Source organism: Elephas maximus, chromosome 1 (assembly GCF_024166365.1).
Source record: "Elephas maximus indicus isolate mEleMax1 chromosome 1, mEleMax1 primary haplotype, whole genome shotgun sequence".
Taxonomy (NCBI): domain Eukaryota; kingdom Metazoa; phylum Chordata; class Mammalia; order Proboscidea; family Elephantidae; genus Elephas; species Elephas maximus.
Window position 1 is genome coordinate 43,237,875 of NC_064819.1, and position 72,089 is coordinate 43,309,963.

Sequence of the window (72,089 nt, forward strand, 5' to 3'; positions counted from 1 at the left end):
ATAAGAAATTCATTTTCTCACGGTGTAGTAGGTTATGAGTCCAAATTCAGGGCGTCAGCTTCAAGGAAAGGCTTTCTCTCTCTCTCAGCTCTAAAGGAAGGTCCTTGTCCTCAATCTTCCCCTGGTTGAGGAGCTTCTCAGGTGCAGGGACCCTGTGTCCAAAGGACAGGCTCTGCTCCTAGTGCTGCTTTCTTGGTGGTATGAAGTCCCCAACTCTCTGCTTGCTTCCCTTTCCTTTTATTTCTTGAGAGATAAAAGGTGGTACAGGCCACGCCCCAGGGAAACTCCCTTTACCTTCGATCTGGGAGGTAATCTGAGTAAGGGTGGTGTTACAATCCCACCCTAATCCTCTCAACATAAAATTACAATCACAAAACAGAGGACAACCACCCAACAGTGGAAATCATGGCCTAACCAAGTTGATACCCACATTTTTGGGAGACATAATTCAATCCATGATACTTGTTCAAACCATGATACTTGTCCTCAACCATATATGCAGGTTTTTGTAGTACTCTCAGTGCCTTGCAGTGACATTGGAGAAGGACTGGTTGCTGAATCTGTAGCATGAAAAATAATAACTTAGTAGGTAGGTTCTACTGAAATGCCACTTACTTCATATTTCCAAGCAGTTCTAAGTTGTGTTTTGCCTTGTCGAGGGCAAGCTTATTTTGTGATTGTAAAATTACTGATGATTTCATTTTAATTAACTGGGATTCTCAGCTGAGAGTAAAAGCATATTAATAGTAAAGCCCAAGAATCTCTTAGAATGGGTTACAATGTGTTTCTCATCCCTTGAATGAGATTCTATGATGAAATTCAGGAAATTCAGTTCAGGATGAAGCAAGATGACTTCTGCACTACAGAAGGAGAGAGCCTGAGCTTTGAGTCTGTGAGAGACTGAGCAGGTTACTTATTCTCATTTGTACAATGAGGACAATGCCATCTACTTTAGGAGGTTGGGGTTAATACTCCAGAAAAAGACAAATGCCACATACTGAACACAATGGCTGACCAGTGTTGCTCCTCATTAAGGGTCAGTGAGTCTCTCTCTGTTCTAAACTGGAAGAGTAGTTATGGTCTGATGAGAATTCTAGGTTACAATGTCATTATTTTTTTTCTGAGAAAGGAAGAATTTAGAATGGCAAGAAGATAGCAGCAATGTGATTAAAGAAACAGACGAATGTAGAAATCACATGACACATTTGTCGGTTGTTTGTTTTATGGTTGGTTTTAAATGACTTACTTGATTTTATAACAGTGAATCAGATTCCCCTTCATTACCTTCCCCAGAATTGGCCGTGATTTTCTTTAGGTAACCTAAGGCAGAGTTTCTGGTGTATAGAAACTCTGAGGATGTTTGGAAGCCAATTCTTCAAAACTGTGACTTCACGAAACTTTTTATCTGTCGTTATATTGGTTCGGTTGTAACTAAGGAGCTAACAAAGTGAGAAAAGCTCTAGAATTAAAGTCCTGCCATTGGAGATGTTCTCTCAGACCACTCTTCCAATGTTACCTCTCCTTGGGGAGTTGTCCTACATATACTATCCTGATGCTTCCTCTTCATTCTCTTAAAGGTGTTTTGAGGAACTGAAGTTCTTAACTTTCAATTTGTCCAATTTAGCTTCAAAAGTGTCCAAATGACTAGGAATAAATCTAACAAAGATGTGTGTGAGTGTGTATCCTGTTACGAAATCACTGTCCAAGTTCATGAAGATACATTCTTATACTATCTCCTAAAGCTTCTGAAAGCTGTATTATTTTGCTTTCACAGTTAAGCCTACAGTCCATCTGGTAATAATTTCTTGCATAAGTTGTGAGGTAGGAATCAACTTTAATTTTTTAACATATAGAATCCCAAACATCCCAAAACAACTTACTGAAAAATTCCTTCTTTCACTCCTGCTCTGAAGTGCCACATTTGTCATAAAATGATGACCATAGGATTTATCATCCCAACTGTCTAACTTTCATGAGTTAAGGCAGCATTGTTACTAATTGCACTAGGACAACAGACAGAGACAGGACTATTTTGGGAAAACTGAGATACTGGTCCTGCTAGTCATAAATCAGGGATCGTATTATATTCCAACAATCTTTCTGACTATCCTTGCACCAAAACCACTCTACCTTATTTATGAAGCTTTAGAACAAGTCTTAATTCAATAAATTATGTCCTTTTACCTAGATCTTCAAAAGTCTTGGATATTGTTAGCCTTTTCCGTTCTAATATAAATATTAGAACTAGTTCTCATGTTCTACAAAACAAAACAAAAAGTTTTTTTTTTTTATTGTACTGGGAAGAAAGTTTACATAGCAAATTAGTTTCTCATTAAATAATTAATTGTGACATTGGTTGATAACCCCACGAAATGTCAACACTCTCCCCTTCTTGACCTTGGGTTCCTCATTACCAGCTTTCCTGTCCCCTTCTAGTACTTGCCCCTGGGCTGGTGTGCCCATTTAGTCTCGTTTTGGTTTATGGGCCTGTCTAATCTTTGGCTGAAGGGTGAACCTCAGGAATTACTTTAAAACTGAGTTAAAATGGTGTCTGGGGACCACAGTCTTGGGGTTTCCTCAGTCCCTGTAAGACCAGGGTCTTAGGCTTGATTCTCTAGAGAAGCAAAACCAGTAAAGCTTATAAATACATATAGAGAGAGAGATTTATATCAAGGAAACAGCTCATGTGATTGTAGAGCCTGGAACATCCCAAGTCCATGGATCAGGATAGAGGCCTTTCTCAATTCACACAGCCCCAGAAGCTGGTGAACCCAAGATCAGCAGGTCGGAGAGCAGGGCTCCCGCTCACAGGCTGCGAAGATCAATGAATCCCAAGGTTGGCAAGCAAGACTGCAAGGTTTCTCCTGGTTCTGTAGCTGCAGGGGCAGGCAAATCCAAGAACTGCAGGTCGGGGAGCAGGACTCCTGCTACCAGTCTGTGAAGATTGATGAATCCCAAGATTGACAGGTGCTGCTACCTCAAGTCCCAAGATCCGGATGGAGGTCAGACGACAAGAGACAGCTGCTGGGTCCAGAACAAGCCAAAAGACTTCGCAAGGTGAGGAGGAAAGAAGTAGGTGGTGGAGGGCAGAGAGATGAAGGCTGGGGGGGTGGTGAGCCACCACAGGCCCCACCCCAGCCGGTACCACTCAGGAGATACCATCACGGGGGTGATCACATACCAAATTTCAACAGAGAAGTGATCACAACATTATACAACTGCCAAAACACTGAGATCATGGCCCAGCCAAGTTGACACACAGTATTAATCATCACAACCAGTAAGTTTGGTCTTTTTTCGTGTGAGTTAGAATTTTGTTTTACATTTTTCTCCAGCTCTGGTCAGTGCCCTCTATTGTCATCCCTGTTAAAGCAGTGGGTAGTGGTAGTTGGGCACCATATAGTTGTGCTAGACTCAGTCTGGTAGAGGCTATGGTATTTGTGGTCCATTAGTCTTTTGGAATAATCTTTTCCTTATGCCTTTGGTTTTCTGCATTCTCTCTTGCTCCAGATGGGGTGACACCAGTGGAGTATTTTTGATGGCCACTCACAAGCTTTTAAGACTTCAGACACTACTCACCAAAGTAGAATGTAGAGCATTTTCTTTATAAACTATGTTATGTCAATTGAGCTAGATGTCCCCCAAGACCATGGACGCAGCCCTTAGCCCAGTAATTCATTCCCTCAGGGAGTTTGGACGTGTCTATGGAGCTTCCATGACCTTGACTTGGTCAAGTTGTGTTGGCTTCCCCAATATTGCGTACCATCTTACCCTTCACCAAACTTACCACTTATCTATGGTCTATTTCGTGCTTTTTCTTCCCCACCTTTCCCCTCCTTCATAACCATCAAAGATTGTTTGTTTCTTTATGTGTGTAAACATTTTCATGAGTTTTTATAATAGTGGTCTCATACAATATTTGTCTTTTTGTGATTGACTTATTTCAATCAGCATAATGCCCTCCAGAGTCATCCATGTTGTGAGATGCTTCCCAGATTCATTATTGTTCTTTACAGTTGCATAGTGTTCCATTGTGTGTATGTACCATAGTTTGTTTATCCATTTATCTGTTGATGGGCACTTAGATTGTTTTCATCTTTTTCCTGTTGTGAATAATGCTGAAATGAATATGTCTATTCGTGTGATGGCTCTTATTTCTCTAGGATATATTCCTAGGAGGGGGATTGCTGGATCACATGGTATTTCTATTTCTAGCTTTTTACGGAAACACCATATCGTTTTCCAAAATGGTTGTACCATGTTGCATTCCCACCAGCAGCGCGTAGGAGTTCCAATCTTCCTGCAGCCTCTCCAACATTTCTTATTTTCTGTTGTTTTTTTTTTATTTGTCCCAGTAATGTAGGGGCAAGATGGTATCTCATTGTGGTTTTGATTTGTATTTCTCTGATGGCTAGTGATCGTGAGCATTTCCTCATGTGTCTGTGAACTGCTTGAATGTCCTCTTTGGTGAAGTGTCTGTCCATATCCTTTGCCCATTTTTTAATTGGATTGTCTTTTTGTTGTAGCAGTGTTAGATTTTCCTGAACATTTTAGGGATTAGGCCTTTGTTGGATTTGTCATAGCCAAAAATTTTTTTCCAGTCTGTAGGATCCAATTTAATCTTTTGGTGAAGTCTTTTGATGAGCATAGGTAAATAATTTTAAGAAAGTCCCAGTTACCTAGCTTACTTTTTGGTATTTGTGTATTGTTAGTTATGGTTTGTATCTTGTTAATGCCATGTATTAGGGCCTCTAGCATTGGTCCTATTTTTTCTTCTATGATCTTTATAGTTTTTGGTTTTATATTTAGGTCTTTGATCCATTTTGAATTAGTGTTTGTGTATGGTGTGAAGTGTGGGTCCCATTTCATTTTTTTTGCAGGTGGCCATTCAGTTTTGCCAGCACCATTTGTTAAAAAGAGTGTCTTTTTCCCCATTTGTTGGACTTCCAGCCTTTGTCGAAGAACAGGTGGTTGTAGGTGAATGGATTTCCATCTGGATTCTCAATTCTGTTCCATTGGTCAATGTGTCGTTGTACCAGTACCAGGCTGTTTTGACTACCGTAGCTATATACTAAGTTCTGAGGTCAAGTAGTGCAAGTCCTCCTACTTTGTTCTTCTTCAATAGTGCTTTACTTATCCAGAGCCACTTCCATTTCCATATAAAGTTATTGATTCACTTTTTCCATCTCTTTAAAGAATGCTGTTGGAATTTGGATGCAGATTGCATTGAATTTATAGATTGTTTTGGGTAGAATTGATATTTTCACAATGTTGAGTCTACCTATCCATGAGTATGGTATGTTTTTCCATTTATGTAGGTCTCTTTTGGTTTCTTGCAGTAGTGTTTTGTAGTTTTCTTTGTATAGGTCTTTTACATCCCTGGTTAGATTTATTCCTAAGTATTTTATTTGTTTAGCAAATAAAATTCTTTTTTCTTGATTTTCTTTTTGAAGGCCTTGGTGGTGGTGTATAGGAATCCAACTGATTTCTGTATGTTTATCTTGTATCCTGCTAATCTGCTGAATCTTTCTATCAGTTCCAGTAGTTTTCTTTTGGTGTCTTTTGGGTTTTCTATGTGTGGTATCATAGCATCTAGACATAGGGACAGTTTTACTTCTATTTTACCAGTTCGGATGCCCTTTGTTTCTTTTTCTTGCCTTATTGCTCTAGCTGGGACTTCCAATACAATGTTAAATAGGAGTGGTGATAAAGAGCATCCTTGTCTTGTTCCTGTTTTCAAGGAGAATGTTTTCAGCCTCTCTCCATTAAGAATGACGTTGCAAGGTGATTACGAGCCCAAGAGACAGAAAGGGCCACATTAACCAGCAACTACATCATCCTGAGACCAGAAGAACTAGATGGTGCCTGGCTACAACCGATGACTGCCCTGATAGGGAACACAACAGAGAACCCCTGAGGGAGCAGGAGAGCAGTGGGATGCAGACCCCAAATTCTCATAAGACCAGACTTAATGGTCTGACTGAGACTAGAAGAACCCTGGTGGTCATGGCCCCCAAACCTTCTGTTGCCCCAGGATAGGAACCATTCCCAAAGCCAATTCTTCAGACATGGATTGGACTGGACAATGGGTTGGAAAGGGATGCTGGTGAGGAGTGAGCTTCTTGGATCAGGTGGACACTTGAGACTATGTTGGCATCTCCTGCCTGGAGGGGAGATGAGAGGGTGGAGGGGGTTAGAAGCTGGCGAAAAGGACACGAAAAGAGAGAGCGGAGGAAGAGAGCAGGCTGTCTCATTAGGGGGAGAGTAATTGGGAGGTGTAGCAAGGTGTATATTGGTTTTTGTGTGAGAGACTGACTTGATTTGTAAACTTTCACTTAAAGCACAATAAAAATTATTTAAAAAAAAAAAAAAGAATGATGTTGGCTGTTGGTTTTGTATACATGCCCTTTATTATGTTGAGGAATTTCCCTTCTATATATCTCTTTTTCAGAGAGTTTTATTAAGAATGATGCTGGGCTTTGTCAAATGCCTTTATTTTTCAGTTTTTCCCTTCTCTTCCTGTTATTAATTTCTACTTTTATGGCATGCTGATCAGAGAAGATACTTTGTATTATCTCAATGTTTTAGATCTTGTTGAGGATTGGTTTGTGGCCTAAGATGTGGTCTATTTTGAGAACATTCCCTGTGCATTGGAAAAGAATGTGTACTTTGCTGCTGTTGGGTGGGGTGTTGTATGTATGTCTATGAGCTCAAGTTGATTGATTGTGGCCTTCATATCTTTTGTATATTTTTTGAGTTTCTTTCTAGACGTTCTGTCCTTTACTGAGAGTGGTGTGTTGAAGTCTCCTACTATTATTGTGGAACTGTCAATTTCTCTTTTCAGTGCAGTTATTTATTTATCTATTTATGTATTTCGGAGCTCTTTCATTGGGTGTACTGGGTTTGGTTTTTTTTTTTTCATTGGGTGTGCAGATATTTATTGTGGTTATGTCTTCATGGTGGATTGTCCCTTTTATTATTATATAATGCCCGTCTTTGTCTTTTATTGTGAATTTTGTTTTAAAGTCTCTTTTATCTGCAATTAGTACTGCCACTCCTACTCTTTTTTGGTAGCTGTTTCCTTGGCATATTTTTTCCATCCTTTGATTTTTTATATATTTATGTCTTTGTTTCTATGGTGTGTCTCTTGTATACAACATATCAATGGGTCCTTTTTTTTTTTTTTAATTCATTCTGTCACTCTGTCTCTTTATGGGTGCATTTAAGCCATAAATGTTCGGTGCAGTTATTTATGTTGTTGTTAGGTGCCGTCGATTTGGTTCCAACTCGTAGCAACCCTATGCACAACAGAACGAAACACTGCCCAGTCCTGAGCCATCCTTACAATCATTGTTATGCTTGAGCTCATTGTTGCAGCTACTGTGTCAATCCACCTCGTTGAGGGTCTTCCTTTTTCCTGCTGACCCTGTACTCTGCCAAGCATGATGTCCTTCTCTAGGGACTGATCCCTCCTGACAACATGTTCAAAGTATGTAAGATACAGTCTCGCCATCCTTGCTTCTGAGGAGCATTCTGGCTGTACTTCTTCTAAGACAGATTTGTTCCTTATTTTGGCAGTCCATTGTACGCCAACACCACAATTCAAAGGCATCAATTCTTCTTCGGTCTTCCTTATTCATTGTCCAGCTTTCACACACATATGATGCGATTGAAGATACCATGCTTCAGTCAGGCACACCTTAATCTTCAAGGTGACATCTTTGCTTTTCAAAACTTTAAAGAGGTCCTTTGCAGCAGATTTACCCAATGCAATGCATCTTTTGTTATTTACAGTTATTTATAGTTGTGAGTTTGTTCTGTCATTTTGTAAAGCTTTTTATTCTTTTTTTTTTTTTGTAGTGCTGATTTTTTTTGCTTGTTTGTTTGTTCCTCTTACTCTCCTGTGCTTAATTCCTTTTGTTTATGGCTTTTGTTTGTTTGTTTGTTTCATTTTTGTAGATTTTGTGTTTACTGAGACTTTATGTTTTTCTTCTTTATTTTGATGAGTAGGTTTGTTGGCTTTCTTTGTGGTTACCTTGAAATTTACTCCTATCTCCCTAAGTTTGAACCAGTTTATTACTTGATATCACCTTAACTGGAAACCCTGGTGGCATAGTGGTTAAGTGCTATGGCTGCTAACCAAAAGGTCGGCAGTTTGAATCCGCCAGGCGCTCCTTGGAAACTCCATGGGGCAGTTCTACTCTGTCCTACAGGGTCGCTATGAGTCGGAATTGACTCGACGGCAGTGGGTTTGGTTTTTTTGGCTTTTTATCACCTTAAATTTTCACCATTTGAAAGTTCTACACTTACACCATTTATTCCCTCTTTTATTGTTCTGACGTCATTGTCATTTGCAGATTAACCTCTCTGGTTCCCTGTTGTAAATCTTTTAGTTTTGTTTTATCCTTGAGAGTTCATTACCTAGGTTGGTATCTGGCTGGTGTGGTCTTGCATTCTAGATTCAGGCTGTCATCTGATGTTGTTTTTTCTCTAACTGAAGGACTCCCTTTAATAATTCTTGTGAAGTTTGGTTTGGTTTTTACACATTTCCTTAATTTCTGTTTATCTGGAAATGTCCTAATTTTGCCATCTTATTTGAACAAGAGTTTTGCAGGATAAATTATTCTTTGTTGTTAATTTTTTTTCTTTCAAGGTTTTATATATGTCATTCCATGGCCTTCTTGACTGCATAGTTTCTACCAAGAAATCAGAGCTTAGTCTTATTGTTTCACGTCTGCGTGTGACTTTTCATTTTTCTCAGGCTGCTCTCGGGATTCTTTCTTTGTCTTTGGTTTTAGAGAGTGTGATTAGGACATGTCTTGGTGATTTTCTTCTGGGGTGTATCCTATATGGTGTTCATTCAGCTCTTTGGATAGTCAGCTTTTCATCTTTCATGATACTAGGGGAGTTTTCTGTCAGCAATTCTTCAATGATCCTCTCCATGTTTTCCATTCTCTCCCCCTGTTCTGGAACTCCAATCACTCACAAATTTTTGTTTTTGATTGTATCCCACATTGTTCTCAGGGTTTCTTCATTTTTCTTTATTCTTTTCTATGATTTTTCCTCAAACAAAGTGTAATCCAAGGATTTGTCTTCAATTTTGCCAATCCTGTCTCCCATTGTTTCAAATTTGTTCCTCAAACCTTCCATGACACTGTCCATTTCTGAAATCTTATTGTTTATCTTTTTGGATTTCTAACTGCTGTTTTTGTATGGTTTCTAGTTGCGTGTTTGACAGGTTGTTCTTGTATTATTTTCTTGAATTCTTCCATTGTTTTGCCTGCTTTTCCATGATTTTGTCTGTATTTTCCATGATTTTGTCTATTATTTTCTTATTTTTGTCTGTGTTTTCCTTCGTCTCTTGGAAAGTCCTAAATATTAGAGTTTTGAATTCCCTGTCAGATAGTTCTGGTGCCTTTTCTTCTAGCAGAAGGTTGTCTGGTATTTTATTTTTGATGCTTTCTGGAGCCATCCTGTCCTGTTTTTTTGTTTGTTTTGTTCTGTTTGTTTGTTTTGTTTGTACATTTTGATATTGTCTGCTGTCTTTGGGACATTCAGTAATTATTTTCTTCTTTTATTGATTGTAAATTTGTTTGTTTTGTCCTGCTCTTTTGCTTTATGTGGTTACATCTGGGCAGTCGGGCTGGCCATTCTTTGTTGCTTACTCATCTGTGGGCATGGTACTTCTCGCCATCTTGTTCAGGTGGGCAGGGTCAGTCGCTTGGCTATGGTGCAACAGAACAGGTCTGGTGGATGGGGAGGTGTGGGGATGGGTCACTTGAGGCACATATTGGGGTCCACAGGTGGGGCCAGAGTACAGTGCAGGGCAGGGTCCAGTGGTCCATGCCTGTGCTGCTTAGGGGTGTGGTGCTCAGTGTGCAGTGCAGATAGGCAGGTGGGAAGGGGGATAATGTAATGTATGGAGCTAAGTGAGTGTGGGGAAGAAGAGAGAAATAGAAGCCAAAAGAAAAAAAAAGAAGGTGTTGAGGGAACCTACCATTGGAGTGGTTCAGATACAGGAAGGCTGTGTGCAGGTGGCTTTCTAGCCAGGTGGTGTGGCACAGCCCCTCAAGAAGGGGCAGAGATGGCACATGCAGCTAGGTGGCTGGGAGAAAGGAAAAGAAGGGAAGGAAAGAGAGATAAGAGACTGAAAAAAAATAAAGGAACACACGGCCAGGCGGTCAGGAGAAAGCAAAAGAAGGAACATAGGAAGAGACAAGAAATGAGAAAAAAAAAAAAAAAAAAAAAGCCCTGAGGAGCCCACTAGCATGGTGGGGCCTACCAAGGAAGCAGCTCCCCAGCCATGTGGCACTGCACAGCCTGTCAAGAAGGGGTGGAGAGGGCACACAGTGCCAGGTGATTCCGAGGAAGGAAAGAAAGGAAGGTAGAGAGATACTCAAAACTGAGAAAAGAAAAGAAAAAAAAAGCCCTGTGGGAGCACACTGGTGTGGCAGCATGGACTGGAGAAGCAGCTCCCCAGCTGAGCAGTGCTGCACAGCCCAGCAAGAAGGAGGGGAGATGGCATATGGTACTAGGTGTTCAAGAGAAAGGAGAAGAAGGAGGTTAGAGAGAGAGAAGAAACTAAATGAAGGCTTAAAAAAGCAACAACAAAATGGCACTGAAGGATCCCAACGGTTGGGGTGGGGTGAATACAAGTGACAAGGAGCCAGTGCCTCCAAGGCCAAGGGACCATGGCCCACTGGAAAGCAGCAGAGGCCACACAGAGGGAAGAAGAGTGGGGGTTGGGAAAGCATGTATTCCTGGTTACTGGGTGCTCTGTTTCCTGCTGGGAACTGCATGATGTTGCTTTCCTGTAATCTCTGTCCACTGTTTTTGGTGGTTGAGGCATCCAAGATGGTGAATTCGTGTCCCATTGGCCGGTAGAGGACCTCCACCATGTAGTTGTCCTCATTCTGTTCTCTGTCAGTTTCTTAGTCCATTTGGTGCTTGGTTGAGTTCTTTATCCCTTCATATAATGTTTAGGGTTCCAAGATGAACATTTGTACCTGTTTTACTTAGCTTGCCAGGTCTTTGCTGTAGAGGGACAGTGTGGTGCTTTTGTCTATAGCACCATGTTGGCTCCACTTCAAAACCAAAAGTTTTGATTGGGATTGCATTGATTCTATAGATCAACTGACATATTTACAAAATTCAGTCACAAACATGGTATCTCTCACCATTTATTTAGATCTTTTTTTATTTTCTCTCAATTTTTATGTTTTCTGTATAGAGGTTCTGAACAACTTTTGATGGATTTATTCCTTAGTATTTGAACATTTTTGATGTATTATAAATTGTATTTTTAAAAAATTAATTTTAATGTTATGTAGAAATACAAATGACCTTTGTGAACTGAACTTGGAGACAGAAACTTTTACTTAACTGAATTTTTAATTCTAAAACTTTAGATTTTTTATGAAAATACTATGAGCTTTGTTCTTCCTTTCAAATAATTATATATTTATTTATTTTCTTGAAATACTTTATCACAAGCCTCATCATTAAATTATTGAATAAATGGTAACAACATACATCCTTGTGTTCTTCTCAAATTACAGGGCAATTTCTCCTTTAATTTCTTTCAATTTTTGTTGTTTCATTTTAAAAAGCATCTTATTGCATGCATACAAATTTAGAGCTCTTGTATTTTCCTAGTGAGCTGAATCTTTTATTATTATGAATACCCATCTCAAAAAAAAAAAAAAAACCTGTTGCCATCAAGTCAATTCCAAGAATAGGAAAATCTACTTCATATGTTGTTGTTTCTGTTAGGTACCATTGAGTCAGTTCCAACTCATAACAACCATATGTATAAGAGAATGAAACACTGCCTGGTCTTGTGCCGTATTCACAATTGTTGCTTTGTTGGAGCCCATTGTTGTAGCCACTATGTCAATCCACCCTGTTGAAGATCTTCCTCTTTTTCACTTCTCCAGGGACTGGTCCCATCTGATAACATGTCCAAAAGACAAAGTCTTGCCATCCTTGCTTCCAAGGAGCACTCTGGATGTGATTCTTCCAAGACAGACTTGCTAGTTCTTCTGGCAGTCCATGGTATTTTCAATATTTTTTGCCAACATCTTAATTCAAAACTGTGAATTCTTCTGCAGTCTTCCTTATTCATTGTCCAGCTTCGGTATGCATTTGAGGTGATTGAAAAATACCATGGCTTGAGTCAGAAGCACCTTAGTCCTCAAAGTCACATCTTTGCTTCTGAATATTTTAAACAGTTCTTTTGCAGCAGATTTGCCCAATGCAATACATCATTTGATTTCTTGACTGCTGCTTCTATGGGCGTTGATCATCGATCCAAATAGAATGAAATCCTTGACAACTTCAATCCTCTCTCTGTTTACCATGATTTTGCTTATTCATCCAGTTGTGTGGATTTTTGTTTTCTTTAGGTTTTCAGGTGTAATCCATACTGAAGGTTGTAGCCTTTGATCTTCATTAGTAAGTGCTCCGAGCCCACTTCGCTTTCAGCAAGGAAGATTGTGTAGTCTGCATATCACAGGTTGGTAATAAGTCTTCCACCAATCCTGATGACTACAGCTTCTCGGATTATTTTCTCAGCATACAGATTGAATAAATATGGTGAAAAGGCACAACCCTGCCACACACCTTTCATGATTATTAAACCATGCATTTTCCCTTTGTACTGTTCTAATGACTGCCTCTTGGTCTATGTACAGGTTCTGCATAAGCATGATTAATCTGTTGCCAAATAGTCAATTCTGACTCATAGTGACTCTATAGGAAAGGGTAGAACGACTCCATAGGGTTTCCGAAAATCACCTGGTGAATTTGAACTACCGACCTCTTGGTTAGCAGCTGAACTCAACCACTGTGCCAGCACAATTAAGTGTTCTGGAATTCTTATTCTTTGAAATGTTATCCGTAATTTGTTATGACCCACACAGTGGAATGCCTTTGCATAGTCAATAAAACACAGGTAAGCATCTTTCTGGTATTCTCTGCTTTCAGCCAAGGTCTACCTGACATCAGCAATAATATCCCTGGTTCCACATCTTCTTCTGAATCTGGCTTGAATTTCTGGCAGTTCCCTCTTGATATACTGCTGCAGGCACTTTTGAATGATCTTCAGCAAAATTTTACTTGTGTTTTTCAATAATTTCCACATTCATTGGATCACTTTTCTCAGGAATAGACATAAATATGGATCTCTTCCAGTTGGTTGGCTAGGTAGCTGTCTTCCAAATTTCTTGGCATAGAGGAGTGAGCGCTTCCAGCGCTTCATCTGTAACTGAAGGGTGGGTCCTTGTCTGGCACACTCAGACTCGCCAACTATCTAGACACCGACCTTTGAGGAAGAGAAAGTAATTTTATTGCAATGCACAGACCATGAGCCGGGAGGAAGTTCCTGGCCCCCTGAGCTACAGGGAAGCAGGGTTTACATGTGATTTGGGCAGCAAGGTAGTGGCCACACAGGAGTACTAGGGAGGGAAAATTCTAGACAGCGACCAGGAATCAGGAGGTGACATGGTTCTTGCCAGACCTCTCACATTGGAATAGGATCCGGGTGCTGGTTTTCCTTCTGGTTCATTCCACCTGTTGCTGTGTCCTCTGTTGAAGTCAATTAGTGGTCACAGCTGACCTTTCTGCACATGCGAGGAAGGCCAAATCTGGCCTGGGATAGTTTAAGGACTAATGGAAATTTACTGGCATTCGTAGGGTCATGTTACACATCACTTTTTTGAAACATCTCAGGTGGTATTCTGTCAATCCAGGAGCCTTGCTTTTTGCCGATGCCTTCCATGCAGCTTGGACTTCTTCCTTCAGTACCATCAGTTCTTGTTCGTATGCTGCCTTCTGAAATGTTTGAACAAACACCAATTGTTTTTAGTACAGTGACTGTGTATTCCTTCCGTCTTCTTTGATGCTTCCTGGGTTGTTCAATATTTTGTCCATAGAATCCTTCAAAATTGCAGCTCAAGGCTTGAATTTTTTCTTCAGTTCCTTCATCTTGGGAAATGTTGAGTGTGTTCTTCCCTATTGGTTTTCCAACTCCAGGTATTTGCATATTTCCTAATAATACTTTACTTTGTCTTTGGGAGCCGCCCTTTGAAATCTTCTGTTCAGCTCTTTAACATCTTCATTTCTTCCATTCAAATCTCTCCTACTATCCATTTTGGTCTTTTCTTTGTTCCCTGTCTTGTTAATGACCTTTTGCTTTCTTCATATACGATATCCTTGATGTCATCTCACAACTCGTCTGGTTGGTTGTAAGTGTTGAATGCATCAAATCTATTCTTGAGATGGTCTCCAAATTCAGGTGGGATAAACTCAAGGTCATATTTTGGTTCTTATGGACTTGTTTTAATTTTCTTTGGCTTCAACTTAAACTTGCATATGAGCAATTGATGGTCTGATCCACGGTCGGCCCCTGGCCTTGCTCTGACTAATGATACTGAGCTTTTCCATCATCTCTATCCACAAATGTAGTCAATTTGATTCCTTTGTTTCCATCCGGTTAGGCCCACAAGTGTAGTCACCTTTTATGTTGTTGCGAAAAGGTATTTTCAATGAAGAAGTTGATGGTCTTTCAAACTTCTATCATGCAGTCTGCGGCATCATTTCTATCACCAAGGCCATATTTTCCAACTACAGATCCTTCTTAATTTTCAGCTTTCACATTCCAATCATCAGTAATTATCAATACATCTTGATTGCGTGTTTGATTAATTTCAGACTGTGGAAGTTGGTAAAAACCTTCAATTTCTTCATCTTTGGCGTTGGGGTTGGTGCATAAACTTGAATAATAATCATATTAGCTGGTCTTCTTTGTAGTTGTACGGATATTATCCTATCACTGGCAGCACTGTACTTCACGATAGATCTTGAAATGTTCTTTTATTTTTTATTGTGCTTTAAGCGAAAGTTTGCAAATCAAGACAGTCTCTCATACAAAAACTTATATACGCCTTGCTATATACTCCTAATTGCCCTCCCTCTAATGAGACAGCACACTCCTTCCTCCCACTCTCCATTTTTACGTCCATTGGGACAGCTTCTGACCCCCTCTGCTCTATCATCTCTCCTCCAGACAGAAGATGCCAACATAGTCTCATATGCCCACTTGATCCAAGAAGCTCATTCTTTGCCAGTATCATTTTCAATCCCATAGTCCAGACCAATCCCTGTATGAAGAGTTGGCTTTGGGAATGGTTCCTTTCTTGGGCTAACAGAATGAGTGGGGGCCACGACCTCTGGGGTCCTTCTAGTCTCAGACCATTAAGTCTTGTCTTTTTTACAAGAATATGGGGTCTGCAAACCACTGCTCCCCTGCTCCCTCAGGGGTTCCCTGTTGTGTTCCCTGTCAGGGCAGCCATCAATTGTAGGCAGGCACCATCTAGTTCTTCTGGTCTAAGGCTAATGTAGTCTCTGGTTTATGTGGTCCTTTCTGTCTCTTGGGCTCATAATTACCTTGTGTCTTTGGTGTTCTTCATTCTCCTTTGCTCCAGGTGGGTTGAGACCCATTCATGCATCTTAGATGGCCGCTTGCTAGCCTTTACGACCCCAGAAGCCACTCTCCAAAGTGGGATGCGAATGTTTTTTAATAGATTTTATTATGCCGATTGACTTAGATGTCCCCTGAAACCATGGTCCTGAAACCCCCACCCCTGCTAGACTGGCCTTCAAAGCATTCAGTTTATTCAGGAAACTTCTTTGCTTTTAGTTTAGTCCAGTTGTGCTGACCTCTCCCTTGTGTGCTGTCTTTCCCTTCACGTAAAATAATTCTTATCTACTATGTAATTAGTGGAAACTCCTTCCACTCCCTCACTCTCTCCCCCGTCTTGTAATCATCAAAGAATATTTTCTTCTCTGTTTAAACTATTTCTCCAATTATTATAATAGTGGTCTCATACAATATTTGTCCTTTTGCAACTGACTAATTTTACTCAGCATAATGCCTTCCAGATTCCTCCACGTTATGAAATGTTTCATGGATTCATAATTGTTCTTTATGGATACGTAGTATTCCATTGTGTGAATATATCATAATTTATTCACCCATTAATCCATTGATGGGCACCTTGGTTGCTTCCATCTTTTTGCTATTGTAAACACTGCTGCAATAAACATGGTCGCGCATGTGTCTGTTCGTGTAAAGGCTCTTAATTCTCTAGGATATATTCCAAGGAGTGGGATTGCTGGGCTGTATAGTAATTCTAGTTCTAGTTTTTTAAGGACGTGCCAAATCGATTTCCAAAGTGATTGCACCATTTTACATTCCCACCAGCAGTGTACAAATGTTCCAGACTCTCCACAACCTCTCCAACATTTATTATTTTGTGTTTTTTTTTGTTGTTGTTGTTGTTGGAGTAAGATGGAATCTCATTGTAGTTTTGTTTTGCATTTCTCTAATGGCTAAAGATCGTGAGCATTTCCTCATGTGTCTGTTTGCTACCCGAATGTCCTCTTTAGTGAAGTGTCTGTTCATATCCTTTGCCCATTTTTTAATTGGATTATTTGTCATTTTGTTGTTGGATTTTTTCAGTATCATGTAGATTTTAGAGATAAAACACTGATAGGAAATATCATAGCTAAAAACTTTTTCCCAATCTGTGGGTAATCTTTTTACTGTTTTGGTGAAGTCTTTGGATGAGCACAGGTGTTTGATTTTTAGGAGCTCCCAGTTATCTAGTTTCTCTTCTGCATTTTTAGTAATGTTTTGTATACTGTTTATGCCATGTATTATGGCTCCTAGCATAGTCCCTATTTTTTATTCCATGATCTTTATCATTTTAGGTTTTATGTTTAGATCTTTGATCCATTTTGAGTTAGTTTTTGTGCATGGTGTGAGGTGTGGGTCTTGTTTCATTTTTTTGCAGGTGGATATCCAGTTATGCCAGCGCCATTTGTTAAACAGGCTGTCTTTTCCCCATTTAACTGACTTTGGGCCTTTGTCAGATATCAGCTGCTCATATGTAGATGAACTTATGTCTGGATTCTCATTTCTGTTCCATTGGTCTATGTATCTGTTGTTGTACCAGTACCAGGCTGTTTTGGCTACTGTGGCAGTATAATGGATTCTAAAATCAGGTAGTGTGAGGCCTCCCACTTTGTTCTTCTTTTTCAGTAATGCTTTAATTATCCAGGGCCTCTTTCCCTTCCATATGAAGTTGGTGATTTGTTTCTCCATCTCATTAAAAAATGTGGGAATTTGGATCAGAATTGCATTGTATGAATAGCTCCCTTTTGATAGAATAGATATTTTTACAATGTTCAGTCTTGCTATCCATGAGCAAAGTGTGTTTTTTCACTTATGTAGGTCTCTTTTGGCTTCTTGCAGTAGTGTCTTGTAGTTTTCTTTGTATAGGTCTTTTATATCTCTGGGCTACTGTAAATGGTATTGATTTGGTGATTTCCTCCTCAGTGTTCTTTTTGTTGGTGTAGAGGAATCCAACTGATTTTTTTATGTTTATATTGTATCCTGATACTCTTCTATTAGTATCAGTAGTTTTCTTGAGGGTTCTTTAGGGTTTTCTGTGTATATGAACATGTCATCTGCAAATAAAGATACTTTTACTTCTTCCTTACCAATCTGGATGCCCTTTATTTATCTAGCCTAATTGCTCTGGCTAGGACCTCCAGCACAATGTTGAATAAGAGTTGTGATAAAGGGCATCCTTGTCTGGTTCCCAATCTCAAGGGGAATGCTTAATTAGACTCTCTCAATTTAGGATAATGTTGGCTGTTATCTGTGTATAAATCTCCTGTATTATGTTGAGGAATTTTCCTTCTATTTCTATTTTGCTGAGAGTTTTTATCATGAATCAGGTTGAACTTTGTCAAATCCCTTTTCTGCATCAATTGATAAAATCATGGGTTTCTTGTCTTTTGTTTTATTTGTATGATGAATTACATTAACTGTTTTTCTAATGTTGAACCATCCCTACATACCTGGTATGAATCCCACTTGGCCATGGTGAATTATTTTTTTGATATGTTGTTGAATTCTATTGACTAGAATTTTCTTGAGTATTTTTGCATCTAAGTTCATGAGGGATATAGGTCTGTAATTTTCTTTCTTTCTTTTTTTTTTTTGTGGTGTCTTTACCTGGTTGGGTTTTAGTTGGGTACCTGGTTTTGGTATCAGGGATATGGCGGCTTCATAGAATGAGTTTGGGAGTATGCTGTCCTTTTCTATGCTCTGAAATAACTTTAGTGATATTGATGTTAACTCTTCTCTGAAAGTTCGGTATAACTCCGTAGTGAACCTGTCTGGGCCAGGGCTTTTTATTTGTTGGGAGTTTTTTGATTACCCTTTAAATCTCTTCTTTCGTTATGCGACTATTTAGTTGTTCTACCTCTGTTTGTGTTACTTTAGTTAGGTTGTGTGTTTCCAGGAATTCATCCATTTCTTCTAGGTTTTCAAATTTGTTAGAGTACAATTTCTCATAGTAATCTGATATGATTCTTTTAATTTCAGTTGGATCTGTTGTAATATTGACCATCTCATTTCTTATTCAGGTTATTTGCTTCCTCTCCTGTTTTTCTTTTGTCAGTTTGGCCAATAGTTTATCAATTTTGTTAATTTTTTCAAAGGATCAGCTTTTGGTCTTGTTAACTCTTGCAGTTGTTTTTCTGTTTTCTATTTCATTTAATTCTGCTCTAATTTTTATTTTAGTATTTGCTTCCTTTTGGTGCCTGAGAGTTTCTTTTGTTGCCCTCTTTCTCTTTGTTCAAGTCGTAGGGATAATTCTTTAATTTTGGCCCTTTCTTCTTTATGTATGTGTGCATTTATTGATATAAATTGACCTCTGAGCGCTGGTTTCACTGTGTCCCAAAGTTTCTGATAGGAAATGTTTTCATTCTCATTGGATTCTATGAATTTCTTTATTCCATCCTTTATGTCTTCTATAATCTAGTCTTTTTTGAGCAGGGTATTTTTTAGTTTCCAAGTGTTTGATTTCTTTTCCTTGCTTTTTATGTTATTGATTTTTACTTTTATGGCCTTATGGTTAGAGAAGATGTTTTGTAATATTTCAATGTTTTGGATTCTGCTAAGGCTTGCTTTATGACCTAATATGTGGTCTCTTCTAGCGGATGCTCCATGTGCACTAGAAAAGAAAGTATACTTGGCTGCTATTGGGTGGACTGTTCTGTATATGTCTATGAGGTCAAGTTGGTTGATTGTGGCATTTAGATCTTCTGCATCTTTATTGAGCTTCTTTCTGGAAGCCCTGTCCTTCACTGAAGGTAGTGTTGAAGTCTTCTACTATTATTGTGGAGCTGTCTATCTCATTTTTCAATGGTGTTAGAGTTTGCTTTATGTACCTTGCAACTCTGTCACTGGGTGCATAAATATTTAATATGGTTATATCCTCCTGGTATATTGTCCCTTTAATCATTATATAGTGTCCTGCTTTGTCCTTTGTAGTGGATTTAACTTTGAAGTCTATTTTGTCAGAAATTAATACTGCCGCTCCTGCTCTTTTTTATTGTTGTTTGCTTGATATATTTTTTTCCTTCCTTTGAGTTTTAGTTTGTGTCTCTAAACATAAGGTGTGCCTCTTGTAGGCAGCATATAGACAAATCATGTTTTTTAATCCATTCTGCCACTTCCTGTCTCCTTATTTGTGCATTCAGACTGTTTACATTAAGCATGGTTATAAATAGGCATGAGTTTAGTGCTGTCATTTTTATGTCTTTTTGTGTGTGTTGATGACAGATTCTTTTTCCTACTTAATTTTTTGTGCTGAGTAGTTTACCTTTATATATTCTCTTTTCCTCTTATTTGTTATTGTTGATTTTTTTCTTCTGAATCTCTATTTTTTTCTTGTATTTTATTTTGATGTGCAGTTAGTTTCCTTTGTGGTTACCTTAATATTTACCCCTATTTTTCTAAATTTAAACCTATCTTTATTTCTTCATATCACCTTGACTTCCTCTCCATATGAAAGATCTATGACTACATTTCTTAGTCCCTCTTTATTGTTTTAGTGGTGTCTTCTTTTACATAATAACATTGCTGTTTCGCTGTTTTGAGGGTTTGTTTTTTTTTTTAATCTTGATTTATTTTTGTGATTTCCCTATCTGGCTTGACATCCGATTGTTCTGTCCAGTGTTCTAGTCTTGCGTTGATAGCTGATATTATTGATTTTCTAAGCAAAGAACTCCCTTTATTATTTCTTGTAGTTTTGGTTTGGTTTTTACAAATTCCCTGAACTTCTCTTTATGTGGAAATGCCCTATTTTCACCCTCATATTTGAGAGACAGTTTTGCTGTATATATGATTCTTGGCTGGCAATTTTTTTCCTTCAATGCTTTGTATAAGCCATCCCATTGCCTTCTTGCCTGCTTGGTTTCTGTCAAGTAGTCCAAGGTTATTCTTATTGACTCTCCTTTGTAGGTGACTTTTCGTTTATCCCAGCTGCTCTTAAAATTCTCTCTTTATTTTTGGTTTTGGCAAGTTTGATTATAATATGTCTTGGTGACTTTCTTTTAAAATCTACCTTATGTGGAGTTCGATGAGCATCTTGGGTAGATGCCTTCTCATCTTTCACAATATCAGGAAGTTTTCTGCCAACAAATCTTCAACAATTCTCTCTGTATTTTCTGTTATCCCTCCCTGTTCTGGTACTCCAATCACTCATAGGTTATTTCTCTTGATACAGTCCCAAACAATTCTTAAGGTTTCTCCATTTTTTTTTAATTCTTTTATCTGATTTTTCTTCAAATATATTGGTGCCAAGTGCCTTATCTTCAAGCTCCACCAATTCTGCCTTCCACTTGCTCAATTCTGCTCCTCTGACTTTCTATTTAGTTGTCTAATTCTGTAATTTTATTGTTAATCTTCTGAATTTTCTGATTGTTGTCTCCCTATGGATTCTTGCAGCTTATTAAATTTTTCATTATGTTCTTGTATAACCTTTTTGATTTCTTCACTGGCTTTATCTGTGTATTCCTTGGCTTGTTCTGTGTATTTCCTGATCTCCTTCCTAATCTCATTCCTGATGTTTTGAAGTGCTCTATATATTAATCTTTTGAATTCTGATCCAGTAATTTCAGGAAGGTAACTTCATCCAGAAGATCCTTTGATTCTTTGTTTTGAGTGCTGGTGAGGCAGTCATGGTCTGTTTCTTTATGTGACTTGGTATTGACTGTTGTCTCTGAGCCCTCTATAAGTTATTGTAACAGTTTATTTTATGTTTCCTTACTGTACCCTAGCTTCTTGCTTTGTTTTGATATGCCCAAATAGGCTGCTTGAGTGAGCTAGCTTGATTATTTTTGCCTTTGAAGCTCTAATGTACTTTCACTAGATGGCTAGAGCTGTTATCAGGTATACCAGTCTAGGAGTTCATTCACTTTTATTGTCTGAATTCAGATCAGGGGTCCAGGTAGCTGATCATCAAGTGTGTGGTACAGGCTCTGTCCTACAGTCTTAGAGGGTCGGGGTGATTGGTTCAGGTACTGGTGTCTGGTTGCAGCAGGGGTTCATGCTCTGAACAAGGCAGAGGGCTGAGAACCATCCCCCAAGTGTCTGTGAGGAAAGCATGTCCCTGTTCTCTAGAGTGTACAGGTGGGTGGATTTTGCAGATGGACCATGGGCACCCAGTGCTTTTGGTTGTGAGGACTGGGAGGTACCAGTTATCCTTGGACCCCTGTCACAGATGGGTGGGTGACCTGAGTGGAGCCACTAGTCCTTTTGCCCCGGATGTGGGTAGGTGAGGGCCCTGTTTAATAGGCAAAGCAGTGTCAAATTATCAAACATCCGCCTCACAGGTCCTTGCAGGGTGGGAAGGTATTCAAAGTCCACAGACCGTTTTTGCCTGGACGGGAACCACTTCTGTCCTGAGCTCCCCCAGTTAGGGGACCTGGCAAATTATCTTTTCTCCCAATTGTGAATTTATTCCTACTCCAAGGCCAGGAAGATGGCTCTGGGCACTCAACAGGGCCTATCTCAGGCCCAGGGAAATCAACAGCCAATGAAGCCAGCTAGGGGCCGGGGAGCACACTAAAATATACGCAAGTACTAGCTTTTGCCGAGAGTGCCATTCTTCTCTAGTTCCGGAGGTGTGAGTAGGCTGTGTGGCTGGCTGCTTCTCTCTGAGGAAGCTGTGACTGAATGCTACTACCAGCCCACTGCAGCTGCTTCCGGGAATGGTGCCTGAGGGATCTTGGCTATTCAGGTCCGGTAACTCCTCTCCACTTCTGGACCATCTTTTCCTCTCCATGATGCTCAGTCCATTTTCTAACTTTGCCTTTGATGTTCAGGGCTCCTACCTTGTCATAAATACAATCATTTAAGTTGTTTTTTCAGGTCTTTATTGTAAGAAAATTTTCTTTTCTTTATTGTAAGAGGGATCGCAGAAACAGTCTGGCTATTCCACCATCTTGGCCCCGCCTCCGAAATGTTCTTTTTGAGATGAATGTGACACCATTCCTCCTCAATTTGTCATTTCTGGCATAACAGACCATATGATTGCCTGATTCAAAATAGCCAATACAGTTCATTTCAGCTCACTAATGCCTAGAATATTGACCTTTATGTTGTCCATTTCATTTTTGACAATTTCTGATTTTCCTACATTCATACTTTTCATTCATTCATACATTCTACATTCTGATAATTGATGGATGTTTGTAGTTGTTTCTTCTCAGTTTGAGTCACGCTATACCTATTTTTGGGGGATCTGTCTTGGAAGAAGTACAGCCAGGGTGCTTCTTGGGTGTGAGAATGGCGAGACTTCATTTCATGTACTTTGGACTTGTTATCAGGCAGGACTAGTTCCTAAAGAAGGACATCATGCTTAGTAACGTAGAATGTTGTTGAAAAAGAGGAAGACTCTCAACAGGATGGATTGAAACAGTGGCTAAAACAATGGGATCAAACATAGCAACGATCGTGAGGATGGCACCAGACCAGGGAGTGTTTCGTTCTGTTGTACATAGGGTCACTATGAGTTGGAACTGACTCAACAGCACCTAATAACAGTATTTTGGGAGGTGGAAGAGGGACTAGTGTTGGTATAATACATCTTTTCTCACTCTTTTCCTTTCAAACTCTCTCTATTCTTACGTTTTGGATATGTTTCCTGTAAACACCATATAGGACTTTTTCAACTCAGCCTAATTTTCTTTGTTTCTTTAGCTGGAACTTTTAGTCAATTTACATTTTAAGTAATTACTGAAATATTTGCAGTTGATTCTACTATCTTGCTACTTGTCATGTCTGTTGTGTATACCTTTTCCTCTCCTTTCTTTCCTTCTATTGGACTGTGTATTTTTTGTTATTTTATTTTTCTCTTTGGTTTTAGGAAACTCTTTTGCCATTCTTCCAGTAGCTACCCTAGAGATTATGTGTCCTTGACTTTTCACAATCCAGTATTTTTACTTTCTTCTCAGGCAATGAAAGGACTTTAGAACTTTTAACTCCATTTTTTCCCCAACTCTATCTATTATTTTAATTCTGTATAAATTTGAACCTCTGAGACATTATTACTATTATTTTGTATAGTCAATATTCATTTAGATTTACCATACTGACAATTTTTCTTCTTTATTCTTTCTTATATCATCTCTGACTTTCTGCATAAAGAATATCCTCTGGAACTTTTTTTTGAGGTCTGTCTGTTAATGGTGAACTTTCTCAGTTTTTGTTTTCAAATATCTTTAAAATATCTGAAAATATGGAATAATTTTAAGTTTTCAGGTTTTTGGTAATTTTTAAAGGGGTCATTTTATGGTCTTCTGGTATTCATAGTTTCTGTTAAAACATGTGTTCTTATTCTTTTTTTTTATTAACTTTTATTGAGCTTCAAGTGAACGTTTACAAATCAAGTCAGTCTGTCACATATAAGTTTACATACATCTTACTCCGTACTCCCACTTACTCTCCCCCTAATGAGTCAGCCCTTCCAGTCCCTCCTTTCGTGACAATTTTGCCAGCTTCCCACTCTCTCTATCCTCCCATCCCCGCTCCAGACAGGAGATGCCAACACAATCTCAAGTGTCCACCTGATATAATTAGCTCACTCTTCATCAGCATCTCTCTCCCACCCACTGTCCAGTCCCTTTCATGTCTGATGAGTTGTCTTCGGGGATGGTTCCTGTCCTGTGCCAACAGAAGGTCTGGGGACCATGGCCGCCTGGATTCCTCTAGTCTCAGTCAGACCATTAAGTCTGGTCTTTCTATAAGAATTTGGGGTCTGTATCCCACTGATCTCCTGCTCCCTCAGGGGTTCTCTGTTGTGCTCCCTGTCAGGGCAGTCATCGATTGTGGCTGGGCACCAACTAGTTCTTCTGGTCTCAGGATGATGTAGGTCTCTGGTTCATGTGGCCCTTTCTGTCTCTTGGGCTCTTAGTTGTCGTGTGACCTTGGTGTTCTTCATTCTCCTTAGCTCCATGTGGGTTGAGACCAATTGATGCATCTTAGATGGCCGCTTGTTAGCATTTAAGACCCCAGACGCCACATTTCAAAGTGGGATGCAGAATGTTTTCATAATAGAATTATTTTGCCAATTGACTTAGAAGTCCCCTTAAACCATGGTCCCCAAACCCCCGCCCTTGCTCCGCTGACCTTTGAAGCATTCATTTTATCCCGGAAACTTCTTTGTTTTTGGTCCAGTCCAATTGAGCTGACCTTCCATGTATTGAGTGTTGTCCTTCCCTTCACCTAAAGCAGTTCTTATCTACTAATTAATCAATAAAAAACCCTCTCCCTCCCTCCCTCCCTCCCCCCCTCGTAACCACAAAAGTATGTGTTCCTCTCAGTTTTTACCATTTCTCAAGATCTTATAATAGTGGTCTTATACAATATTTGTCCTTTTGCCTCTGACTAATTTCGCTCAGCATAATGCCTTCCAGGTTCCTCCATGTTATGAAATGTTTCACAGATTCGTCACTGTTCTTTATCGATGCGTAGTATTCCATTGTGTGAATATACCACAATTTATTTACCCATTCATCCGTTGATGGACACCTTGGTTGCTTCCAGCTTTTTGCTATTATAAACAGAGCTGCAATAAACATGGGTGTGCATATATCTGTTTGTGTGAAGACTCTTGTTTCTCTAGGGTATATTCCGAGGAGTGGGATTTCTGGGTTGTATTTTTTTATGGTAGTTCTATTTCTAACTGTTTAAGATAATGCCAGATAGATTTCCAAAGTGGTTGTACCATTTTACATTCCCACCAGCAGTGTATGAGAGTTCCAATCTCTCCGCAGCCTCTCCAACATTTATTATTTTGTGTTTTTTGGATTAATGCCAGCCTTGATGGAGTGAGATGGAATCTCATGGTAGTTTTAATTTGCATTTCTCTAATGGCTAATGATCGAGAGCATTTTCTCATGTATCTGTGAGCTGCCTGAATATCTCCTTTAGTGAAGTGCGTGTTCATATCCTTTGCCCACTTCTTGATTGGGTTGTTTGTCTTTTTGTGGTTGAGTTTTGACAGAATCCTGTAGATTTTAGAGATCAGGCGCTGGTCGGAGATGTCATAGCTGAAAATTCTTTCCCAATCTGTAGGTGGTCTTTTTACTCTTTTGGTGAAGTCTTTAGATGAACATAGGTGTTTGATTTTTAGGAGCTCTCAGTTATCGGGTCTCTCTTCGCCATTTTTGGTAATGTTTTGTATTCTGTGTATGCCTTGTATTAGGGCTCTTAACATTGTCCCTATTTTTTCTTCCATGATCTTTATCGTTTTAGTCTTTATGTTTAGGTCTTTGATCCACTTGGAGTTAGTTTTTGTGCATGGTGTGAGGTATGGGTCCTGTTTCATTTTTTTGCAAATGGATATCCAGTTATGCCAGCACCATTTGTTAAAAAGGCTATCTTCTTCCCAATTAACTGACACTGGTCCTTTGTCAAATATCAGCTGCTCATACATGGATGGATTTATATCTGGGTTCTCAATTCTGTTCCATTGGTCTATGTGCCTGTTGTTGTACCAGTACCAGGCTGTTTTGACTACTGTGGCTGTATAATAGCTTCTGAAATCAGGTAGAGTGAGGCCTCCCACTTTCTTCTTCTTTTTCAGTAGTGCTTTACTTATCCGAGGCTTCTTTCCTTTCCATATGAAATTGGTGATTTGTTTCTCTATCACCTTAAAAAATGACATTGGAATTTGGATCGGAAGTGCATTATATGTATAGATGGCTTTTGGTAGAATAGAGATTTTCACTATCTTAAGTCTTCCTATCCATGAGCAAGGTATGTTTTTCCACTTAAGTATGTCCTTTTGAATTTCTTGTAGTAGAGCTTTGTAGCTTTCTTTGTATAGGTCTTTTACATCCTTGGTAAGATTTATTCCTAAGTATTTTATCTTCTTGGTGGCTACTGTGAATGGTATTGATTTGGTTATTTCCTCTTCGGTGTTCTTTTTGTTGATGTAGAGGAATCCAAGTGATTTTATAACCTGAGACTCTGCCAAACTCTTCTATTAGTTTCAGTAGTTTTCTGGAGGATTCCTTAGGGTTTTCTGTGTATAAGATCATGTCATCTGCAAATAGAGATAATTTTACTTCCTCCTTGCCAATCCGCATGCCTTTTATTTCTTTGTCTAGCCTAATTGCCCTGGCTAGGACTTCTAGCACGATGTTGAATAAGAGCGGTGATAAAGGGCATCCTTGTCTGGTTCCCGTTCTCAAGGGAAATGCTTTCAGGTTCTCTCCATTTAGAGTGATATTGGCTGTTGGCTTTGCATAGATGCCCTTTATTATGTTGAGGAATTTTCCTTCAATTCCTATTTTGGTGAGAGTTTTTATCATGAATGGGTGTTGGACTTTGTCAAATGCCTTTTCTGCATTAATTGATAAGACCTTGTGGTTTTTGTCTTTTGTTTTATTTATGTGATGGATTACATTAATGGTTTTTCTGATATTAAACCAGCCTTGCATACCTGGTATAAATCCCACGTGGTCGTGTTGAATTATTTTTTTGATATGTTGTTGAATTCTATTGGCTAGAATTTTGTTGAGGATTTTTGCATCTATGTTCATGAGGGATATAGGTCTGTAATTTTCTTTTTTTGTAATGTCTTTACCTGGTTTTGGTATCAGGGAGATGGCGGCTTCATAGAATGAGTTGGGTAGTATTCCGTCATTTTCTATGCTTTGAAATACCTTCAGTAGTAGTGGTGTTAACTCTTCTCTGAAAGTTTGGTAGAACTCTGCAGTGAAGCCGTCCGGGCCAGGGCTTTTTTTTGTTGGGAGTTTTTTGATTACCATTTCAATCTCTTTTTTTGTTATGGGTCCATTTAGTTGTTCTACTTCTGATTGTGTTCGTTTAGGTAGGTAGTGTTTTTCCAGGAATTCATCCTTTTCTTGTAGGTTTGCAAATTTGTTAGAGTACAATTTTTTGTAATAATCTGAAATGATTCTTTTAATTTCATTTGGTTCTATTGTGATGTGGTCCTTCTCATTTCTTATTCGGGTTATTTGTTTCCTTTCCTGTATTTCTTTAGTCAGTCTGGCCAATTGTTTATCAATTTTGTTAATTTTTTCAAAGAACCAGCTTTTGGCTTTGTTAATTCTTTCAATTGTTTTTCTGTTCTCTAATTCATTTAGTTCAGCTCTAATTTTTATTATTTGTTTTCTTCTGGTGCCTGATGGATTCTTTTGTTGCTCATTTTCTATTTGTTCAAGTTGTAGGGACAGTTCTCTGATTTTGGCTCTTTCTTCTTTTTGTATGTGTGCATTTATCGATATAAATTGGCCTCTGAGCACTGCTTTTGCTGTGTCCCAGAGGTTTTGATAGGAAGTATTTTCATTCTTGTTGCATTCTATGAATTTCCTTATTCCCTCCTTGATGTCTTCTATAACCCAGTCTCTTTTCAGGAGGGTATTGTTCAGTTTCCAAGTATTTGATTTCTTTTCCCTGATTTTTCTGTTATTGATTTCTAGTTTTATTGCCTTGTGGTCTGAGAAGAGGCTTTGTAATATTTCGATGTTTTGGACTCTGCAAAGGTTTGTTTTATGACCTAATATGTGGTCTATTCTAGAGAATGTTCCATGTGCACTAGAAAAAAAAGTATACTTTGCAGCCGTTGGGTGGAGAGTCCTGTATAAGTCAATGAGGTCAAGTTGGTTGATTGTTGTAATTAGGTCTTCCGTGTCTCTATTGAGCTTCTTACTGGATGTCCTGTCCTTCTCCGAAAGTGGTGTGTTGAAGTCTCCTACTATAATTGTGGAGATGTCTATCTCACTTTTCAATTCTGTTAAAATTTGATTTATGTATCTTGCAGCCCTGTCATTGGGTGCATAAATATTTAATATGGTTATGTCTTCCTGATCAATTGTCCCTTTTATCATTATGTAGTGTCCTTGTTTATCCTTTGTGGTGGATTTAAGTCTAAAGTCTGTTTTGTCAGAAATTAATATTGCTACTCCTCTTCTTTTTTGCTTATTGTTTGCTTGATGTATTTTTTCCATCCTTTGAGTTTTTGTTTGTTTGTGTCTCTAAGTCTAAGGTGTGTCTCTTGTAGGCAGCATATAGATGGATCGTGTTTCTTTATCCAGTCTGAGACTCTCTGTCTCTTTATTGGTGCATTTAGTCCATTTACATTCAGCGTAATTATAGATAAATAAGTGTTTAGTGTTGTCATTTTGATGCCTTTTTATGTGTGTTGTTGACCATTTCATTTTTCCACATACTTTTTTGTGCTGAGACGTTTTTCTTAGTAAATTGTGAGATCCTCATTTTCGTAGTGTTTGACTTTATGTTTGCTGAGTCGTTATGTTTTTCTTGGCTTTTATCTTGAGTTATGGAGTTGTTTTACCTCTTTGTGGTTACCTTATTTTTTTTTACCCCTATTTTTCTAAGTAAAAACCTAACTTGTATTGTTCTATATCGCCTTGTATCACTCTCCATATGGCAGTTCTATGCCTCCTGTATTTAGTCCCTCTTTTTGATTATTGTGATCTTTTACATATTGACTTCCGTGATTCCCTGTTATGAGTATTGTTTTTTTTTTTAACTAATGTTAATTTGTTTTTATGATTTCCCTATTTGAGTTGATATCAGGATGTTCTGTTTTGTGACCTTGTGTTGTGCTGGTATCTGATATTATTGGTTTTCTGACCAAACAATATCCTTTAGTATTTCTTGTAGCTTTGGTTTGGCTTTTGCAAATTCTCTAAACTTGTGTTTATCTGTAAATATCTTAATTTCGCCTTCATATTTCAGAGAGAGTTTTGCTGGATATATGATCCTTGGCTGGCAGTTTTTCTCCTTCAGTGCTCTGTATATGTCGTCCCATTCCCTTCTTGCCTGCATGGTTCTGCTGAGTAGTCTGAACTTACTCTTGTTGATTCTCCCTTGAAGGAAACCTTTCTTTTCTCCCTGGCTGCTTTTAAAATTTTCTCTTTATCTTTGGTTTTGGCGAGTTTGATGATAATATGTCTTGGTGTTTTTCTTTTTGGATCAATCTTAAATGGGGTTCGATGAGCATCTTGGATAGATATCCTTTCGTCTTTCATGATGTCAGGGAAGTTTTGTGTCAGGAGTTCTTCCACTATTTTCTCTGTGTTTTCTGTCCTCCCTCCTTGTTCTGGGACTCCAATCACACGCAAGTTATCTTTCTTGATAGAGTCCCACATGATTCTTAGGGTTTCTTCATTTTTTTTAATTCTTTTATCTGATTTTTTTTCAGCTATGTTGGTGTTAATTCCCTGGTCCTCCAGATGTCCCAGTCTGCATTCTAATTGCTCGAGTCTGCTCCTCTGACTTCCTATTGCGTTGTCTAATTCTGTAATTTTATTGTTAATTTTTTGGATTTCTACTTGCTGTCTCTCTATGGATTCTTGCAACTTATTAATTTTTCCACTAGGTTCTTGAATAATCTTTTTGAGTTCTTCAACTGTTTTATCAGTGCGCTCCTTGGCTTTTTCTGCAGTTTGCCTTATTTCGTTTCTGATGTCTTGAAGCATTCTGTAAATTAGTTTTTTATATTCTGTATCTGATAATTCCAGGATTGTATCTTCATTTGGGAAAGATTTTGATTCTTTTGTTTGGGGGGTTGTAGAAGCTGTCATGGTCTGCTTCTTTATGTGGTTTGATATGGACTGCCATCTCCGAGCCATCACTGGGAAACTGGTTTTTCCAGAAAATCCGCTGACTGGGACGCTGGCTCCAGGCTCTGAAAACAATCGCTGCTTCCCCGTATTTGTTCGTTTTCCATCTCTAAATCTGTGTTTGTTGTTCAGGGTTCGTAGATTGTTATGTATGTGATCGATTCACTTGTTTTTCCGAGTCTTTGTTGCAAGAGGGATCCGAGGTAGCGTCTACCTAGTCCGCCATCTTGGCCCCGCCTCCACATGTGTTCTTATTCTTAATGCTGCTCCTTTAAGGGCACTTTGTCTTTTTCATTTGGTTGCTTTTATGCTTTCATCTGGTTACTTTTATGATCTTCTCTTGGCCTTCAGATTTCTACAGTTTCACTAGGATGTGTCTACGGATGGATTTTTGTAATATCCTGCTTGGGTTTGAGTAGGGCTTATAGAATCTGTGAATAGATGTCTTTTATCAGTTTTAGAGTAAAAAAAAATTGAATGTTAGCTCTTTAAATATTATTCTGCCCCATACTCTCTTTTCTTCCCTTCTCCTGTTATACATCTTCTCACCAAATCCTTTGAGTCTTTTATCCTCCCTTTTGCATTTCCCAACCTTTTGTGTTTCTGGGCTTTATTATGGATAATTTCTTCTGACCTTACAATTTACAAGGGATCTTTTTAGCTATTTCTAATTTGCTATTATTAGTTTGTTAGAGTTCTAGAATTTCTATTTCATTTTTATTCAAATCTGCAGTATTTAAGTTTCCAATTCTCTGCTAAAATTTTTAACCTTGTCTTTTATCATTTAAACATAGAAAACAGTGTTGTTTTATAATGTGTTTGAAATAATTCCAATATTTGTAGCACCTATACTTCTTTTTCTATTATCTATTGTTTCTGCCAGATTTAGTTATGCTGGTATGGCTTCTGACTTATCCAATTCTCTTTGATGATATGGTGGGTATTGCACTTGAAGGGCTGATTGTAAAGATAATTTGAGGTTTTGAGCAACCTTCCCCCAGAGGTGATTTTTGTTTGCCCATGTGCCTATGTGCAGTTTACCAGAACAAATGTAACTAATTTCAGGAATTGGGATTTTTTGGGTTGTTCAGTGACTTGTAGCAGGGTTACTTTCTGAGCTGGCTCACTCATACTCTTAGGGTATGTCTCTTTACAGCCCCAAACAAAAGCACAATAGGTATAACGGGGGACCTGTTCTTAATAGGCTCAAACTCTGTTTGTCTGTCTAGCCTTGAGAGGCTGTCAAAATCTCTGCTTAGCTTCTCATTTAACTCTTCTGGATTGGCAAAAGCTCCTGGGGAAAAAGTGGTCCCAATTTCCCGATTCACTTCTCCAGATTTCCAGTTTCTCCTGAATCTTGATCTAGTCATTCTTTGCTATTATGTTTGCTCCCCATTGCCTTTGAGCTGATGCTTCTTCAGTTGTTTTGTTTTTCTAGTTGTCTTCAGATTTCTGAATTACCTAATTCACAGTACAAAAATTAGAAGTTCTCCACATAAAGTATGTATTGTATTCTAGACTCTGCTCTACAACTTACCAGTTGTTTGACCTTCAACAATTTATCTTTTTTTTTTTTGTCTGAGTCTGTTCCCTCATATGTAAAAAGAACAATTTGAGTTGGCTCTCTTAGGCCCTTGAAATCCAGTTTTTACATTGTTAGCACTTTTCGGTCTAAATCAAAGAGTAGATTTTAGGATAAAGAGCCCAGGGGGAAGAATTACGGAAGACAGTCACTATTCTTTTTTTTTATTTCCTGTAGATAAGAGATTTTTGGAATATGGTAGGCACTAATAAATATTTTAAGAAGAAAAGCTTGCTAACAAGAGATTCACTAAAATTTTGTTTTTAACATCATGGGTGTTAGTATTGCCAGCCAAGAGCCTACTTCTGTAGCCTTGGCTTGTCTGAAATCAGGGGAAACAAGGAGGCTAAAATCAGCCTGGCTTCCAGCACTTAGGAAATTTAACACGTTGCTTTGTAGCAGCACAAAAATGCAGCATTTCAATCTCCACTCAAAGGGGTACATTCAACAAAGGTTTGTATTAATCAAAGAGTCCCCCCCCGACCCAGAATTGCACAGACTCATTCCATTGTTATAACAACCAGTATCATATGATGGAGGTCAACAGCCTTTATCAGAACACACAAGAGAAGCTGCCTCCACAGAGCTCTTTGCATCCCTGTTTGCTTAGCAGTCTCCCTTGCTATGTTTTTCTTCTTGTGCTCTTCTGACATCTCTTATCATAAGACATCCACTTCTTGACTCCACTTGGCCTCACGCAAACTCTACATAACAGGCAGAATAAAGGAGAAGGAAAAAGAGAATGCAGGTTTTTACAAGGTGGCCCTTTAATAGTTTAGAAAATAGAGGGATATAACAGAACAGTCAACAATTACTTTAAAACAAGGATGAGGATGTAGATTATATACGAAAATTGTTACCATTAAAAACTCAGGTAATAAAGCTTCAGGCCTGACCCTGTGTTTCCACGATCTCTAAGGAGAAGAAAATCGGCCACTGAACAGGATGGTCTTTGAGAAATTATGCCGGATAAAGAAAAGGAATGGATGATCGGCAATGAAAGTTTCCTCTGGCATAAGCATGGTGAAGTTGGCAATGGCTGCTGTGGCAGCCGCCGCCTCTGTGCCTTCCTCATTCACTTCTACAAAGGACTTATGGACAATTTTTGATATAAAAAGATCCCTGGCTCCTGACATGCCGGACAGATCAGCCTTACTACTACTAAAGAGATCCTGCACACCCAGGCGGGCTAGGTAGGAGTTGAGGTTGTAGCTCTCTTCCAGCTTGAACTTGGGCAAGCTGACACTGACTTCAATGACTGGCAGATTCTCAGGTTTGGTCCACTCACTCAGCTTTTCCAAAGTCAACTGTTCTTCAATCTGGAATCAGAATGAAGAAAAAGAGGAGGTGAACTCAATCTTACACAATATTAATATATAAAGTAATAAAGCAATATTGGTACTAGTATTTAAATGCATGGACTCATAATCAGTTGTCTAATTTGTTTCCTTCATGTTTTGTGCCAAATCAGATTCTTTTTTGGAGGATTTCATTTGTTTCTGGCAACTGGTAATAATTGTTGATAATAGGACATAACCATGTTCCAAGTCATCAAAGGCCCAATTACACGGACTTTGGACATGGAGTCCATCATCCACCCATCCATCATTCATCATCCATCATCCACCCATTCATCCACCCAAGACTTACTAAGCCACTACCACGCATGGATCATTGTGATAGGCCATGATGGTTATGCTAGTTGGTACAAGGAAAAAATTAAAACTCCACTGGAGCTGTGGCAACCTGTGAACCTCAGCAGAGTTGCAGAAATCAGCTGTAATAACTTTAGCTGCTAGATAAAAATAAAAAAGACAGAGGTGATATATTAGACCTAGAGCCTGTCTAAAACAGGGGTAATAAGAGTGCCCTCTTTACAGCATTGCTGGGAGCATTAAATAAGTTAACATATGTAAAGTGATTGGCATATAGAAAGTGCTACATAAATGTGAGCTATTAGTATTATTACTATCAAACTATAACAAAATCATCATTCCACTTGTTCTATTAATGCTGATAATTCTTTTCATGGGGCTCAAGATGTTCTTTTTACAATCAGAGAAAATACAAACATGGAAATACAATTGAAAGAAGCAACACACTGATTTTAATACATAAAAAAAAAATTTTTTTTTTTTTTTTTTGCATTTATCATGATATATTTTACTAAGGATACAGAGGGAAGGCAGCCCAGAAGAACCATTAACAATGACTGGAGTGGGAAGAGAAAAGGGGAAGACATTGCTCAGGTTCTGGTTGAGTCTTGTGCTGCTAGCAATAAAAAAAAAGATAAAATGACAAGGTTATATGGTTGCTTTGTCCTTAAGATGGCACTATAAACTCACAATTGCTTTGCAGAAAAACATATTAAAGTAACTACAATTTATAAGAAAAAATTCACTCAATCCTTGTAAACTAAAATGGATTTATGGGTGTCGGACACTGTTCTAAGTGCTCATATATATTTCTATTGTTACTATTTAATCTTCACAGCAACCTTACGAAGAAGGAACTAGTATTTGCCCCATTTTACAGATAAGGAAAAGAAGTCAGAGAGGGTGTCAGTGTAGCTTGTAAGTGGCAGAGCCAGGATTTGAACTGAGACAGCCTGAATTCAGAAACTGTGGCTGTAATCACTATAGTGTATTTACCCCTTTCTGTAATCCGCGTGTTGAAAATGCAGCAGTATTAGAAAGATCAGTCACAAAAACATATTTTTTTCCAGTTCCGGTTTTTCTGTTAAATTGCATGGGAAAACATGCCCCCTGCATGAGAATGAGAAGTCGGACAGACCAGGTCGTAGCTCTCAGAGAGTGAACAGAAGACATCAGTGAGTCTGGAACACTGCGTTGGTACATCTCACTGGTTTCCATGTCAGTGCTGGCCCTCCTGCTCTCCCTAAACTGCAGCCAGACCAGATGCCACTCCTTGGCCCTCCCGTAGCACCCTGGGCATATGACCTCTTTGTACTTAACCAAACCAGTTGCTGTTGAGTGGACCCTGGCTCATGGGGGCCCCACATAAAGAGTAGAATTATGCTCCAGAGGGTTTTCAGTGACTGATTTTCTGTAAACAGATTGACAGGTCTTACACAGTACTCTATAAATGCAAGTGACTAATATTAGACCCTTTCAGAAAAGCTGCAGTCATCATCCTTTGGCCTGGTTCTGGCCCTGGCAAGAGATGCCATCACCTGAAATCACACGTAATAGAAAGCTCACATAAAGTTCATGTTAGGAGCAGGCCTGGCTCTAAAGCTTACATATCGCACGAGTCCTTTTCTATCATGTAGCTTCTGGAAATTTAATTCATGACTTTTATGAATTGTAGTAATAATGAATAGTATAGTGATAGAACTTTAGAGGGCTTGAGGAAGCTACATACTATGATGTTTTAGGGTTTTTTTTCCCCCCTCAGTGAAACAACTCTCATCTTACTGCAGTTTCTTCTAAAGCTGATTCCAGAACAGAGTTCCAGTGAACTGCCAGTTATCAATGTTACATTTAGTGTAGATTTTTAGATGTTTGCCACCACAACGATCACTGGAAGGCACTGGGCATCTTTCTTTAAAGTTTAAACCTAGGGCTTTGGAGTAGTAAATGTAGATGGGCTAATTTCAAAGGAATCACAAGGAACTGGGAAGCAAAGTCAAACAGCGTCAGTAAACACTGATCGGGCACCTCCCACGTGACACACAGGAGGAATCAATATGTCAAAAGCAAGTGTGGACCAGGAAGTGCAGGAGTGAGTTACCTTCTTCAGACCTGTGGAGTCATCTTCAATGTCATCTGGCAGCAGGATGACCATGCTGAGGTCCTCGTCTTTGTAGGGCAGTTCTAACACACGACACTTCAGTTCCTGGATGTAGCCATACGGAAATTTCTTCTTCTGATACATCATTTTAGCCATTTTTGTGTCTTTCTGAGCAGTTGAGAAGACATATCACTCAAATTAGAGGCATTCTTTTAGAGCATGAAATAATTTGGGGGAGTTAACTTTCCTTACCTTATTCAGTCTGAATGGGGCATCAGTCGTGGCCTCTTTTACGAATTTCTCCTTCCAGTTTCCTTTGAAATAAATTGCATTCACCAGCACAAGCTTAGTCATGCTGTCAACCACACCTGGAGCCAATAGTTCTGGAATTTTCCCTAAAAAGGTAAGGCAAGAGTTTTTTAAATCCACATGTCAGAATTCCAAATTTGAACCAGCGTTTTACTAGCACTGAAATGGAATTCAAATGTATGTATACCTTTTTACTAAATTTCCTTTAACATGGTATGCAGTTAGGAAACCTCGATCAGTGTGTCAAGGTTTAAATAAACCAATTCATGAGGCAGACCGGTATGACACATATCCACCCCTAGGAAGAGTTACACCTTAAACAAAACTAAAAAAATCTGTTGCCATCAATTCCAACTCATAGTGACCCAAAGGACAGAGTAGACCTGCCCCATAGGGTTTCTAAGGAGTGGCTGATGGAATCGAACTGCCGAATTTTACGTTAGCAGCCATAGCTCTTAACCCCTGTGCCACCAGGGCTCCACAGGAGAGTCAACATTTTTAAACAAGTATGAGCTAAAAGGCTAAAAATAGGAAAAAGCTCCATTTCTGGATGGTGGGACAAATAGGAGTCTTGTTTTGTGAATGGCCTTTGTTTTTCAGATTTTAAAAAAAAGTTTCAGTCACCACTTCTCACACGACAAGCATACTCTCGCAATAAAGGTTTTAACACATGTCCAGAAGGTAGCACAGTTACTCCGCTGAACAAAAGCTCTGCCGAGGACCTGGAGCAGCTTTGTTACAGGAGTCAGGGATTCTGTAAAGTGCACTGACTCACACCAGGTGGACGTTAGAAGACAGGCTGATTCAACAGATAAACTGATCCTGAGAGTCAATGCCCACTCCAACATGCCTGATGTATTTGGCAAGGTGTTGGCAAATAATAAAGCTTGTGACTACTGATGTCATTCCATATGTATATTAAATACATTTGGGCAGGCCAGATTTTTCTCAAAATGTTTCTTCCTTTCAGTTCCATAGACACTTCCAAACTCCCTGAGGGACCAAACTGAGGGCTGTGGGAACCATGGTCTCGGCAAACATCTAGCTGAATTGGCATAACATATTTATAAAGAAAATGCTCTACATTCTACTTTGGTAAGTAGCATTTGGGGTCTTAAAACCTTCTGAGTGGCCATCTAAGATACTCCATGGTCACCCTGTCTTGAGTAAGGGAGAATGAAGAAAACCAAAGATACAATGGAAAGATTAGCTCAAAGGACTAAGGGACACAACTATTACAGCCTTCACCAGACTGAATCCAGCACAACTATATGGTGCCCAGCTACCACCACCGACTACTCTGACAGGGATCACAATAGAGGGTCCTGGATAGAGCTGGAGAAAAATGTAGAAGAAAATTCTAACTCACAAAAAAAAGAAGGCAGACTTACTGGTCTGACAGAGACTGGAGACACCCCAGAGTATGGCCCCCGGACACCCTTTTAGCTCAGTAATGAAGTCACTCCTGAGATTCACCATTCATCCAAAGATTAGACAGGCCCATGAAACAAAATGAAACTAAAGGGGCACACCAGCCCAGGGGCAAGGACAAGAAGGCAGGAGGGGACAGGAAACCTGTTAATGGGGAACCCAAGGTGGAGAAGGGGAGGATGCTGACATGTCGTGGGGTTGTTAACCAATGTCACAAAACAATGTGTACTAACTGTTTAATGAGAAACTAGCTTGTTCTGTAAACCTTCATCTAAAGTACAACAACAATAATTAAATTTTTTTTTCCTTTTGTCCTATATATAATATTAGCTGGAATTTCAAAATGTTGTTTGGGAGAACCTTTAGGGGAAAAAATAGTTATTTTTGTTAAATCAGGCTTAAATTGTTATTTTGGCGAATTTCTAATGTTTAGAAGCTGTCTAGTAAATAAGGCAGCGAAGAATTCTCACAGGCATTCCACTGTGGGACTGTGAGCTTGTCTGGGCAGGATGGGTAGGGAGGGGTGTGGAGAGGGAGTGAAGGGAATGCAGAGAAGAAAAGGAACACCTGCATATAGGATTACCTGTTGCTCAGGAACATCTGCACATAGGATTACCTATCGCTCAGTCCCTCACCTTCTGTCTGGCCTTTGACCCACTGATTTATCTCCTTCCTTGCCTCCTCAGACGCATGCTGGAAATCCACACTGGCCAAGTCAGCCCCGTACATTTTCTGAGTTGACTCCAAGAACTCCTATAAGGAAAGAAGGAAAAAAAGGAAGTGTCCTGAATAACTCCTACTACATGCAGAAATGGTTTTTTAAAATCCTTAAGCATGACAGAAATCATCCTAAAAGGCCAAATTCCATTCTAACACAGCAACTGTTATGCTTTTGGTGCTTTATAAAATTTCACAATTCTTTTCATAAAGGCCTCTGACTAACATTTTCATAAATGAGCCAACACTGACTGTACTTCAATGCAGTTACGGCGAATGCTCTCCGACTGCAGGGACCATGGCCCAGAACCACCACGTCACCTGACGGGAACAGTCTGCACCATGTTCTCCTTCTGGTCGCTTTTCTGCAGGTGCTCACCTCAGAAGTCACAAACAATCCAAGTGATACTGAAATCGAATGCTTCTAAATATTAAAACCGACTTTTGTGCCATGATGGTGCTGAAGAAGCCACACTGCCGGGTGGAGTTTTAGAGTGTGAAGTGCTGTATACTTACAGGGAGGAAGCTATAGGTTTTCTCTCCGTATAACCTGTTGGCAAGTTTCAGAATGTAGGAAGCACCACATTTGTTGACTTCAGCATTCAGACTCTGAAATCTTGAATGAACCTCCTCAACTGCATCAAAATGAAACGTCTAAAATAAAGAAAACATTCTTTCCATGACCATTTATTTTGAAATTACGAAGTGATTCCTCGGTGTTTGCTACCCTCAATTTAAAGTAGTGTGTTTTCATTACTATTACTGACGAGTCATTCCCAGCCCAATACTTCATTAACTTTTCACTAGGGATCAAACAGTAGAGAATCCAAAATTTATAGCTATGTAAGACACAATTACTGCTTTTACTTCACTTTTTGTTACAATTATGTTCCACGAATAGGAGTGGTTAATAACTAAATATTTGTATAAGTCTGCTTTTGCAAAGATAAACATAAATGGATGTCCATGTTTCTATCAAACATAATTTTACTGAGTCTGAGGAATAAACAATAAAAAGAATCATTATCAATTCAGAAAGACAAAAACATTACACATTGAGCTTTTTTTAAAATAAACTTAGAAGTAACTCATTTGCTTAAAAATAACAGTTTTAAACTTAGATTTCGGGCAAAAGTTTAATTTTCCAAGTTTATAAATATAGCAGCCCTTTATGGTTTTATGAGGCCTGGACTGCTCCAGGCTTTTAAGACACAGTGATAAAACTACATAGCTGTACAAAGTCCACATTATTCACCCAGATACGGTGTTTGCATAGTTACTGTGATCAGTGCAGAATATTTAATCTGCTTTAAAGGAAATGGAGGGGGGGGTCCTCATCAAGGTAATGCCACCGACTTCTCCACCATAGTGCTTTTCCTACGTCTCATTACTCTTGGGACTAGAAAATACTTTGTAACATCCCACCTGAACCTATATATTTAAAAAGTAGTTTTGATACCTGGCAAGTATGCTGGGTGACAGCCACAAAGAAAGATGAACGACACCACTGTTCATCATGCTCAAAGGTAGCATTACATAATGGGTATTATTTATGACTAGCATGTTATCACATGCAAAGCAGAACCCTGGAACTCCTAGCCAAGGAAAAGATGCTAGGGTGGACAGGAAGGCTGGACAGGGATTTCTCCGAGCCTTGTAAAACGGCTCTCTCCTCAGCAGGGACACGGTGCCTGGCACATTGGGCACTCACTAAAGGTCTGATGATGATGAAATCCTGCACACAGTGGTTGTGCCTGGGGCTTTTTCGGAAAGTCTGACCTTGTGATTTATAGTTGTTGGCACAGAAATACAGCTGTTCTTTTAAAAAAACATCTTGTAGGAGCTACAAGGTACAAGTTTGTATAGAAACTTTGAACCAGAAGGAAGACGGCAGGGAAGGAGGCAGGTTTGGTTTTCCTGACCTTGGACAGCTGCGCTGCGGTGCTGCCCCGGGCCCCCAGAAAGACCATAGCCAGCGCCGTGGAAATGCTGAAGGGAGAAAAGAAGATGTTTCCCGCCGGATTGTCTTCATTCAAGGCGCGGAACAGGTCAATGGCGAAGCGCGTGTTGGCAGCGCTCAGCGGCTCCATGGCTGCGGGCTAGGACACAGAACAGAGGTCTAGGCTGCCACAGGCCACCCTGGCACACTGGGCTCGGCCTGTGCCAGCGCCCGGGGGCTCCCTCCCTTTTACTCAGGAGGGTTAAGAACCCAATCTTTTCCCCCTCCCGGTACTGCCCAAGGAGCCCGCAGAAACACGGGTTCAGCCCCGGGGTCCTAAAGGGCTGCAGGGAGCGACTACCAGCCAGCTCTGGGTCCCTGCACCGCCTAGTGAGCCTCTGATTCATTTGGGCAATGCATCCATTGTCCTAAATGTACCTGAGATAAGATTTTCCTTAGGAAGCCAGAGCTACCAGCTATACCTCAAAGCAAATCCCGGCAAAGCAGATCTAATCAGCCTCTTGTTTGGGATCCGATCACTAACGTTTGGAGCTCCCGCGTCCAGCGTCTCCAGGCTGGTGTAGGGGAGTCCGAAGCCTGGCCAGGTTTCTCCCAGTCATCTCTTAAGGTTTGGGGTGGCTAAGCACTGGCTTTTGCATCTGAGCGCCCATTGCCTCTCAGAGCCTTCATTTCCCCAAACACAGGCAAGCAGCAATAACAGTGCAAGCAGTGAGTGGAATTATTAAATTACTGTTCTGCTCAGTAATTTCTAGGCTTGCCGCGGCCGCCTCCTTTCCTGCCTCCAGCCCCAGAAGGGAGAAACTGGCTCCGGGCTGGGCTGTCTGGGCGGCACAAACCGCTCCGAAAGGAGGGCTCCTCCGCCATGAAGAAAACACTCGGACCTCAGGTTTCGGTTCGTGGCTCTCTCGGGGACGCCCGGCCCGGCACTCCCTACTCCCTCTCTCGCCGGCTGGGCTGGCGCTCGCGCCCGGAACGCAGGCAGGGGCCCCGGGATCGCCCTCCAGGCGCGCGGCGGCGTTGGGGCTGCACTGCCCTCGGACACGGGTGGAGGGGCCCAGGGCGCCCGCCGAGCACCGTGCCCTTCCCGCACCCGCGCGGCCCTTACCGGTAGTGGCGCAACAGGTCAGCGGCGGGGCCAGGCGGGGAAGGAAGTGCGGGCGCCTTATAGAGCGCGGAGGAGGCGTGTCGGACAGCCGTGGGAGGGCCTGGCCCAGGCGCCTTTTCCTTGAGGAGTCACTAGTGGCTGGAGCTGAGAGCGGTGACTATGATCCCGCGGGGCATCAGCGCCTTCCTGAGCTCTCTGCCTTTCCAAATCTCTGGCAAGGATCTGACAGAGCGCTTCTTACTAAGGTGTGAATGACTGAGAAGCCAGATGCGTCACCTCTTAGAGGGCAAACCATTCTCATTTGAATCCCATCTATATTCCAAACTCTGGTGTTTGGTTTGTGGAAACAAATTTGGATACTCTTCACTGAGAAAAGAATGTTGTTAGGTTCCCTCGAGTCCATTCTGACTCTTAGCTGCCCTATGTACCACAGAAGGAAACACTGCTCTGTCCTGTGCCATCCTTACAATCCTTGTTATGTTTGAGCCCATTGTTGCAGCCACCGTGTCAGCTCATCTCCTTGAGGGTCTTCCTCTTTTTTGCTGACGCTCTACTTTACCACACACGATGTCCTTCTCCAGGGACTGATCCCTCCTGACAATATGTCCAAAGTATATAAGAAGCAGCCTCGCCATCCTTGCTTCTAAGGAGTATTCTGGTTGTACTTTTTCCAAGACAGATTTGTTCCTTTTGGCAGTCTATGGTATATTGAGTATTCTTCACCAACACCACAAGTCAAAGGTGTCAATTCTGTTCCATCTTCCTTATTCATTGTCCAGCTTTCCCATGCATATGAGCGGATTGAAAATACCATGGCCTGGGTCAGGCACACCTCAGTCTTCAAGGTGACATCTTTGCTTTTGAACACTTTAAAGAGGTCCTTTGCAGCAGATTTGCCCAATGCAATGAACGCATCTTTTGATTTCTTGAGTGCTGCTTCCATCGGTGTTTGACTGTGGATCCCAGTAAAAGGAAATCCTTGACAACTGCAGTCTTTTCTTTGTTTATCATGATGTGGCTTATTGCTCCAGTTTTGAGGATTTTTATTTTCTTTATGTTGAAGTGTAATCCATACTGAAGGCCGTGGTCTTTGATCTTCATTAGTAAGTGGTTCAAGTCTTCTTTGCTTTCAGCAAGCGAGGTTATGTCATCTGCATAAAGCAGGTTGTTAATGAGTCTTCCTCCAATCCTCATTCCCCATTCTTCTTCATATAGTCCAGCTTCTCAGATTATTTGCTCAGCATACAGAAAATAGGCATGGTGAAAGAATACAACCCCTGACACACACCTTTCCTGACTTTAAACCATTCAGTATTCCCTTGCTCTGTCCGAACAACTGCCTCTTAATCTATTTACAGGTACCTCATGAGCACAATTAAGTGTTCTGGAATTCCCATTCTTTGCAATGTTATCCATAATTTGTTATGACTACACAGTCAAATGCCTTTGCATAGTCAATAAAACACAGGTAAACATCCTTCCGGTATTCTCTGCTTTCAGCCAGGATCCATGACATCAGCAATGCTATCCCTGGTTCCATGTCCTCTTCTGAATCTTGCCTGAATTTCTGGCAGTACCCTGTCACTATACTGCTGCAGCTGCTTTTGAATGATCTTCAGCAAAATTTTGCTTGCATGTGATATTAATGATATTGTTCAATAACTTCCACATTTGGTTGGATCACCTTTCTTAGGAAAAGGCATAAATATGGATCTCTTCCAGTCAGCTGGCCAGGTAGCTCTCTTCCAAATTTCTTGGCATAGACAAGTGAGCACTTCCAGTGCTGCATCAGTTAGTTGAAAGATCTCAATATTCCATCAATTCCTGGAGCCTTGTTTTTTGCCAATGCCTTCATGCAGCTTGAACTTCTTCCTTCAGTACCATCGGTTCCTGATCATATGCCACCTCTTGAAATGGTTGAACATTGACTAATTCTTTTTGGTATAATGGCTCTGTGAATTCCTTCCACCTTCTTTTGATGCTTCCTGTGTCCTTTAATATTTTCCCCATAGAATCCTTCACTATTGCAGCACGAGGCTTGAATTGTTTCTTCAGTTTTTCAGCTTGAGAAACATTGAGCATGTTCTTCCCTTTTGGTTTTCTATCTCCAGTTCTTTGCACATGTCATTATAATACTTTACTTCGTCTTCTCGAGAGGCCCTTTGAAAATCTTGTGTTCAGTTCTTTACTTCATCATTTCTTCCTTTTGCTTTAGCTGCTCAACATTCGAGAGCAAGTTTCAGAGTCTCCTCTGACATCCATCTTGGTCTTTTGTTTCTTTCCTGTCTTTTCAATAATTTCTTGCTTTCTTCATGGGTGATGTCCTTGATGTCATTCCACAACTCATCTGGTCTTCATCATTAGTGTTCAGTGTGTCGAATCTATTCTTGAGATGGTCTCTAAATTCAGGTGGGATATACTCCAGGTTGTATTTTGGCTCTCATGGACTTGCTCTGATTTTCTTCAGTTTCAGATTGAACTTACATTGAGCAATTGATGGTGTGTTCCACTGTCAGCCCCTGGCCTTGTTCTGACTGATGATATTGAGCGTTTCCATCGTCTCTTTCCACACATGTAGTGGATTCGATTCCTGTGTATTCCATCTGGCGAGGTCCATGTGTATAGTCACCCTTTACATTGGTGAAGAAAGGTATTTGCAGTGAAGGAGCTGTTGGTCTTGCAAAATTCTATCATTTGACCTCCAACATCGTTTCTATTACCAAGGCAATATTTTCCAACTACCAGTCCTTATTCTTTGTTTCCAACTTCTGCATTCCAATCACCAGTAATTATCAATGCATCCTGACTGCATGTTTGATCAATTTCAGACTGCAGAAGAAGATAAAAAGCTTCAATTTCTTCATCTTTGGCCTTAGTGGTTGGTGTATAAATTTGAGTAATAGTCATATTAACAGTTGTCCTTGTAGGCGTATGGATGTTATCCTGTCACTGACAACGTTGTACTTCAGGATAGATCTTGAAATGTTCTTTTTGACAATGAATGCAACACCATTCATCTCAAGTTGTCATTCCCAGCATAGTAGACTATATGACTGTCCAATTCAAAATGGCCATTACCAGTCCATTTCAGCTCACTAATGCCTAGGATATCGAAGTTTACGTGTTCCATTTCATTTTTGACAATTTCCAATTTTCCTAGATTCGTACTTTGTACATTCCAAGTTCCAATTATTAATGGATGTTTGCAGCTGTTTCTCCTCATTTTTGAGTTGTACCACATCATCAAATGAAGGTTCCAAAAGCTTGACTCCATCCATTAAGGTTGACTCTACTTTGACGAGGCAGCTCTTCCCCAGTCATCTTTTGAGTGCCTTCCAACCTGGGGGGGCTCATCTTCTGGCACTGTATCAGACAATGTTCTGCTGTTATTCATAAGATTTTCATTGGCTAATTCTTTTCAGAAGTAGACTATCGGGTTCTTCCTAGTCTGTCTTAGTATGGAAGCTCAGTTGAAACCTGTCCTCCACGGGTGATCCTGCTGGTATCTGAATACCAGCAGCATAGCTTCCAGCATCAAAGCAACATGTAAGACCCCACAGTATGACAAAATGACAGACACACGGGGGGAGAAAAGAACAGGTTGCAAAAACATCATGTGTCACCGACTTTTAGTACCAAAGTGAGCTCAGCCCCCAGGTCTCGCTTCAGAGGTGACCAGGCAGGTCAACTCATGTCCCACACATCATAGATACCTCAGGTCTGTGTGCAAAAGTATCTCTTACCCATTATGCTAAAATTTAGAGTAACCAATTTTTTCCCATAATGTCAAAATAAAATGGTAAAGGCAGTAACTATTTTTTGAGGGATATTTTTGTTGTTATTATTGTCTCCCTCTTTAAATGCTTGGATATATAATTTCACCAAAACTTATAGTGCTTGAAAATGTGAAATAATTCTGCATTCCTGAAATGTCTCACCTGCTTTCTTGCAAATACAGCATGTGAAGAGGACAGAGGAAAATCCTATTGTTTTCTTAGAATGGTCATAGAGTGTGAATGGGTTTGTAGACTTTTATAACTCTGAGAACTTGTTTATAATTAAACGGGGCAAAGAAGATCACTGTCATGATTGATAAAAATAAGCTCCATAGTTGCAAAAAAAATAGTAAGAGTTTAATAACTAAGACTCTATAGTACTTTAGAGCTTATTGGAATAAAGAAACCAACATTTATTGAAAGCCAGTCATAGTAAGTTGAAGTGGTTTGTTCAGTCCAAACAGCCAAGAAGTCTAGACTTGATCTTTTCTTTTTTCTCCAAACTTGGTAACCTTTCCTCCATTCCACATAGAACTGGAGAACCATCTCATTAGCTTCCCCTAAGAGGCCCATGTAAGAAAGTCAAGTGTGAAAGGCAGGACCATGTAGTTGTTAAATAAAGTTTGAGACATAAGCCCAGGTGATCCAGAGTGTTCCCAGTCTCGCCTGCTGTTGACGTCTTACATTACTCTCCAGGCAGTATCTTTTTTAACTTTATTGTGATAAAATATATACAACACAAAAACAAAACGTATTTTCTATTATATAAAGTTAATAGATATAATAATATGAAACAAAAGTTTGCCATTTTAATCATTTTTAAGTGTACAGCTGAATTATTTTATTAGTTCCACTTTTTATGGTTATATATTTTCTTTTGACATTTTGTATTTGTGCTCACCTGGCGTTTAGTAATCTGTGGAAAACATAAAACCAAGCCATTTTCTAAATAATTACATTGGCTGTAGAAGATTGAGGCAGAAATCACTATTCTGCTGACTAACACTGGAGTGTTCTATTTGTGGCTTTAAACATTAATGGTTAATAGCAAATCCATGCAGAGGGACCTCACACACTCATGGTGGGGTAAGCTGGTGCAGTATATCTAATAAACATGAACATATGTTTAAATAGCTATGATCCAGCACTTTCACTCCAAGGAATACCCCCAACAAAAATGTATGTGCACTTGTACCCGGGAGACATGTATAAGAACGTTCGCCTATACCATTTGTAGAAGCCCCAGACTGACACTGGAAACTAACTGCCCATCAACAGAAGAATAGATAAGTTCATACAATGGACTGATCTACAACAATGGAAATGATTAATAAATTCAACTACTTTAAAAAATGAGAATTTCTGTTTTTTACAAAAACACCTCTAAGGGAGTGAAATAGAGAGTTGAAATGCATACCATTAAAAATAGCATCAAAACTCAAGTATCTAGAAATATAACAAAAGCTATGCAAAACCTCTACATAGAAAAAAATTATTAAGCAACATCTTTAAATTTTAACTAAATGAAAAATATATAGTTCATTGAATGGAACTCAATATTATAAAAATTGCTGTTTTATTGATTTATTAATTGCAATTCTGATAAATATCCCAAACAGCACATATGTGTGCATGAGTGTGTGTGTGAAGCTATGCAAGCTGATTATAAATTTATGTGATAGTGGAAGCAGTCAAGACACTCTGGAGGAAGAACAAGGTGGGAGGACATGTTCTACTAAATGTCACGAAACTTATAAAGCTATAATAATTAAAACAGCATGGTATTGGTGCAAAGATAGACAAATAGGCCAATGAAATGGAGAGCCCAGAAACAGACCTTTGCATAGGTTGACCTTTGATATATGACAGAAGATGTAGGGAACATTAATGGGGAGATGACAGAATACTTAGTAAATGACAGGGAAAAGTGAATATCTATATGTTAAAAAAAAAGAAAAGGGAAAGGACAGGAAAAGAGGACGGAAGGAAGAAATAAAATACTTACCCACACTATACCCAAAAGTCAATTCCAGGGGTATGAAAAGCAATGTAAAAAGCAGAATTAAATAAACTTTTTGAAGATAATGTAGGAGGATCTTTTCATGAGCTCACAATAGGGAAAATTTTTTACAGAAGAAAAAGAACACATTTACTATAAAGAGAATGATTAATAAACTTAAATACTTTAAAGATAAGAATTGTTGTTCGTTACAAAGACACCATAAAGAAAATGAAAGACAAGCCACATAATGGAGAGTTGATAATGCATGTAATTGACAAAGGCTAGTATCTAGTCTATAGCTTCTATAAATCACATTGAAAATACATTAGAAAAATGGGCAAATTATTTGAATGAACACATTAAAAAAGGAAATACAAATAGTTTATAAATGTATAACCAAACCAGTTGCCATCAGTGGATTCCAACTCATAGTGACCCTGCAGGACAGAGTAGAACTGCCCCATAGGGTTTCCAAGGAGTGCTGGTGGATCTGAACTGCCAACCTTTCTGATCAGCAGCTGCAGCTTTTTACCACTGCACCACAGCTCCTATAAGTCTATGTTGTTGTTGTTGTTATTAGGTGCCGTCGAGTCGGTTCCAACTCATAGCGACCCTATGCACAACAGAATGAAACACTGCCCAGTCCTGTGCCATCCTTACAATCATTGTTATGCTTGAGCTCATTATTGCAGCCACTGTGTCAATTCACCTCATTGAGGGTCTTCCTCTTTTCCACTGACCCTGTACTCTGCCAAGCATGATGTCCTTCTCCAGGGACTCATCCCTCCTGACAACATGTCCAAAGTATGTAAGACGCAGTCTCGCCATCCTCACTTCTAAGGAGCATTCTGGTTGTACTTCGTCTAAGACAGATTTGTTCATTCTTTTGGCAGTCCATGGTATATTCAGTATTCTTCACCAACACCACAATTCAAAGGCGTCAAATCTTCTTTGGTCTTCCTTATTCATTGTTCAGCTTTCACATGCATATGATGTGATTGAAAATACCATGGCTTGGATCAGGTGCACCTTAGTCTTCAGGGTGACACCTTTGCTCTTCAACACTTTGAAGAGGTCCTTTGCAGCAGATTTGCCCAATGCAATGCGTCTTTTGATTTCTTGACTGCTGCTTCCATGGCTGTTGATTGTGGATCCAAGTAAAATGAAATCCTTGACAACTTCAATCTTTTCTGTGTTTATCATGATGTTGCTCATTGGTCCAGTTGTGAGAATTTTTGTTTTCTTTATGTTGAAGTGTAATCCATACTGAAGGCTGTGGTCTTTGATCTTCATTAGTAAGTGCTTCAAGTCCTCTTCATTTTCAGCAAGCAAGGTTGTGTCATCTGCATAACACAGGTTGTTAATGAGTCTTCCTCCAATCTTGATGCCCTGTTCTTCTTCATGTAGTCCAGCTTCTCATATTATTTATTCAGCATACAGATTAAATAGGTATGGTGAAAGAATACAACCCTGACGCACACCTTTCCTGACTTTAAACCAATCGGTATCCCCTTGTTCTGTCTGAACAACTGCCTCCTGATATGTAAAGGTTCCTCATGAGCACAATTAAGTGTTCTGGAATTCCCATTCTTCGCAGTGTTATCCGTAGTTTGTTATGATCCACACAGTCAAATGCCTTTGCATAATCAATAAAACACAGGTAAACATCCTTCTGGTATTCTCTGCTTTCAGCCAGGATCCATCTGACATCAGCAATGATATCCCTGGTTCCATGTCCTCTTCTGAAACCGGCCTGAGTTTCTGGCAGTTCCCTGTCAATATACTGCTGCAGCCATTTTTGAATGATCTTCAGCAGAATTTTGCTTGCGTGTGATATTAATGGCATTGTTCTATAATTTCTACATTTGGTTGGATCACCTTTCTTGGGAATAGGCATAAATATGGATCTCTTCCAATCAGTTGGCCAGGGAGCTGTCTTCTATATTTCTAGGCATGGATGAGTGAGCACCTCCAGCACTGCATCTGTTTGTTGAAACATCTCATTTGATATTCCATCAATTCCTGGAGCCCTGTTTTTCGCCAATGCCTTCAGAGCAGCTTGGACTTCTTCCTTCAGTACCATTGGTTCCTGATCATATGCCACCTCTTGAAATGGTTGAACGTCGACTAATTCTTTTTGGTATAATGACTCTTTGTATTCCTTCCATCTTCTTCCGATGCTTCCTGCGTCATTTAATATTTTCTCCATGGAATCCTTCACTACTGCAACTCAAGGCTTGAATTTTTTCTTCAGTTCTTTCAGCTTGAGAAACGCCGAGCATGTTCTTCCCTTTTAGTTTTCCATCTCCAGCTCTTTGCACATGTCATTATAATACTTTATTTTGTCTTCTCCAGAGGCCCTTTGAAATCTTCTGTTCAGTTCTTTTAATTCATGAATTCATAAAAGGTGTTAAATACAAATTTAAAAGGTAAAATATATCTTATACCCACCAAATTGGCAAAAATTAGAAATTTTGGCAATTCCAAGTGTTGGCAAGGATATGGAGCCACTGGAATTCTCACCCTCTAGGTGCAATTATAAACTGGTCAAACTGCTTTGGAAAATTGTTTGATGTTACTTAACAAAGTCAAAGATAATAAGAGCTTATGATCCAGCAATACCTCTCCTAGAAAAAATTGTTCACATTTGCGCCAAGACACGTGTATAGGAACATTCAAGACAGATTTATTGGTAATAGCCGCAAATTGGAAACAACTCAAAGACCCAACAACAGTTGAATGGATACATAGATTGTGATATATTCATTCCATGGTACTACATAGCAAGGAAAATATGCAAATTATTTCATTTATAACATGGATTAAATTCTAAAACAATCACAATTAACCCTGTTAACAATCCATACAACTGAATCATATAATCCTATCAACATTCTCTCCACCCTCTCTTCCCCAGACCTGTTAGGATCTCCCTTTGTCCCCCTCATGTTGACTGTAAGCACACCCAGGAAACCATGTAAGCCAGCCACTTCCCATGCCTTTGTCTCCCCAGCCCCCATTTTAGATAGCCAATGTTTAAATTGCCCGAACCTATCAAACCAGTACTCTGAGGAGACAAGCATGTTCCTTTATGTGAAGAATCTTCTATTTTGGTTAGAACTTTGAGCATCTGCATCGATAAGCAAAGTCCAGTCCGGAGCAAGCCATCAAATTGCAGCAATCTACACCAGCTCATGGTGTCAAACATCTTTCTCTTCATTCAATCGGGTTCTGGTCAGCTAATCCCTAGCTATCCAAAATAGGTCACAACGGGTAGCAGCCTTAGGCTAGAGAGTTCACACACACCCCCGGGCACTTCGGACAGCCCCTTCATACTCTCTTATCCCTAGCCCCCTTGGGCTAGGTTAATGGGTTCCACCCATAAACTTCAGCAGTTGAACAATTCCCTGTACTTCTGACCAGCCAGCCCTTCCTCTCTCTCTCATCCCCAGCTCCCATGGAGTAGGATAATGGATGCCAATGGAATATGTCCTAACTCACCCCATCTCTTCATTGCTGCGCTTCCCCCACTTCCACTCATGAGTGGACCCAGATGGTCACCACAAGTGAGTAGACCAAGCTGTCTACTCAACAGCTGCGTTTAACTTCTAATCCTGGAAGTGGGCTCCTGCAGAGATGGACGCTGACTGTTCCTGCCTTTATGTCCAACAGCAAACTGCATGCTGGAAATTCAAAAAGCAAAACAGTCATTTTTTTTTTTTTTTCTGCAGGTCTTTCCTCCAAATGCAAATTTTTAGTTCTCTCAGCAGTTCTAGGTGGTTCTGCATGTCTTTTTAAAGCAAATTTCCTGACTCCCAAAGGGCTCAGGTGGGGCTCAGGTATGCTCAGGGCTCCTACATTTAATGCAACAGCCTGAATTTCTTTCTAGCAAATTCTAGTTCCCCTTTTAGCATATCCAATCAAGTATTCATTGAAGGCTATACTTGAGTTATATGCTCTCTGTGGTCTATAATACCCAATATTCATTTCTATCATATATTTAGGTCTGCTTTACAATATTTTTTTTTTTTTTACAGTATTAGGTAGGAGAAACATTCAATATCAATAGTACATTCAAACAAGCACATAACCATAACCTTTTTAAAACATTCCAGTTGCAACCTCTCTTCCCCACCCCTTGACTATCTTCGCATTCACATGCATATGGCCTTGGGCTTCTGGCTGGGAGGAACCAGTAGGCCCTGGCCCCCTATCAATTATCCTGTTTATCTGGCCTGGCTTTGACCCCAGGCCACTTCAGCTGTGGGTTTTCAGCCATTACAGGTAACAACAACCAATGTAACCATCTAAGGATCAGAAGTCTCACTTCCCAAGCCCATTTGTTCTTTCTCTTACAAAGTTCCCTGCTTTCATGAGTCTGGAACAATTGCAAAGAATCCTGCTTCTGACATCAACCGTAAAAACGGTGTGGAGGCAGTTTACGACCTCCTCTAACTTCACAAGGGAGAAGGACAATCAAGATCAACAGCCCAAGGCTGATCCCATGAGGTAGAGGTCAGACATACCTCCTGTCTCTACCATCTTTACCAATTCTGAACCAACCACCCCTCCCACAGCACTTTCTACTTCTCTGCTGGGTTCAATAATTCATTGTAATGGCCACACAGAACTCACAGATAATACCCACAAATATGTGGTTTATTAGGGAAATAACAGGTTACAACTCAGGTTCAGGAATACTCAGGATACAGTTCTTCCATCAGGACAGCCTCTTCTCAGCCATGCTCGAAGGCACGTCTCTCCCTGGCCCTCTGTCTCTGCCCAAAGGCACTCAACTTTCTCACTCCATGGGTCAGGAAGCCCACTGTGTGGTCTGTACTGCCAGTCTCTTCTTCTACCACTGCTTTGCCATTGCTTCTCTGCCACTGCTTCCCACCGTCTTCAGGGTTACAGCTTGCTCTCTTTCTCTGTCTTCTGGGTCCAGGAGCCTCTCAGCACAAGGACCCCATGTCCAAAGGATGCCCTCTCTGCTCCTGGCTGTTCCTCTCTGGTGGTGGTGGGAGATCCTCTCTCTCCTCTGGAATTGGCTCTATTTTAAGGCAAAAATGACCAATCCTCTTGGTGGGCCACTATTGGCCTATTTGCACAGTCCCACCTAATCACTTGGGTGGGAGTTATAAGACCACGGCAAGAGAGGCCACACAAAGCCATCCATCACACTGCATTCCTTTGACGGACTTTGCATATGATATGTCCCATCTGCTGTGTGAGGTTTGGTGTCTGGCTGGAACACTTTCTGTGGTTGATGGAGCCCTGGCCACGAGAGGGGGTTCAGATCCTGTTTCAGAAAGTGGTGAAGCTAGCCCTGGAGAAGCTTCGTCAGTTGTGGCCAGGTTGCCTGGAGATATGAGACCAGATCCTGTACTCTGTGGTTGCCTGAGGAAGTTGGTAGCACTTGACAATATTAGTTGACTTTTTACAGTTCTCTTGATTTTGTTCAGAAGTTTCTAGCTGGGTAAAAGCCAGGTTTAAGAAGGGGAAAGCAGTTTGCCATAAACTTGCTGCATTTATTGAGGATAAATACCAACTCCTTAGCCTTAGCTTTTCTATAAACAAGCACAAAGACCTAGAATCATCTTAAGGACTGCTGGTTCTGAGTGAAGATCTCCTGAAACACTAAGTTACCTTATACAGAGCTTAGCACGCCCAACTCTATGCTCAAGAGCAAAACAGGCTTTCTAGGACAAGAATTGAAACAGGCAAAAACCAAATGCTCAAAACAAGGTGAATTGATAGAAGACATTATACGAAAGACACATCGTTAGAAAAGGAAGCAAATACCATCAAATCACAAGTGCCTTTTCCATTCTACACAGGCCTTATCAGTGGGCCAGTCTTCCTTTGGAAGAGCTTTCTCTCCCCTGCACACTCTCTTCGCTTCCACCAGAGGTCCTTCGCCATCATTTGCTTCGAGGTTGAAGTCTTAGTGCTAGTGGAGGGAGCTAAGGGGACCCTCCTGAGAAGAGAACCTGCCCTTCATCCCCCGCCTCTAGGCAGGGGGGATGGAGAATGCCATTCTATCCACCTAGCATATTCTCATTAAAAAAAAAAAGAGAGAGCTGATTTAGTAACTTGATGTTTAGCTAAATAATTTGTTAAACTTGTTTTTAATAACTTGTTGAAGCAACATGAAAAATGACTCAAAATCACCCGATAGTTACTATTTCCCTAGAAAGGGTGTGAGGCACAGTAGAGTCGTGGCCGTGAACACATGTGGACACTGAACTGTGACTGTAGGTGACAAGCCTCTCGCAGGGAAGTCTAAGCCATTTACATTCTCCTGTCTTAAAACCGAAAAACCAAACCCATTGCTGTCGAGGTGATTCCGACTCATAGCAACCATACAGGACAGAGTAGAACTGCCCCACAGAGCTTCCAAGGAGCGCCTAGTGGATTCAAACTGCTGATCTCCTGTCTTAGGTAGCTAAAATGTTTGGGTCACAGAACAGACCTAAAGGGAAAAAAAAAAAAAAAGAAAGCTCTCAAGGTTTCTTCTAGTCCTTTAATTTATTCTAATTTGGATCAAAACTATCATTAAAATTTCAGCACTGCAACATAGCTTCCCGCTCCAGAGGGGAGACTTGCCTGGTTACCGATACCAACCACTGGCAGCTAGCTTGAGAAACCCATGAACAGCTGCGTACATGCCGGGAACACTCGTAATTCTCCTTAGGTCAAGCACGGTTCCCCTTGCACACCCCTAGAATATCTAAAATCTCCATAAAATCAGTTTTCTTTTACAAATGTACACGTAAATATTCAACTGGGGCTTTCAACACTAACTCAAAACAAAACAATGACACACACACACACAAAAAAATCCTATAAATTTAGGCTCTCCGATTTTCTGAAATGCAAAACCAGAAGTGACTTTAAAAAACCAAACCAAATCCATTGCAGTTGAGTGGATTCCATCATCTAATTGTCCATTTCACAGGTGAGAGCCCGAGAGGCAAAGTGACCTGTCTCAGATTTCCAAGTCGTTGGTAGGGCGGGTACCAGGTTTTTTGGGTCTAAGTCAAAGGTTCTTTTTCCATGTTTTTTTGTGGTGAGGAATTACTTCTCGGTGTTGGCCTTACTCCCTCTATACCTTTGGATGAATCAGAATAGGCTCAACGGCAACGAGTTTGGTTTTGTTTTTTACGTTTTGGAAAAAAGGAGCCCTGTTGGCACAGTGGTTGACCTCAGCTGCAAATTGAAAGGTTGGAGGTTTGAACCCGCCAGCCGCTCCACCTGGGGATCTGCTCCCCCGAGGATTTCAGCCTTGGAAACGCTATGGGGCAGTTCTACTCTGTCCTATAGGCTCACTTAGAGCCAGAATCAACCTGATGGCACACAGAACAACATAACTCTGAAGCCTCTGGCTCACCACAGAATCAGGGCAGGCCCCAGTCAGTAGCTGTAATGCACGCAGCAGGGGAAGGTCAAGTCATGCTACTTCCCTGAGGGTGATCACATCTTTTCAGTGTAAGCATATCAACAGCCAGTGGGCTGTTTAGGGAAAGAGCAATAAAGGATTTCGTCTTGAAGTACTTTTGGATGAGTGACAAAAGGGAGGGAAGGGTTAATATAATTCATAACTGTACTATCTTAATCAAAACACCCTGAAGCAGTGTAAAAGATGAGAATCAAAATACGAGTGCTTCTGGTTTAACTCACACCTGTAGTGACACTACTGTGTATGAGGCACTGACTGGGAAGATCCACTTACGGGGTCACATTCAAGCAGCTGTAAAGTTGTTGCTGGTAGTTGCTGTTGAGTCAGCTCCAGCTCATGGCGACCTCATGTGCAACAGAACAAAACGTTACCCAGTACTGCGCCATCTTCACGGTCGTTGATATGCTTAGGTCCACTGTTGCAGCCACTATGTATTTTGAGTGCCTTCCAACCCAGGGGGCTGATCCTCCAGAGCTATATCAGACCATAGTCTATTATCATCCATAAGGTTCTCATTGGCTAATTTTCAAAGTAGATCACCAGGCCTTTCTTCCTAGTCTTAGTGTGGAAGCTCTGCTGAAACCTGTCCACCATGGGTGACACTGCTGGTATTCGAAATACAGGTAGCACAGCTTCCAACACATAGCAACGCGTAAGCCACCACAATAGGATAAACTGACAGATAAGTGGTGGTGCTATAAAATAAAAAAAAAAAATAGGAAAGGTAAATACTGCCTTGCTGACTGAGGATATGAGTAATCTGAAAGCAATCTGGAAAACAATAGATGCTATAAAATTGTGCCTTGGATTACTGCCACAGCCACTGCTCCCACCACCACCTCAAAGGAATGAAATAAAAAGATCCCAGCCCCTCTGGAAAGCAGCATCCATGACTATGAAGCAGGATCATGCACAGTGGTAAGCAGGACTGAGGCTCTGGATCCCATGCACTTTAGGTCTGGACACTTCTTCCTCTGCAGCAGGGGGCAAGAAAGGAACCCATCCTAGCAGGAGCACTTTTGAAGCCTGGCTCCATCATTTACCAGCTCACTGACCTCGGGCAAGAGTCAGCCTTCCTTCATCTACCCCCTCCCCCAATCCATCCTTTTGGCTTTACCTCTAAAGCACATCCCGAGTCTCCTGATTCTCTCTCTTCATCTCTACTGATAATGCCCTAATCAAAACTACCATCATCACTCACCTAGACTACAGCATTCACCTCTTAACAGATATCCCTTCTCCCGTTCTTATCCTTTCTAGTTGCTTCCAGAGCAATCTATTAAAACTACATTTCATATCAGATCAGTCATACTGTATCATATCATATCATCCCACTCCCTCAATGATAGTCCATGGTAACCAAAAAAAAAAAGCTAAACCTATTGCCATTGAGTCTATTTCGACTCATAGCTACCCTATAAGACTGAGTAGACCTGGCCCATAGGGTTTCCAAGGCTATAATCTTTACGGGAGCAGACAGCTACATCTTTCTTCCACGAAGTGGCTGGCAAAGTTCTAACCACTGACCTTTGGTTAGGAGCCAAGCACTTAACCACTGCACCACCAGGGCTCGTTAACTAGCTAAAAACAAAAATCAAGCCAGTTGCCATCAATTCGATTCCTTCTCACTGGGATCCCATGTGTTTTAGAGTAGAACTGTGCCCCATGGGGTTTTCAAGTCTGTGACATTTCAGAAGCAGAGAGTCAGGTCTTTCTTCCAAGACACCTCTGGGTAGATTTGAACACGCAACCTTTTGGTTAGTAGCTGAGCGCTTAACCATTTGCACCACCCAGGGACTCCATGGTAACTAGAATGAAACCTAACCTCTTCCCACAGCCTACAGTGGTCAGACCCTTCCTTCTTCCAACCTTACCTCCTTTCCTTTCCCCTCATATCATAGCCCAAATTTCAGTGTCTCAGATTAGAAGGCTTATGCTTCTCAGGGACATTGCCCCTGCTATTGTCTCTTCCTGGGGCAATAACTTGTCTTCTAATTCTGGTCTCTGCTCAAATGCTCCACTGAGACCTCCCCTGGCCTCCCAGTCTTTGCTCTCTCTCAAGTCACTCTCTGTCTTATTTTCTTTATAGCATCTGTTGCCATCTGAACTTACCTTGCTTATGTGTTTATGAATGGACCAAGGTGCCTCTTTCAACAGGGAACTTTCAATGCTCTATCCCGTCTGTCTAGAACAACGCCTGGCACACAGTAGGTGTTTAATAAGTACTGTGGAATGGATGAGTGAAGATTCTCACCCAGAACAAGCTAAGCCACTTGGCCAGATGACAGGACGGTGCCATGGGGCAGGTGCTCAGGGATGGTTCTCAGTGAGTGCTGAATGGAGGGGAGGGTCTCTCAGACTGAAAAGATAGATAATGTTAATCTAAATAGAAGTGGAACTCATGCAAGGTGAACTGAAACCCCAATTGAATTAACTACAAGGTGAGATAGAAAAATGTACACATGGCATCGAGTATGGTGCTGGGGAGTCTGTACTGTAGCCCCACACCTGAGAAAGGCATTCACAGTCCTTTTATTACTACCTCTAGGACAAGGCAAGCAAGTAGGATGGTGTTTCAGCAAAGGATCATTAAACAAAACCCATTGCTGTCAAGCCTATTCCAACTCATAACAACCCTATGGGACAGAGTAGAACTGCCCCATAGGGTTTCCAAGAGTCGGCTAGTGGATTCAAACTGCCAAGCTTTTGGTTAGTAGCTCTTAACTACTGTGCCACCATGGCTCCAAAGTATTATTCACTGGTTGTAAAGGCTGAACTTGAGAAAGAGGTCTCTCAGGGTGGGCCACAAGACTCGCTTTTGGTCTGGTGCTATTTCAGCCTATGAAAAGCAACCTAAATAAAGGCATAGAAGATTATGAAGATCAATTTGAAAATAGCACAAACCTATCACAGTGGGTGGAATCCCTGGGTGGTGCAAATGATTAAGCACTTGGCAGCTAAATGAAAGGTTGGAGTCTACCCAGAGGCACCTCAGCCAGTGATCTGCTTCTGAAAAATCAGCCATCGAAAACCTTATGGAGCACAGTTCTACTCTGACACCGTGGGGTTGTCACGAGTTGGAGTCAACTCCATGGTAACTGGGTATTGCAGTGGGTGGCAGAAGCAACATTCCAAAGAAACCCACTACCTAAAATGTCATCCCAAACCAATCTGTAGAAATGTAGTAAAGAGAAGTTGGGTGCCTAAGATTTAGATTTAAGAAATAAATTTTGCAAATACCAGAGATGGGAGGCCTATTTTTAGTAGCAGTTCATGTAAAAAAAAAAAAAAAAAAGTTAACTGACCACAAGCTCAGTGTTCACCGATACAGTCACACAGCTCTTAAGTGAATAGAAGTACAGCACCCACATCAAGTGAGAGGGGGTTCACTGCACCACGCTCAACCTTACCTGTTTGGAGGGTGGTTTTCAGATATGGGTGGCACAGACATTCAGAGAAAGACAGGATGATGTTCTGTGACCAATCTTTGAAGGAACTGAGTGTGTTTAACTCAGAGGGAAGATTCTGAAGTGGGCAGAGGGGAGACCATTCTAGAGATGTAGGCATTCAGTGTAGGGTCTTCAAAGGCAGCCTCCACGGTCTGGCAGGCCTGAGTTTGAATCTCACTGCTGCCTCCTACTTGCTAGGTCCTTGAGGCAAATTTCTCATGCCCTCAGGGGGCCAGTTTATTATCTATAAACTGGGGATAACAATGTTATCATTGTTAGGTGCCATTGAGTCTATTCGGACTAGTGATGACCCTATGTACAACAGAAGGAAACACCGCCTGGTCCTGCCCCAGTCTCACAATTGTTATTATGCTTGAGCCCATTGTTGCAGTCACTGTGTCAATCCATCTTGTTGTGGGTCTTCCTCTTTTTTCACTGACCCTATACTTTACCAAGCATGATGTTCTTCTCCAGGGACTGGTCCCTCTCTAACATGTATACAGTATGTGAGACAAAGTTTCACCTCCTTGCTTCTAAGGAGCATTCTGGCTGTACTTCTTCTAAAACAGAAGTGTTCTTTCTTTTGGCAGTCCATGATATATTAAATGTTCTCACCAACACCACAATTCAAAGGCATCAATTCTTCTTTTGTCTTCTTTATTCATTGTCCACCTTTCACGTTCACGTGAAGTGATTGAAAACATGATGGCTTGGGTCAGGTGCACCTTAATCTTCAAGGTGACATCTTTGCTTTTCAACACTATGAAGAGGCCTTTTGCAGCAGACTTGCCCAACGCCATATGTCTTTTGATATCTTGACTGCTGCTTCCATGGCTGTTGATTGTGGATCCAAGTAAAATGAAATCCTTAAAAACTTCAATCTTTTCTCCGTTTATCATGATGTTGCTTATTGGTCCATTTGTGAGGATTTTTGTTTTCTTTATGTTGAGGTGTAATCCATACAGAAGGCTGTGGTCTTTGATCTTCATCAGCAAGTGTTTCAAGTCCTCTTCACTTTCTGCAAGCAAGTTGTGTCATCTGCATAATGCAAGTTGTTAACGGTTCTTCCTCTAATCCTGTTGCCCCATTCTTCTTCTTATAGACCAGTTTCTCGGATTATTTGCTCAGCATACAGATTGAATAAGTATGGTGAAAAGATACACCTTTCCTGACTTTAAATTATGCAGTATTCCCTTTCTCTGTTCAAAGGACTGCCTCTTGATCTATGTACAGGTTCCTCATGAGCACAGTTAAATATTCTGGAATTCTCATTCTTTGCAATGTTGTCCATAATTTGTTATGATCCACACAGCCAAATGCCTTTGCATAGTCAATAAAACAGAGGTAAACATTTTTCTGGTATTGTCTGCTTTCAGCCAAGATCCAGCAACGATATCCCTGGTTTCACGTCCTCTTCTGAATCCAGCCTGAATTTCTGGCAATTTGCTGTTGATATACCGCTGCAGCCACTTTTTAATAGATCTTCAGCAAAATTTTACTTGCATGAGTTATTAAAATGTTTGATAATTTCTGCATTAGGTTGGATCACCTTTCTTGGGAATAGGCATAAATATGGATCTCTTCTAGTCAGTTGCCCAGGTACCTGTCTTTCAAATTTTTGGGCATAGACCAGCAAGTACTTCCAGAGCTGCATCAGTTTGTCGAAACATCTCAATTGGTTTTCCATCAACTCCTGGAGCCTTGTTTTTCTCCAGTACCTTCAGTGCAGCTCGGACTTCTTCCTTCAGTACCATAGGTTCCTGATCATATACTACCTCCTGAAACTGTTGACCATTGAAAAATTCCTTTCGATATAGTGACTCTGTGTATTCCTTCCATCTTCTTTTGTTGCTTCCTTCATCATTTAGTATTTTCCCTGTAGAATCCTTCACTATTGCAACTTGAGGCTTGAATTTTTTTCTTTAGTGCTTTCAGCTTGAGAAATGCTGAGTGTATTCTTCCCTTTCAGTTTTCTATCTCCAGTTCTTTGCACATGTCATTGTAATACTTTGTCTTCTCCAGCAGTCCTTTGAAATCTTCTGTTCAGCTGTTTTACTTCTTCATTTCTTCCTTTTATTTTAGCTACTCAGCATTCAAGAGCAAGTTTCAGAGTCTCTTCTGATGTCCATTTTGGTCTTTTCTTTCCAAATTCAGGTGGGATATACTCAAGGTCATACTTTGCCTGTTGTGGACTTGTTCTGATTTTCTTCAGTTTCAGCTCTAACTTGCATACCATGGTCTATTCCACAGTCAGCCCCTGGCCTTGTTCTGACTGATGATATTGAGATTTTCCAGCATCTCCTTACACAGATGTAGTCGATCTGACTCCTGTGTATTCCATCTGGTGAGCTCCTTGTGCACAGTTGCCAGTTATGTTGGTGAAAAAAAGGTATCTGCAATGAAGAAGTCATTGTCTATCTGCGATCGCAAGTCTATCATGCGATCTCTGGCATTGTTTCTATTACCAAGGCCATATTTTCCAACTAGCGACCCTTCTTCTTTGTTTCCAACTTTCTCAGTCCAATCACCAGTAATTATCAATGCATCCTGATTGCATGTTCGATCAATTTCAGACTGTAGAAGTTGGTAAAATCTTCCATTTCTTCATCTTTGACCTTAGTTGTTGATAAGCAAGTTTGAATAATAATTAACTGTTCTTCCTTGTAGGCATAGGGATATTATCCTATCATTGACAACGTTGTGCTTCAGGGTAGATCTTATGAAAGGTTCTTTTTGACGATAAATGCAAAGCCATTCCTCTTCAAGTTGTCATTCTCGGCATAGTAGCCCGTATGATAGTCCGATTCAAAATGGCCAATGCCAGTCCATTTCAGCTCACTAATGCCTAGGTTATCAACATTTGTGTGTTCCATTTTCATTTTTGATGATTTCCCATTTTCATAGATTAATATTTTGTACATTCCATATTTCAATTGTTAACAGATGTTTGCAGCTGCTTCTTCTCATTTTGAGTCATGCCACATCAACAAATGAAGGTTCAGAAAGCCTGACTCCATCCACATCATTAAGGTCAACTCTATTTTGAGGAGGCAGCTATTCCCCAGTAGTATTTTGAGTGACTTCCAACCTGAGGGGCACCATATCAGACAGTGTTCCGCTGCTATTCGTAAGGTTTTCACTGGCTAATTCTTTTTAGAAGTAGACCACCAGGTACTTCTTTCTAGTCTGTCTTAGTCTGGAAGCTCAGATGAAACTTGTCTGCCATGAGTGACCCTGCTGGTATCTGAATACTGGTAGCATACCTTCCAGCATCACAGCAACATGCAAGCCCCCACAGTAAGACAAACTGACAGACATGAGGGATGTTGTTATTGGGGGTAACAATAGCAACCTCATAAGGTTTTTGGGTGGATTGAAGGAAACATTTCAAATGTTAGAATCAATTTAGATAATGTATGAGAGGTGGCTGTATGAGTTCGAGGTATCTGGGTTCTGGTCAAAGAAAAGATATGACCCTGAGATGGCAGAGTTGCAAAACAAGCTCTTTGTTGAGTCTGATGCATTGACAGGTGTTGCATGCCTGGGCAGTCCCTCACAGCAGGAGACCCTCCAAAGGAAAGCAGTGCAGAGTGGATGTGGGTACCACAGGGGGAAGAGGGCAAAGGAGCTCCCAGGGAAGAGAGACAGCAGAGAAGGGGCTTACAAATCAGGCAGCAGGATGAAGCCTCTGGGCCCAAGAGCTCTGAATAGCAGCAGTGGCTTGGAGTCCTTGTAACTACAGGGTTTATCTCTTCTATGGCTAAGAGAAAGAAGCCCTGGTGGCAGAGTTGTTAAGTGCTCAACTTAACCACCAGTGCACTCTGTGGGAAAAATATGTGGCAGTCTGCTTCCGTAAAGACTTACAGCCTTAGAAATTCTTTGGGGCAGTTCAAAGATTCTTGCTCAAATTTTCCCAGTTAGCTGACAAGTTTCACGGCTCTCCGGGCTCGGTCATCACATTGTATTTATGTCACAGTATAAACCATTACACACAGTAAAAAGCTTTGTAATGAAGCTTATACTTTTCAATCCCCAGGAAGAACTTCCTTGACAGCACTATTCCCAGGCGTGCCTGCCAAGTTGACAGTATCCTGGGTACTTTCGTAGCTGAGCTCACGTCATCTTCCAAATAACTCTAGAGGGAAATAAATATGTAGCGAAGAATTAACTTTACCCAAAGAAGACAGAAAAGGTAAAAATATCCTATTGTATCAGGAAATAAAAAAAAACTGTGTCATTGTTTTTTATTAAGTTTAGGTAGTATCTGTTTAAGTAGTCTTATTGTATTTATATTCTTTTATGTTCTCATTGGATTTCACATTCTTCTTTGTATTTATGTTCCTCTTACATTAGCTTAAGAATCCAAATAATACAGCCTATGAAATTTTAACAGCCAATAAAGACTTTTTAAAAAGTTAAAAAAAAAGAATTAACCTCGCCCAAAGAGAGCTCTCGCCTTTGTCCTCAGCTTTTAGGAGGTGATCGCTAGGCCCCTGGAATGTCCTGTCTGATGATTCTGACTGATAGTGACCCTATAGGACAAAGTAGAACTGCCCATAGGGTTTCCAAGGCTGTAATCTTTATGGAAGCAGAATTCCACAGGTGGGTTTGAATCACGGACTTTTCAGTTAGCAGGCAAGTGCTTAACTATGAAGCCACCAGGGCTCCTCTGTCCTGCCTGATACCAAAAACCAAACTCACTGCCGTCGAGTCGATTCCGACTCATAGCAACCCTATAGGACAGAGTAGAACTGCCCCATAGAGTTTCCAAGGAGAGCCTGGCAGATTTGAACTGCCAACCTGTTGGTTAGCAGCTGTAGCACTTAACCACTACGCCACCAGGGTTTTCCCTGCCTGATAAGAGTGCCTTTATTTGCCTGGGGGCCTTGACCATCAGACAGTCTAACCATGTGGTTTACAATGTGGGATTTGAGACAGGCCATATCACTTCTGCTCTCCAGAGGAAACGGAGACTAAAGGCATCACTCTGACCTCCGGGAGGGGCTGGAGACTAAAGATCAACCAAATGGTCAGTATGTGATGGAGCCCCAATAAAAATCCTGGACGCCGAAGGCTCAGGTGAGCTTCCTTCACACTCCTCTGTGTGAAATGTCACATATTGTGACTGAATGGAGGTAACACCATCCAGGACTCCCAGGAGAGAGGACAACCAGAAGCTTCACTTTTGAACCTCCAGGCTCTGCCCTGTGTATCTCTTCCTTTGGGGAGCTCTAATTTGGATCCTTTCCTAAAATAAGACTGTCATCATAAGTACGGCAATTTCAGTGAGCTTTGTGAGCTGTTCTAGTGAATTATTGAGCCTGAGCATGGTTGTGGGGACACTGAATTTGTAGCCAGCTGGTCAGAAATGTGGGTAACCCTGGGGACCCCCAAACTTGTGGCTGGTGTCTGAAGTGAGGGTAGTCTTGTGGGGACTGTGCCCTTAACCTGTGAAGTCTGTCCTTGATCCTGGTAGTTGGTGTCAGAAGTCATTTGCAGTAAGACATTCTGTTGTTTAGGATGTTGAGTTCCTTGGGATGGGAGGTGGGAGTGGGATGAAGCCCCCAGGGCCAAGCTCAAGACACAGAAGGGGTTGCTCACCCACTTTCAGAGAGGTAGTGCCTGCTAGCTGAAGGATTCTGTCTGTTGGGTGCTAAGGTGAGCATGCAAAATCCAGAAGTAAGATGTAAAGAGGGCTGAATTGCTCTGCAGAGAGACGAGGGAGGTTGCAGCTGGAAGGGCAGGCAGGGATTGTGGAAGAGAGATAAGGATGTCAACGAGGCTGCGTGCTGGCCAGGGGAGAAAGGGTGAAAACGTACCCCAAACCAAAGAGGTGTGGTCAGAGAGGGCCTGACTAAAAACCAAACCACTAACACCCCTCCTACACATTCCTCAGGAAAGCTACACAGCTACCTGTGTTTTAGAGTGTGTTCTACGGAAATTTGACGTGGTACTGGGTTCTGACTCTAGGGGTGTAGGGGAAAAACAGAAATAATACAAGCGGATGTAGGACCCAGGGGTTAAGTCCACTTGGTATTTTGATTACTTAAGCTTATTAGAGTTAGGTCTAAAGCAGGTTCTGAAGGTATCTCTTTGGGCTCTTAGTAGCTAAATGCACCATGACTGATATTTACAGTGTGTGAACTTACCTACTTTCATTTTCTTAGGCCCAAGATTCTTTTGAGTTCTTAGTCATATTTGTGATGGTGATATTTATGTGAGGCTTTTTTTATATAAGCTATTTATATAATTAATAATTTATATTTTGGTAATTTAATTATATTAATACATTAATATTTATATCATATAGATCCCTTTAGATTTCTTACATAAACAATCATGTCATCCTCAAATAAGAACAGTTTTATTTCTTTGTTTCCAGTCGGTATGCCTTTTATTTCTTTTTCTTCCTTATTGCACTGGCTAGAACTAATATCACTTTGTTTTTAGCTGGTATGTCTCTTAAGTCTCTTTCTTAAACTAAACTTTTTAATTTCTAATGATTTTTGATTTACAGAAAAGTTGTGAAGATAGTACAGCTTATAAACATCTTACATTTATTACAATTAATGAACCAATGTTAATATACTATTACTGAAGTTCATACTTTATTCAGATATCCTTAGTTTTTACCTAATATCCCTTTTCGGTTCCAGAGGCCATTCAAGACACCAAATTACATTTAGTTGTCTTGCTTCCTTGGGCTCCTTATGGCTGTGACAATTTCTCAAACTTTCCTTTTTTTATGACCCTGAAAGTTTTGAGGAGTACCGGTCAGGTATTTTATACAATGGCATTCGGTTTGAGCTTGTCTGATATTTTTCTCATGGTTGAACTGGGGTTGTGGGTTTTGGAGAGGAAGACTACAGAAGTAAAGTTCCATTCCCATCACATCGTATCAAGGGTACATGCTAGCCACATGAGTTATTACTGTGGATGTTTGTCTTGACTACCTGGCTGGTGTTTGTCAGGTTTCTTTTCCGCTATGAATTTCCCACTCTAACAGTGACAAACCCGGCTCTGGCACTTACCATCTGTCTTAGTCATCTAGTGCTACTATAACAGAAATACCACAAGTAGATAGCTTTAACAAAGAGAAGTTTATTTTCTCACAGTTCAGTAGACTAAAGGTCCAAATTCAGGGTGTTAGCTCCAGAGGAAGGCTTTTTCTCTCTGTCAGCCTTCTCCTCAGTCTCCCCAGACTAGGAGCTTCTCTGTGCAGGGACCCCAGGTCCAAAGGATGTGCTCTGCTCCTGGCACTGCTTTCTTGGCGGTATGAGGTCCCCATGTCTCTCTGCTCGCTTCTCTCTTTTATATCTCAAGAAATTGCCTCAAGACACAAACCAGTCTTATAGATTGAATCCTGCCTCACTAACACAACTGCCACCCATTCTCCCTCATTAACATCATAGAGGCAGGATTTACAACATATAGGAAAATCACACGATACCGGGAATCAGGGCCCAGCCAAATTGATACACATATTTTTGTGGGGACATAATCCATGACACCATCCATTCATTTAACTGCCCAATTACTAGTATCACTTTAAGTCAGGAGAGATACATTCGAGAAGGTGGGTTGCATGACTCCCGATAATGGTTCCAGACAAGAAATGTTGTCTAGTTACAACTTAAATGAAGCTCCCTCAAATTTCCACAGATTATTTCCCATTATCTGAATCTACCTGAGGCTGCTTAGAAACCTTGGGGGAGAGTATGTTGTTGCTGTTTGGTACTTTCAAGTCAGTTCCAACTTATAGAGACCCAAAGTACAACAGAATGAAGCACTGCCTGGTTCTGCACCATTCTCACAATCGTTGCATTGTCTGAGCCCATCCTTGCAGCCATTGTGTCAATCCATCTCATTGAGGGTCTTCCTCTTTTTCACTAGCCCTCTACCAAGCATGACGTCCTTCTCCAGGGACTGGTCCCTCCTGATAACATGTCCAAAGCATGAGAAATGAAGTCTCGCCATCCTTGCTTGAGTATACTTAGAGCTAATATTACGGAACTCAGAAAGTTTGTGTGAGATGTCAACGTTTAATTTTCTTGGGATTTCCAAACAATTTACACAGTTTCCTGTTCAGTTATAAAAGTGAATCAGAACCTTGCTCTACAGAAATTAAAGCATTCCCCTCACTAGGTATAATTCCTTTTGTCATTTCTCTTTATACTGTCATCACAGCTCACAGTCTACCACACTTGCGTGGGTGCCCTTGTTCTTATTTTTAAGGCTGTGTTTGAAGAGTCTGTGCCTTAGGGAACCAGAACTGATACCCAAACCCAAGCAGAAGTATTGAGCGAGCACTTCCTCCTGGGAATGCCCAGGGTTTACAGCAGCAGGTGGACACTGAAGATGGTCAGTGCCATGGGTTAAACTGTGCCCCCCCCCAAGTATCCGTCAACTTGGCTAGGTCTTGATTCCCATTATTGTACAATTGTCTACCATTTTATCATCTGATGTGATTTCCCTGTGTTATAAATCTTATCACTATGATGTAATGAGATGGATTATTGGCAGTTATATTAATGAGATCTACAAGATTAGATAGTGTCTTAAGCCAATCTCTTTTGAAATATAAAAGAGAGAAGTGAGCAGAGAGACAGGGGGACTTCATACAACCAAGAAAGTAGCACCAGGAGCAGAGAGTGTCCTTTGGACCCAAGGATCCTGTGCAGAGATGCTCCCAGACCAAGGGAAGACTGATGACAAGTACCTTCCTCCAGAACCAACAGAGACAGAAAGCTTTCCCCTGAGGCCAGTGCCCTGAATTTGGACTTCTAGCCTACTGGACTGTGAGAGAATAAACTTTTCTTTGTTAAAGCCATCCACTTGTGGTATTTCTGTTATAGCACCACTGGGTGACTAAGACAGTCAGTCACTCCACAACAGGAATGGCACAGTCAGGCCATGTGAACCAACAGTTCAGGAATTACTATTAGTGCTACCCTTCTGAAAAAGTGTGCAGCAAGGGGCAGGGCCAAGATGGCTGACTAGGTAGAACTACCGCTTATCCCTCTTGCAAAAAAACTCGGAAAAACAAGTGAATTGATCACATACATGACAATCTACGAACCCTGACCATCAAACACAGAACTAAAGAGTTGACCTGAGTGACAGGGGAGCAAAAAGCCGTGCCCTGAAGCAGTGACCGCTTCTGGAACTGACGTCTCGCGCCACAGCCTTGAGCCCTCGTGGTTCCCTGGTGCTGAGTGGTGGGGCTGACTGCGGCTTACTGAGATGGGACAAGCACGGGACACAGCCCTAACCCCTAACCCCCTGGGGTAACCTCAATAGAGACTCAGCACAAGCAGGCTGCACACTGAAGCAGCTGATACAAGAACGGGCAACCACAGGGAAGCAGCAACTGTTTTCAGAGCCTGGAGCCAGCGTCCCAGTAAGAAAACCTTGGCACCGGGCTTTGGACTAAGTGCAGAGGAGCTCAGCACGGCCTCCTGAGATGGCACAAGCACGGGACACAGTCCTAGCCCCCTGAAGTAACCTTGGGGGAAACCCAGTCAGAGCACGCAGGCAGCACAACAAAGTGGCTGATAGGGGGAGAAATCACCGGGAAGCAGTGACTGGTTTTGGAACCTGGAGTGCAGTGTCCTAGCCAGGAAACCTTGGCGCTGGGCTTTGGACTAGGAGCAGAGGAGCTGACCACAGCTTCTGAGACGGCACAAGCACAGGATGCAGGCCTGACCTTCGGGGGCAATCTCAACCCAGCCAGCACACACGGGCTACAAGCCCCTCAGGGAATCTCAGATAAAACAGTCATCACCAAGCAAGACAAGTAACTTTGTCTATATTGCTGGGTGCTACTCTCTCCTACCTATATGATCCCTCCCCTCCCTGCCCCAGGTGGCTTCATTAACATTGGAATTTACTGGCCCAGAGAGTGAAGTGCTGGGGGGGGGGTTCCCTAATCCATTCTCCTGGCCTGAGAGAAGCAGCTACTAACAACCCAGGGATGAAAAATCCTTCCCTGACTTCCCTAAACTGGAATAAAAATACAGAACATGTTCCAGCCAAGCATATGAGATCCACAGTCTTCGGCTTTCATCCCTACAGGGAACAAGGTGGCTATTATAACGCAAAGGCAATTCTGATAGACATCTGATAGTAATTGTTAGCAGAGCACTGGAAAGACAAGTTTTCCAGATCTGGTATCTCTACCTGTTAAACAGAGCCCTCAGTGATCTACAGCCCAGAACTGAGGGTTGAAGCTCCACCCAAACCACCTAGCCACCTGCCAAATGGATCTGAGGATACTGACCCCTACCAATCTTTAGAGGTACAAGTATTGGGTGCCTAAGGTACAGCTGCAGAGCACACCCACCAAAGTGCTTTAGGAATAGAGACACACCTACCTCACTGGCACATGGGGGAAGGCTGTCAGCATCCTGCCCTCCTTGGAGTATGACCCCTGCTGCTGCTAGAATCTGGTGCACACAACTATCACCACTACTCCTCTAAGTTAATAGGTGACAGTCTACACCACACAGTTGGTGGCCAAAAATCAGAACACCTAAGCTAATTCTATTCAAAAATAGTGAATGGACTCTTGGGCTTATATATCTGGTAACAGCCCAAACGACCTGGTAAAAGGACATAAGTGATTCAAAGTCTACAACAATCAAGACAGCACAAACTAGTAGCCCATCTGGGTATACTGAAACAAAACAAAACAAGAAGATAAGACGCACTGAGCAAATATAAAATAAATCATTACAATATCTTATAGATAGTTGGCTTGGAGACAGCAGTCAGTATCAAATCACATAAAGAAGCAGACCATGATTGCTTCTACAACTCCCCAAATTAAAGAATCAAAATATTTCCCAAATGAAGATACAATCATGAAATTGCCAGATGCAGAATATAAAAAACTAATATACAGAATGCTTCAAGACATCAGGGATGACCTCGGAAATGAAATAAGGCAATCTACAGAAAACGCCAAGGAACACACTGATAAAGCAGTTGAAGAAATCAAGAAGATTATACAAGAACATAGTGGAAAAATTAATAAGCTGCAAGAACCCATAGAGAGACAGCATTCAGAAATCCAAAAGCTTAACAGTAAAATTACAGAATTAGACAACTCAATAGGAAGTCAGAGAAGCAGAATCGAGGAATTGGAATGCAGAGTGGGGGAGGTGGAGGATAAGCCAATTCACACCAACATACTTGAAGAAAAATCAGATAAAAGAATTTTAAAAAATGAAGAAACCCTAAGAATCATGTGGGACTCTATCAAGAAGAATGACTTGCGTGTGATTGGAGTTCCAGAACAGGGAGGGATAACAGAAAAATACAGAGAGAATAGTTGAAGATCTGTTGGCAGAAAACTTCCCTGACATCATGAAAGACAAAAGGATATCTATCCAAGATGCTCATTGAATCCCATTTAAGATTGATCCAAAAAGAAAATCACCAAGATATATTATCATCAAACTTGGAAAACCAAAGCTAAAGAGAAAATTTTAAAAGCAGCCAGGGAGAAAAGAAAAGTCACCTACAAAGGAGAATCAATAAGAATAAGTTCAGACTACTCAGCAGACACCATGCAGACAAGAAGACAATGGGATGGCATATATAGAGCACTGAAGGAGAAAAACTGCCAGCCAAGGATCATATATCCAGCAAAACTCTCTCTCAAATATGAAGGTGAAATCAAAACATTTACAGATAAACACAACCTTAGAGAATTTGCAAAAACCAAACCAAAGCTGCAAGAATTACTAAAGGAAATTGTTTGGTCAGAAAATCAATAATATCAGATACCAACAAAACACAAGGTCACAGAACAGAACATCCTGATATCAACTCAAACAGGGAAATCACAAAAACAAAATAAGATTAATTTTAAAAAGAAAAATATGTTCAAAACAGGGAATCATTGAAGTCATTACATAAAAGATTACAATAATCAAGAAGACGGACTAGATACAGGAGGCATGGATTTTCCATATGGAGAGGAAAACAAGGCGATATAGGACAATACAAGTTAGGTTTTTAGTCAGAAAAATAGGGGTAAATATTTAGGTAACCACAAAGAGGTCTAACAATTCCATAATTCAAAATAAAAACCAAGAAAAACATAACAACTCAGCAAACATAAATTCAACTACTATGAAAATGAGGAACACACAATTTACAAAGAAAAACGTCTCAGCACAAAAAAGTAAGTGGAAAAGTGAAATTGGCAACAACACACACAAAAAGGCATCAAAATGACAGCACTAAACTCATACTTACCTATAATTACGCTGAATGCAAATGGACTACATGCACCAATAAAGACACAAAGAGTCTCAGACTGCATAAAGAAACACGATCTGTCTATATGCTGCCTACAAGAGACACAACTTAGACTTAGAGACACAAACAAACTAAAACTCAAAGGATCGAAAAAATATGTCAACCAAAGAGCAATCAAAAAAAGAGCAGGAATGGCAGTATTAATTTCTGACACAATAGACTTTAAAGTTAAATCCACCACAAAGGATAAAGAAGGACATTACATAATGATTAAAAGGACAATTTACCAGGAAGATAGAACCATATTAATTATTTATGCACCCAATGACAGGGATGCAAGACACATAAAACAAACTTTAACAGAATTGAAAAGTGAGATAGACATCTCCACAATTATAGTAGGAGACTTCAACCCACCACTTTCGGAGAAGGATAGGACTTCCAGTAAGAAGCTCAATAGAGACACGGAAGATCTAATTGCTACAATCAACCAACTTGACCTCATTGACTTATACAGAACACTCGACCTGCAAAGTATACTTTTTTTCTAGTGCACATGGAACATTATCTAGAATAGATTACATATTAGGTCATAAAACAAACTTTTGCAGAATCCAAAACATCGAAATACTACAAAGCATCTTCTCAGACCACAAGACCATAAAAGTGGAAATCAGTAACAGAAAAATCAGAGTAAAGAAATCGAATACTTGGAAACTAAACAATACCCTGCTCAAAAAAGACTGGGTTATAGAAGACATTAAGGAGGGAATAAAGAAATTCACAGGATGCAATGAGAATGAAAACACTTCCTATCAAAACCTCTGGGACACAGCAAAAGCAGTGCTCAGAGGTCAATTTATATTGATAAATGCACACATACATAGAGAAGAAAGAGCCAAAATCAGAGAACTGTGCCTACAACTTGAACAAACAGAAAACGAGCAACAAAAGAATCCATCAGGCACCAGAAGAAAACAAATAATAAAAATCAGAGCTGAACGAAATGAATTAGAGAACAGAAAAACAATTGAAAGAATTAACAAAGCCAAAAGCTGGTTCTTTGAAAAAATTGACAAAATTGATAAACCATTGGCCAGACTGACTAAAGAAATATAGGAAAGGAAACAAATAACCTGAATAAGAAACGAGATGGGCCATATCACAACAGACCCAACTGAAATTAAAAGAATCATATCAGATTATTACAAAAAATTGTACTCTTAACAAATTTGCAAACCTAGAAGAAATGGATGAATTCGTGGAAAAACACTACCTACCTAAACTAACACAATCAGAAGTAGAACAACTAGATAGACCCATAACAAAAAAAGAGATTTAAAAGGTAATCAAAAAACTCCCAGCAAAAAAAAGCCCTAGCCCGGATGGCTTCACTGCAGAGTTCTACCAAACTTCCAGAGAAGAGTTAACACCACTACTACTAAAGGTGTTTCAAAGCATAGAAAATAATGGAATACTACCTAACTCATTCTATGAAGCCAGCATAGCCCTGATACAAAAACCAGGTAAAGACACCACAAAGAAAGAAAATTACAGACCTATACCCCTCATAACCACAGATGCCAAAATCCTCAACAAAATTCTAGCCAATGGAATTCAACAACATATCAAAAAAATAATCCACCACGACTAAGTGGGATTTATACTAGGTATGCAAGGTTGGTTCAGTATTAGAAAAACCATTAATGTAATCCACCATATAAATAAAACAAAAGACAAAAACCACATGATCTTATCAATTGATGCAGAAAAGGCATTTGACAAAGTCCAACACCCATTCATGATAAAAAGTCTCAGCAAAATAGGAATAGAAGGAAAATTCCTCAACATAATAAAGGGCATCTTTATTACAAAGCCAACAGCCAACAACATTCTAAATGGAGAGAGCCTGAAGGCATTTTCCTTGAGAACGGGAACCAGACAAGGATGCCCTTTATCACCGCTCTTATTCGACATTGTGCTAGAGGTCCTAGCCAGAGCAATTAGGCTAGACAAAGAAATAAAGGGCATCCGGATTGGCAAGAAAGAAGTAAAATTATCTCTATTTGCAGAGAACATGATCTTATACACAGAAAACCCTAAGGAATCCTCCAGAAAACTACTGAAACTAATAGAAGAGTTCGGCAGAGTTTCAGGTTACAAGACAAACATACAAAAATCACTTGGATTCCCCTACATCAACAAAAAGAACATCAAAGAGGAAATCACCAAATCAATAC

The 72,089-nt window shown here is 40.5% G+C and overlaps 1 protein-coding gene across 3 annotated transcripts; it reads right to left on the reverse strand.

The window, feature by feature from the left end:
• Positions 1-31,750: 31,750 nt before the first annotated feature.
• On the reverse strand, positions 31,751-40,958 carry SERPINB1 (serpin family B member 1). Of its 3 annotated transcripts, none has more exons than XM_049882464.1 (7): positions 40,253-40,885; positions 39,754-39,930; positions 38,348-38,485; positions 37,750-37,867; positions 35,627-35,769; positions 35,375-35,542; positions 31,751-32,940 (listed from the first exon to the last, which is right to left on the reverse strand). In XM_049882464.1, the coding sequence occupies exons 2-7, from the start codon at positions 39,919-39,921 to the stop codon at positions 32,536-32,538; spliced, it is 1,140 nt and encodes a 379-aa protein (XP_049738421.1). In that variant the 5' UTR covers positions 39,922-39,930; positions 40,253-40,885; the 3' UTR covers positions 31,751-32,535. The 3 variants fall into 3 exon arrangements, with proteins under 3 accessions (XP_049738421.1, XP_049738411.1, XP_049738429.1); XM_049882454.1 differs by having other exon boundaries at positions 40,209-40,885; XM_049882472.1 differs by lacking the exon at positions 40,253-40,885 and adding an exon at positions 40,897-40,958 and having other exon boundaries at positions 31,752-32,940.
• Positions 40,959-72,089: the final 31,131 nt, after the last annotated feature.

Coding starts and splice junctions, on each gene's coding strand:
- SERPINB1 (XM_049882464.1), bottom strand. CDS start 39,921: ATGGAGCCGCTGAGCGCTGCCAACACGCGCTTCGCCATTGACCTGTTC. Junction 35,543..35,626: donor CCCCATTCAGACTGAATAAG/GTAAGGAAAGTT, acceptor TCAACTGCTCAG/AAAGACACAAAAATGGCTAA. Junction 32,941..35,374: donor ACTCCACAGGTCTGAAGAAG/GTAACTCACTCC, acceptor TTCTGATTCCAG/ATTGAAGAACAGTTGACTTT.